At 45.4% G+C, this 58,238-nt stretch overlaps 2 protein-coding genes across 3 annotated transcripts; both read left to right on the top strand.

Moving 5' to 3' along the window:
• Nucleotides 1-8,584: 8,584 nt before the first annotated feature.
• SH3BGRL (SH3 domain binding glutamate rich protein like) lies at nt 8,585-44,853 on the top strand. 2 transcript variants are annotated; one of them, XR_012463257.1, is made up of 5 exons: nt 8,585-8,715; nt 33,959-34,144; nt 37,478-37,558; nt 42,048-43,388; nt 43,533-44,850. XR_012463257.1 is itself a non-coding variant. In XM_074147424.1 (4 exons), the coding sequence occupies exons 1-4, from the start codon at nt 8,671-8,673 to the stop codon at nt 42,078-42,080; spliced, it is 345 nt and encodes a 114-aa protein (XP_074003525.1). In that variant the 5' UTR covers nt 8,603-8,670; the 3' UTR covers nt 42,081-44,853. The 2 variants fall into 2 exon arrangements, 1 of the variants encoding a protein (XP_074003525.1); XM_074147424.1 differs by having other exon boundaries at nt 8,603-8,715; nt 42,048-44,853.
• Nucleotides 44,854-52,702: 7,849 nt separating this feature from the next.
• LOC141465041 (TLR adapter interacting with SLC15A4 on the lysosome-like) lies at nt 52,703-53,626 on the top strand. The gene has a single exon (XM_074148222.1). The coding sequence runs from the start codon at nt 52,703-52,705 to the stop codon at nt 53,624-53,626; it is 924 nt and encodes a 307-aa protein (XP_074004323.1).
• The last annotated feature ends 4,612 nt before the right edge of the window (nt 53,627-58,238 follow it).

Raw genomic sequence — 58,238 nt, 5'->3', positions numbered from 1 at the left:
CTCAGTCCAGTTTTTGACCCCTAATCTTTGCAAAATCAGGCAAGACTGAGGCAACTCGATTTTGATAGCCCAGTGGCCTGACTCCTGGCTCTTCTGGGCCTATTGACCAGTCACCTCGGGGATCTACATCTCTCCAACATCCTCTGAGGTGCTGTTAACCACATCTTGAACGCTGGATGGTTTTCAAGGTGTTTGCTCGTTCACAATCTCAATATTGATTGCAACGAAAACTTTAATGGTTATTATTTTGGGACCGTGAGGGTGTAAGTCTGTTGGTTGGTTTAAAATTCTCCCTGAGTCTGTCTGTTCATCTTCAGTAAAACCTTCAGCTTAGCTACAGCTTCCTGCCTAGTCCCCAGTAGTAAAGGGGATGACTGCAAGCACCAAAGTAAATGCTGACTTTTATTAAGCACAAAATACAGATAAGAAGAAATTTCAATCCGCTGCAGTCAGACAAGCCGACTGTCAGCAGCAAGTTTGTCTTTTAGTTATTTCTTACTTTCAGTTTTGATTCTTTGAAAGAAGATGTAATTTGGAAAAGCAGTCAAAACTAAGACTACTAAAATGAAGCCAGAAAAAGCACAGAAGAAAAATGAGTCGTTTCATCAGCTCATCGGTTGCCAACACTGTCTTCATTTTTGCCTTTTCCTCCACAATTCTGGCCCAGTGTGCTCTGCTGAACAGGTCTCAAAGGCTTGATAACTGCCATCATGGTAACGATTCTCTCTCTTCGAAACTCTGAGGTTATGGCAGTGCGCGTGAGAAGAGAAAGGTGAGTCTGAAGAGCGGCAAAAGCCACGTGTGCGGACGAAATGTTGCCAGTTCCTGGCTGTGCATGAAGCACTGCTCCGAGTCCTGTCCCCAGAACTGGGATACGCCTTTATGGCAAGGTCGCACCGTGGCAAGAAATGCAAACGCCGTTCCGGGATGTGTAAATAATATAATCTGCAAAACAAGAACAACTTCCCGGGAGCTACAGGCAGGATTCATCTATCCAAAAGCAGATGCTTACGTTCGAGTTAGTTGTCTGGACTCCTTGTGTAGTCAGCAGAGAAAAGCAGGTACCTTCGGGGTCTGGTGCACTCCATTCTAGGCCAGATGTGCAATCTGGCATTATAAACCAGAAAATGCATTTTTTTAACACAAGGGAGATTATTAACAGGTTTGGTGACTTCTCAACATAGAAATAAGTGGAAGTGCCTTACTATCCTATAGCACAGGATTAGCTCCAGCAGCTAACTCAACACGATGAAGACGAGGGAGGCGGCAAGGGCAGAAAACACAACTGCAGTGGGAAACATCCAATGCCTCGCTATAGACCACACAGCTGTTATGCCCGAGGGTGAATGGTTAGACATTAATAATGACTTTTTATGGAGCAGCTTGTCAGAGAAGCCGTGAAAGGAGAAGCAACTCTTGATTTGGTTGAGGGCAAGGAAGAGGACCTTACTAATCACTCTTTGAATCAGTGACCATTACATACTGGAGAGTCACCACTGATCAGAGCAACAAAAGCCAAAGAAATCCCCTGTTGTTCTTAATTTTGGAAAGGGGAACTCTGTAACAGCGAGAACGCTTCTTGAAAAATGCTGAAAGGGGTAGCTAAAAGAATAAAAGGGTTTTATGCAAGACATCACATTGGAAGCTCTGACCAACTGCATATTACCCACGAAAAAAAGCATGTAGGAGGATCAAGCATGGCTAAAAAAATGGCTAAAAAATCAAACATGGCTAAAAGGCGGGACATGGGAGGCTATCAGAAACTAAAGGCATCCTTCAAAAAGTTGGATTTGGGTTTTCATGAGGAAAACAGAAAAAATTATAAACGAGTGAAACGTAAAAATCATTGTGTAAAAACCAGAGTTTGACACCCAACTAGCAAAAAGCCTTAAAAAGCACAATAAGTCATTTTTCAGTCTCGTCAGGAGCAGGAAGCCTAAAAGACATTTTCTAGAACGAATCGGCTATTGAGATATAAAAGGAATATGTAGAAAAGACAATATTGGAGCAGAAAACCCACATGAGTTTTTTTTGCATCTGCGTTTATTGAGGAGGAGGCTGGGGAAGTTCCCAGACAGGAACTCACAAGCTCGCCCGAGGATCCGTCTCGCGCTGAAGCATCGGTAAAGGTTCAAATAAATCGACAAAGCAAATAATAACAAACTAACCGTTGCCAGATGGTCCTCTCCGCGCCTGCAGAAGTGTGTAAGCCTTCCTTTAACTCTGCTTCCACACGCAGCCTTAGGAGACGGCTGATGCCACCAGCTTTTAAAGTCCATTCCCAGGGAGACTCTGTTGTGACCAAGTGACAGGGTTATGACAGTGAAGTTTTACAAAGCCACGCTACCTTTAGTGCTTTTTTTGTCTTTTAACAAGTCTTTCCAACAGCCATTTGAAGATGCCCAGCACAAGAAGGAGGAGGAAGGAGGACAGCAAGCCTGTGAGCGGGCTCTTTGACCAAAGCTGACTTGGTCCTAGGAAACCCCAAGCTCTCAGCAACGGAGAATGCACGGGCTGCCTCCCAGTAAGTAAAAACTGCTCATCAAGCAATGGCATGGCAGGGATCACGTACGGACTGGCAGCTCCACTTCCCCTTCTTTCAGCTTGCCCTCAGCTCACAGCAAGCAGGAACTGCAGGTTTCTCGCTGGACAGGCTCAGGGAAGGCAGGATTTAGCGTTCAGAGCACAAAAACGCATTCTGTGCAGTCTGGGTCCTGAGTCAGGGGGAGCCAGGGACCAGACAAGGGTGTTGGAAGACTTCTGGATTGTATCTTCTGCCTTTCAGGGCAGCAGCCCTCTGAGAATGCCCAGTTGAACAAACTGGCCTAAAATGGCTTTAAAAGAGTGACTTTTCTTGCTATTTTGGCTTAAATCCTGCTATCTGTAATATTCCCTTCCATGTACTCCCCTCAGGTACGTCAGGATAACCGAGTGCACTTCAGGAGCGTGCACAGGGCATGTCAGAGCCAGGGCTGGCCGGTGGCTCAGAGCCAATGGGATGGAGAGCCAGACTGGGGCACCGGGAAAAGGAGAGATTAAACCCCAAGCGGGGAGCTGTGGATGGCCAGAATGGACAGAAGTCAGCAGAGGGTCGGGAAGGTGTCAGGGACACGGAACGGTGACAATCCCCACGCCGGCTGCTGTAGCTGAGCCCTGGAACGCTGCTGTGGGTGGCCGTGCAGGCAGCAGCAAAGAGCTGGAGCAGGATCTGGGCTCTGGCTGCCGATACCCAGCGAGAGCAGTCGTGCTGCCGCTGGGAACGGACTGTTGGAGCAAAAACGCAGAACCTCCAGCCCTTGGACTAGCTGGCACCTCTGGCTTCAGTTTAGGGGTTTTCTGGGTGTTTTTTTTTTTAATAGTCTGCTGAAAATATTTGAAAGGGCTGTCTGGCCTTTGTGTTGGGTAAGGTTTGACATACCTGCCCGGATCAATTCTTCCAGGTGGTGGGGTGCAGTAGGAACAAACCTACAGAGCGAAGCAGATGGTGCGGAGGACCCACACGACATACATTTCGCCTCTGCTGCAGTGCAGCCTGTGTGTACCTGGAGTCACCCTCCAGCTTGGTTTCATCCAAATGCCATCAAACCAGCCCGCTGCAGGGCTGCTCCCCGACGCTGGCACGTCACAGCCGGGAGATGACTCTGGAAGCGCGTTGCTGGTCCCAACCACGGCACAAACGCGGATGCACGCCGGGTCCCCACAGCGGAGTTACTTCGGGCAGCTTCGGCTCTATAAATGCGGAACTATCAGCACAATATGGCATTATTAAACACATCAAAATCACCCGTTCTGCCTTTATTTGCAAGCTTAGCATCAAGCTGACGGGTACAGCCTGCATCCGGAGCCGTGCTCTGCCGCCCCAACCAAAACCCAGCCTTGACCAAAGGGGTTGGCGACCGCGGGGGGACCTGCTCGCTGTTCCCGCAACGCGCGGATCCCCCCGGTTCCCCCCGAGACCCCCACCCCCGGTCCCCCGCCGCATGCCAGCAGGGGGCGCCCCCCGGCCGGGTGACGCCGCCGCGCCCGGACGCGGGGGTGGGAACGGGCGGGTTTCGACAGGGGACCCCAACTGCCACCAAAGGTGCCCTTCGCTGCTGTCGGCACAGGGAAGGTGTCCTCAGCCTTGCTTCGATCCCACACGTGCCCCTGATACCGCTCGTGGTGATGGAGAGGGATGTTTTCGGTCCGGGGAGCGTCGGTCTGGGAGTGGTGGTCGTGTTTTGTGTCGTACAGGTACACAGCTCTGCATCGGATCATGGAATGGTTTGGGTTGGAAGGGACCTTAAAGATCATCCAGTGCCAACCCCCTGCCCTGGGCAGGGACACCTCCCACCAGACCAGGTTGCTCCAAGCCCCATCCAACCTGGTCTTGAACCCCTCCAGGGATGGGGCAGCCACAGCTTCTCTGGGGAACCTGGGCCAGGGTCTCACCACCCTCACAGCAAAGAATTTCTTCCTGAGATCTCATCTCAATCCCCCCTCTTTCAGTTTAAAACTATTCCCCCTTGTTCTATCGCTCCACTCCCTGATCAAGAGTCCCTCCCCATCTCTCCTGTAGCCCCCCTTCATGTATTGGAAGGGGCTCTAAGGTCTCCCCGGAGCCTTCTCTTCTCCAGGCTGAACCCCCCCAACTCCCTCAGCCTGTCCTCACAGCAGAGGGGCTCCAGCCCTTGCAGCATCTTTGTGGCCTCCTCTGGACCCATTCCAACAGGTCCCATGTCCTTCCTGTGATGAGGGCTCCAGAGCTGGACACAGTACTCCAGGTGGGGACTTCAGCAGAACTCCATTAGTTCCATGGTAGAGGTAATTGAGAGATTAAAAGCAGTAACACCGAGTGCCATGTTCTGTGCGGTGTGGTTTATTTACTTCCTCATGCAATCAACCGCCCTGTGTCTTGCACAATTATATACGAAAACAAGGAAACCTGGCCTTGCTGTTTCCAAATGAGAAGAAGGAGGAGGAGAAGCAGATCTCCTGGACTCCCCCACCCCTTCCCATGAGCAGGCTGGAGCAGGGGAGTGGTGTTTCCACCCACCCTAAATCAGCGTCACGCCGGTGTGGGCTGCAGGAGGACACGGATCTTGCAGAGCATGGGTGAAGTCACCATTTGCCTTCTGGCTCCAATGGTTGTCAAGCCGGGTAGGCTGGGATTGGAAATGAGGAAATTTCTGATTTCCTATTGAGAGCGCTGAGCTGTGATCTCCTACCCAGCACACATATCTCCATTTCAGGAGACAGGTCCGGATCATCTTCTCCAGCAACAGCACAAGCACCATCAGAGAACCAAAACCAAGTATTTGCAGTTGAATTTTGGATGTATTCCTCTCCGTGAGTACAAAGAAGCTGTGAGCATTTGGAGCACATGCGCTTCCTGACCTTTCGCACAAGAAGGAGTTTGCAGTTGATTACTATAATATCTCTCATTGCGAGATTCTACTACATTGTTTTTTTTTTTAAAAAAAATAGCTTAATTTGCCAGTACGCAGAAGCCCCCATCCTTGTCTGTGGTTTAAAAAAAAATCAAGTAGGTCTTTGCCATTACAAGCAACATTTTTATATGAAATCCCCAGGTGACTCCGGGGTGGCCATCCAGTGTCCACACTGACACTCCTGCCAGCGCCGGTGCTGCCACTTACTCCATGGTGCTGCTTCCTAATATGTAAAATAACATCAACCAAAATTCAACGGTTTCATTTTCCTTCTAGCGACAGTAATAAAAGATGCAGCCTGACAAGATGGCCTTGTACAAAGACACGCTGCAGCGAGTGCCCAAAGGGATCAAGGAGACAACAGTCCTCACTGAGTATTATACACAGATTTTTATTTTTTTTTTTTGTTCTGTTGGCTACATGAGAATGGGAGATTTTCCTCTCGGAGGCACAATGTCAATGTGTTAATTTTGTTTGAGGTTTTGGTCTACCTTGAGAAGGATAATTAAAACGCTTCACAACTGTTTTAATAGTGAAAACAAAAATAATACCATGGGTTTTACACGAGTAGCCTGGGAATAGAAAACATTGTGCTTTTCTGCCAATAGAGTGGAAAATTTACTATTATGAGTCAAGAAAACTCGGTCGTTTCAATAATACCCAATTCATGTATTGCTCTTAACTTAATAAATCTTCTTTCATGAAGATAAAAGGCCTTCTAAAGTGCACTTTGGAGAGCAATGATTATGCCAGGTTTTTTTTAGGAGGCAGAAAGACAAGGTACAGCTCGCTCCAGAAGAATTTCAACTCCAAGGAGCTAAGGCGTGTGAGGAGGAAGAGGAGGAAGAGGAGAGCTGGCCAGATAGCAGGCAGGCAGCCAGCAGAATGACAAGTGAGCCCAAAGTTCAAATAAACCTGTATCTGGCCTGTTCTCCACCTGCATTTTTTCATTCTTTCTGATGAGCTGTGGTTTCTACCTCTGGTGTTCCTTGCCATGAATCAGATTGCAGAGTGGCACCCAGCGTGGTGCTCCGGAGGAAATGGGAATTATCAGTGCATTGCCCAAACAGCTGTGAAGGGGCTGGACAAACATATCTGAAGAAACATTCCTTGAAGAATTTTAATCTCCTGGACTTAACTTGTATGTTTTAAAAAGATTTAAAAGTACACCATTTATTTTTATTAAATTTTGAAATTCCCTGAACCAGGGAATTTTTATTGTGTACCACCATCCTAAATAAATTTTGGTTTATTGCATTTTCAAAACATACGTATCTCATGACAGTCTCAAGGATTCGCATAAGTATCATAAGTAATATCAAAGTCAGGAGTGTCATCTTTAAAACAGCTCCCTTTCCGCTTACTATTGGCAAATTAGTAAAACAAACACAGGTGACAATTCAGTAATTCAGTAATAACTTTTTAATTCAACAGCCTTTTTTAAAAATCGTGCCTGTGGTTTGAAAAAACATTTGATAATTTGAAGCAGGCAGGCTTATCGTGTTTGGAAAAATCATTTCAGAAATACCTCCCCCCTTTTTGCCAACAGCGGAACAAACCTCTTTCTTTCATCTTAGCTTGTAGATGGTAAAATTTCAGCTTGCTATGTTTATCACTGTAAGTATTTTCTATTTTCTGTGACGCTACTATTAGAATATATAATGAAATATATCTAAGGTAATATTTGGAGTACCAGAGGCAAGTGGGAGACAGGTGCTGAATATAAATTTCCCTCAATAACGTGTCACAGTGACTATAACAATTAAGAACTCTTTGAGGTCTCATCCAGCAGTCCTAATTAATACAAATGATGAAATAGCACCGTGGAATTGCAGTGCATGATGGCTGGCAGTGTCCCTTTGGGTCCTGGTATCCTGCATTAACCGAGCGGAGCGAGAAGTCCCCATCCGTGGCACAGACACGAGCCACTGAGGGAAGGGATGCAGAGGGGCAGCTCCGGAACAGGCAGACCCATGGTAGCAGTAAGTGTTTTTCTGATGGAAGATACATTGCAGTTATCATACAAAGGTGAAGAATCATAGAATCACAGAATTGTTTGGGTTGGAAGGGACCTTAAAAATCATCTAGTTCCAACCCCCTGCCCTGGGCAGGGACACCTCCCACCACACCAGGTTGCTCAAAGCCCCCTCCAACCTGGCCTTGAACCCCTCCAGGGATGGGGCAGCCACAGCTTCTCTGGGCAACCTGGGCCAGGCTCTCACCACCCTCACAGCAAAGAATTTCTTCCTAATATCTCATCTCAATCTCCCCTCTTTCAGTTTGAAGCCATTACCCCTTGTCCTATCACTACATGCCCTTGTAAAGTCCCTCTCCATCTTTCTGTAGCCCCCTTTAGGTACAGGAAGGGGCTCTAAGGTCTCCCTGAAAAGGTGGGGGGAACATTTGTCGTTCATCTCCGTGGCCACTCTGGTCCAAAACCACTACATCCACGCTGAACGGATCTCGACTGGATGCCCAAGCAGCCTGTCTTTCGGCATGGGCCAACACGCCACTTGGGACAGTAACTTTCACACTGGAATATACTTTAAAAGGAGATTCTTAATTCTAATAATCACTGCACAGTAACGTCTGCCCATCCCAACCTTCTGCCACCCCTCCCAGTGACAGGCCAAGGCAATGGGAGCCGGCGGGTGGGATTCGGAGGTGCCTCCCGGTGCTCTCGCACCCCGGGCACGGCGAGGCAGGGGTGGAGGAGATGGCGGGTCTCCAGGGCCGAGGGGAAGCTGCGGACGGACGGGGAGCCGGGACGGCTCGGTCGTTCCCGCCCCGGCGGCGCTGAGGGGCGGCGGCGGCTGCCATGGCGGTCCCGCCGCTCCTCATCCCCTGCCCTGAGGCGACGGCCCCACCCAGGCCCCCGCCTCGCCTCAGCGGGGCTTCCCGCCGCCATGGCGCCCCCTCCCGCGCACCTCTCGCGTGGTTCATCGAGAACTCGCCTCAGCCCCTTTCTTTCTTCCCCCTTTTTTTTTACTTCTTTTTTTTTTTTTTTTTTTTTTTAAACCATTTTTCCCCTCTTCCGGGCCGGGCGGCGGTGACGGCTGGGCCGGCAGCCCAGTCAGCGCGGCGAGGCGGGGCGAGGCCTCCCCGCCACCTCCTCCCTCCCGCCCTCCCGCTGCCGCCGCCTCCTCCTCAGACCCAGCCCCAGCCCCAGCCCGCGCCTCGCCTGGCCGTGCCACACACCCTCACCCGCCCGGCTCCGCATCCCGCCGCCTCCTCTCCCAGCATGGTCATCAAGGTCTACATCGCCTCCTCCTCCGGCTCCACGGCGGTAAGGGGCGCTCCGGGAAAGTTATGCCGGGCGGGAGGGCGGCGGTGACTGGGGGCCGGGCCGGGCTCCCCTCAGATCCCCGGGAGCGGGCGGCGTGAGGAGAGGCTGGGGCAGCCGGGCTTCGCCTCCCTCGGCGGAGCGAGAGTAGCATCCAGCGCTGGCGGGGAGGGGTGTGTGTGTGTGTTTGTGTGTGTGTGTGTGTGTGTGCTGCAGCTGCCCGTCGAGAATAAAATGACATTTTTCTCGGTCCTTTTCTGGGTCCCGCAGCTTGTCCTGCGGGCTCCGCGTCCCCGCTCCCGCAGCCGGGCTGGCCTCGGCGGGGCCGAGCGGATTTCACACCCCTTGCCCTGCGCTGGCGAGGCAAAACCAGCCCCGTGCGGGGTTTTTTTTTTGTTGTTGTTCTTGGAGTTTATTTCTAAATGGTGTAACCCATCGTGCCAGTGTCCGGTTTCGATGAGTTTATTCCTCTTACATCGACTCGTTAACGGTGGCGGGCGTGTGTGGCTGCTGTCCCAGTAGCTGCCGTTTCAGGCTGTGTGGGAATACTGGGTTTTGTTTCTTATGGCCCCAGTGTGTTGTAGACAGAGTTGGGTCAGAAGGCTGTATTTTTCAAAAGGAAAATAAACAAACAAAAATACTGGGGGTTTGTGCCTGGGTTCAGGTGTAGCGGCGGTGGCCTCAAGATCATCTGGTTTCTGTTTGATCTGTGGGAAAGATGCTGTGACTCTAAAATCGAGGGGATTTTGTCACACTTAGTATGGATGTGCCGGAGACCTACAAAATGCCAGAGATGCAGAAAAATGCTAGCTATTGCAGATAATGATCAGTGACTTTTACTGCAAGTCGATAAAGAGACTGAGCTGTGGCGATGCGGTGACCTTTCATGTCACTGTTAGGCTGTGCACTCCAGGTGCAGGTTCCCAAACTTTCAGAGGACAGCAATGTATAGAAGATTAAACAAACCCTCCCTGAATTCTCCATCTCCAGTTGAGTGCAGTCACTGATCTGCTGTCTTCAGTAGACAAAATACCACGTTGGTAAGCTTTGCCATTGATGGCTGTGATGCCGTAACCCCTCGTTTAGCTCTAATGACAGAGCCCTGTAGTGGCGACGGCACCAGAGTGCGGACCTTGGGGGTCCCTGCCATCGCTCTCTTCCCATATCGTTTTTGTTCAGATCGATGCTGATATTGATGTGCTGATGCTGATTGTGAAAAGCAGATGATTATCTGATGCTGATCTGGAGAGTGTCTTGAAATTGTGAGTAGTTCATTCATAATGGGGGTCCAAAGGGATTTCTCCTGGGTTTACACAGAATGATCATCTGGAAGGAAAGAAGTGGTCATTAGCAAATTGAAAAAGTAATTCTTTCTTTCTAATACAGCTGTTAATAGGTTTCAAGTTGACTGATTCAGTTGCTATAGATTTTTATCGGTGACCTCTTAATGGCAGTTATTGATTTCTGTCTGTGTGGTGATACTAAGCTCGAGGGGTGCAACCACTGATCTCAATCCTGACTGTGTTTTCCTGTTTTTAAATTAGGTTTTTAGTTATTAGTTTAGTGGTTTCTGCAATGCTGTCTCATCCTTGTGTGGATTGTACACCTTACAAGGCTCGATTCTGACTTACGTCTGCCTTTCAGGCTCCTTTGTACCTCCTTGACTGTGGAATTTAAATATAGCGTTGGCGTAGCCTGTTTTTGTGGAATTCAAGTGTAACATGCACATAATTGCCAGTTTTATGACGTGTGTATATATATGTATGTACTCATGCCTGTGTCTGAAGCTAGTGCAGCTCAAGTAATCTTGTGGTAATGAGCAGGACTTGCACGTTCTCAGTTTACTGAGTACACCGAGGGTGTTTCTGTTGGCAGGGATCAGCCCAGTGCCTCACCGGGTGGCTATTTTCTTTCTAATATCAGAATTTTAATCGATGTTTCAACCCAAAGTAAGACAGAGAGGCACCTATCCGGAGGGAAATGTGCTCCATGGCAATGAGTCGGTTTTGTGGGTCTTAAGCCTTGGGTGAGACAGGCTTTGCTTGGAGGACCAGAGGAGCCTTTCCGGGTGCTGAATTTGAAATAACCCACTCGGGGAATGGAAAATCCACATCAGAGGTGGTTGCTACAGAGAGATGGAACAGAGTCAAGGCTGTTTCCAGTGAAGTAACTGAACTGGCTAACATCAGCCCCGTAAGGGCTCTCACTCCTCCCAAGTCGGCTGTGTAACTGTCAGTGACGACCGGCGCTGTGTTATTTTGGTTTTTGAAAGGCTAGTTTGCTTGAGTGGAAGCAAACCAGAAATAAGTATAAAAACTCCTCCTTTTTAGAAAACAACTTCCCCATTTCTGTAAGTTGGTGAAGCTTCTTGTGGGACTCCGGAAAGCATCGTCTCCCACAGAAGGGAAAAGGGGTTGAGATTGCTTCACACCTCACACCCTGGGGCTGTAAGTCTTGGAGGGTGCCCAAATTTTGTGGTCTTTTATTGGCAAAGTCATACTTTGTTATGCAGTATAATTTTTCCACATTATAGTATATAAAATGTTTCCTCAAGGCACTGTTCTCCATAAAGTTTATATTCAGTAGTATGTATCTGTGAGGAAAGAATATCGTATGAAGCTCGTGTCTAAGCAAAGGCATCTTCCAAGTATGTTCCAAGGGATTTCTGATAAAGTTCACTTAACTCCTGTGTACGTGTGTCATTCACAGTCTGGGCATGGGGGTAACACAGAAAGTGTGACCTCCCCGTGATGGGTTTTGCGGCACCAGGAGTTAGTGCTCAGTGTTATCTTTGGTGTGTTTCATTGGTTGCAAAGCCCTGTATTTGTTCTCGATCATGGGGTTTGCACTATACTCTGTACGGTGAAGGTAAAGGTGACACTGGTTTGGGGTGGTTCATTGCCGTGGTTCTCACAAGTAGAGATAACTGAATATTCTGGAAGCTTATAATTAAGGACTAAGCCAAAATATGATGATTGCAGTCTTGGTCCGGCCTCCTATTTGAATTTCACCCCAGAAATCGTAATGTAATAGTTCCAGCACCAGTTTCCTGCTATATTTGGAAGTCTCGTATGGAAAGTTGCTCTTTCTCTTTAATCTGTCGCAGTGTGAACGCTGGGCTGGTGAGTCGTGGGCTGGGGTGAGGACGCACGGGGGATTGTAATTATGAAGATGAGCTGTAGACACCAAACGTGGGAATGTGGCTGTGTAGCTTCTGTCCAGGAGTCTTTCTGTGTGACGTACAGCTGAAGGGAACAGTGTTACTTAGTATGAGACGGCGTTGGAGGCTACGAATGTAAAATGACAGACGCAAATGCCGCATTCAGAAGCACCCAAGCGTTGACTCGAGCAGGGGCCGTGCAGGCTGCGAGAGTGATTTGACTGTAGACTTCTATTCAAGAGATGAAAGGAGGAGAGGCCAAAAAGTAATTAGAGTCTTGCTCCTGGAAGAAAAAGGATACAAGGAAGGAAGAAGCTGAATTGCACAGGTCCAGTCTGTGATTTTGTCCATTGGCATTTTGGTATTTTGTTGGGGTTTTGGGTAAGAAATTGTCCCAGCTTTCCTGCACTGCCAGAAGCACTTGTGTGCCGTCTTCCTGAAGGCAATTGGATTGCCAGTTTTATTGATCTCCTGTGGAAAGGAGCCAGCTGTTTAAATTCTTCTCAGTCGTACAAATGTGCATTTGTTGCCAACAACTGCATCGCTCTTGACTACGGACTTTGCCCGAGTTGTGTTCGTTCATCCGACGTCCCCCTGCAAGCTCCAGGAGTAGGGATGAAACCTGGGAGCTGTGGAAGTGAAGTGCCAGTGCTGGAGACGGGGGGCTCAGCTCTTCCACGTGCTGCAGCTGGTGCTGTGGGCTGTGGAAACTGCTGCATCGAACCCCTGGTGTCCAGACCGCTCCTCGGAGCCAGGCACTTCGTGTTTGTGGTCTACAGCCCATGCTTCCATCTCTCCAGGCTCTCTCCCCCCCTCGGCTTGTTTTGCTGGCTGCGTGGGTGGTTTTCCTTCCTTGCCTCCTACAGCGACTGCAGACATGGCGAAAATAAGAGATGATCTCCAGAATCGGTGTCAGAGTCCCATGTTACACACCAGGCTTGCTGCTGTCCAGGGATGGTTTTAGAGAGGAAATTTTTGTTTATTTTTTTCATTCACAAAGTTAGGGATGTGGGGGGTTTCGTGTTTTTCTTGTATTGTTTTCTTGCTTGGGAGAGGATCTAGGTCTTCTCCTCCCCACCCACCAGGAAATGAAGTGGCCTGTGGTCTGGAGAGCAGACATTTGCTCGCAATTACTCTTTTTCTTTTCCCCCACATGACCCAGTAAGGCACAGGCACACTTTTGATGCTGCTGGGGATAAACAGGCAGTGGCAAGTGCTTTCTAGAGTGTTATGGGTTGCAACTGAGGGAGAACGGCTTTGGATAAGAGCAACTAGAAATGAGGAGAGCTGTGTGTAACCACCAGTTCTTGGCCCTGTCAACAAGTCAGGGTTCTGGGAGGGCTGGTGAAGCCGCTTCATCCTTCTGAAGCAGTCCCAGTGAAGTAATACATGGAGAGATGGAGATTGTACAAAAAAAAAAGAAAAAAGTATATTTTGCATTTAATTCCCTCTAGGGCCTTTTTCCTCTGCTTATCACAAGAAATGCAAATATTGCCGTCTTAAGATAGAATGAGTATAGTCTGCAGGCTTTCTGTTTCTGTGGGGTTTGACCGCTTTGAGGTTTCCGAGCGGCTGGTGCTTCTCTGCGGGGACACCCCGGTGGAGCAGGGCCTTAGCAAGAGGTGGCCCCGTGCTGAGCCTTGCTGGGGGCGAGTGCAGCTACAGCAGGGTGGTGCTTTGCTTTTATCGGTGTATATAATAACTCTGCTTTGTTCTGCAGTCACGTTCAAGGTTGCAAACGTGTTGTCAAAGCCCGGATGCGTGTGGTCACATTTGTCATCCTGAAAGCCCCGAGCAGTGGCAGCAGACGTTCCGGAGCTGCTGCTGCTGAACTTCCTTTGGTCCGAATGGCGCTGCGTGTCACTGCAGTTAGTATGAGAAGAAAATAATAATAATATGAATCTTTTATAAGTAGTTTTGTAATGTAATGCAATGCAGGTTTAGGTACAACCACATATTATGCGGGAAATAAATAGTCTGCATCTGTAGTTTAAAAGCAATCTCACAAGTGTATATATATTTTTGTGGTACTTAGATCATGCAGTTTATATATTGCGGGTGAGAACTGATTTGTTAGTGGGCTTGGTATTGATTTTTAAACTCGTCTCTCATGTAAACATAATATGCATGAAGTACTTTTTTTGGATACCCAGTGTTAACCAGGCCTAATCTCTCTCAATAAAATGGTATGAATTGTTCTGAATTAGAGCTCTCAGGGTGGAAGACAAAATACGTAACACGAATCTAGCGAGGCAGTTAGCTAGGATATGTGTTCCATCTGCCTTCTGGGTTGGGTTTTTTTTTTTTTTAAGTCATTGTTCCAAACTCTAGATAAAGTCAAATATTTTTCTTAAAATATTACATTCAAATTTTTAATAGAACCAGAGATTAAATTGGCTGCAGTTGTTGCAATAATTTTAATATATCAAAATATAAAACATTCTACTGTGCTTAAATAGAAACAGTTTTCTGACAGCATGAGAAAGATGGGAAATTATACTCCCCAGTTAAGGCTGGGAAAAGCTTTTTCTGAGAATATCTGTAGATTGTATACGCAGGTATGACAGTGTTTATTTTGAGATGGTGCATCAGGATTATGTCTTTCTCATGCACAGCTTGGGGAGAAAAGGCTGACTTTGGGAGGAAGCTGAACACCATCAGCTTGCGCTGGCTTTGCTTTAACCCTGAGCCTCAGCACTTCTCGAGACATGGTCCATACAGTGTCATGTCAGTCCTAAGCACTTGTGCTTTTTTAATAAATATTTGTAAAATTGAGCCAGGAACTTTACTTGTCCCGAGGCATTGAAGTTGCACTCAGAAAATTCCTACCGAAGTCAGTGAATTGGCATGCGTGTAACAAGCAGAGGATGCCAAAACCAAGAGTCTCTGCGAGGTTATTCTTATTTCTCCCAGAAGAGGAGGAATTGGGGGGAGAGGAGACAAATGAAACTAAACAAACATTGATAGACTTCAGCTGTTCAAGCTCAAAACAGATCTAAAATATTCCCCTGTATAATAGCAAGAAGAGCTAAGGATGCATCGTTGTCATAGCCAGAGATAGAGCTCTGCCTTGCATAGCTATTCTTCGTGGTCCCCAACCCTCGAGCTGCTGCCCTGGAGCCTTAGTTCCTGGCACTAATCAGCAATCTGGAAACCCAAACCAAACCCACAGCTTATATCAATATTATGCTATTCAAGAATGTTTCTACTCAAACATGAAAATACAGTGTTAAGGACATTTGTTTAACCCCAGCCGTATTCAGGGGAGGCAGTCAGTTTATTATTAAAGTACTTTTGTTGGTCAGATATTTTAATCAAGCCTGAAAGAGTTTTAATTGTAACACTTATCTACTATTATTTGTCGCAGAAAAAAGCCTCCATCCAGGAGCCCGGCCTTTCCAGGACAGCATCTCCAGCTTACTGTTAAGGCCTGGTTTTTGAAATTCAGAAGGTACTAAAGTGAGACCAAGGTTTAAGCCACCAGAAGAAAATGTGAAGGCTTAACATCACACTGTGGACTGACTAAAGTTATTGCTGTCTGGATACAGCTGAAATAGTCTTTGCATCCTGACTTAATACTACTTCTTGTTGGGCTTAGTTTCCCCTGTGAGACATGCATGTGGTGATTTCATTTCTTTAGTTAAGCTACCTGAAGTATAAGGGGTTTTGGGATCTTTTTCCATACATGAATATTGCCTTCCTTTATATTCTAAAGGTGCTCAAGCGTAAAATTTTAACTATTACTTGTCAAGGAACCTATTGTTTGAATTGCTGTGGTGTCAGAGTGAAGAGAGGAGCCAAAGGTAGCAGTTGTTTAAAAAAGAATCTCAGGGAAGTCTGGAAGCTACAGGCTGTCTTCCTGTGCTGGCCAAATTGATATTGTTCTTTGTTAGACTCTTTCCCAGCGGACACGTGGATAGAGACAGAGTGGGGGGAAGAATCAGTACACTGTCGGAGACGAAAGCTGTGCCTCTGAGCTGAGTTACCTGGAGCGGCCACTGAGCAAATGAATAAGGGTGATCCCTTAATACTGAATCCCTGGATTTCCAGAAAGTTTTGGACAAGCTACGGTCAGGTTAAAAATCTTTCTTTTTTTCCATAAAGAAACTGAGTGGCTGTGGGATAAGAAGAAAGGATTATTACTTTTTTTTCTTTTTGGCTTTTATAATTGATTACACACCAATTATATACACCAGATAACAGTGAAGACTTTGGAATATATGGGCAGCTTTTGCAATATGCAGAAGTTACAAGGAGATCCTTCAGAGATCTCTGCTGTACCCCAAGCAGTCTGGAGAAAGAGCGAGGTGACAAGAGCCGGGTGACAAGGCTGTTGGTGAAGCGGGGTTGCACAGTGCGAGAGCTGCCTGCTGTAACTGTCCCAGATGGGACAGTGGGAAGAAACTATCATCGTCCTGTGCAAGAGTGAGGTTTAAAACTAACACTAACCGATAGTGTTTAACAAAGAGGTCTTGGAGCTGTGCTAGATAATTCTACAAAAATAACATATTAGTGGTCATAAAAAGCAAACAGTATGTCATGAATTTTTACGGTGGAAGAGAGCAAAGGAAAAAAAATAACATTACCACTGTATAAATCTGTGGTGGGTCTGTATCTTTAATAGACTGGAATTGTCTTTAAACGATACAAAAAAGTGAGAAAAGATACTAAGCAGGGCAAAGTGATCACTATAGGACAAACAACCAAACAAGGTAGAATTCTGCAGCGGAGAAAGAGCGAGCTGAAAAAGCACGAAGGGTGATAAAATCATGTCAGGCATGAGAGAACAGATAGGAAGTGATCATTTCTAACTTTTCCTAATGCAACAACTGGGGGAGAGCGAGTGGGACTAGCAGGTGGCAGGTTCAGAATAAATGAAGTACTTTGTTTGACAACATGTAGTTTAATGGAGAAACTCACTGCCGAAGAACGCCGTGCGTGGCAAAAATTGCATAGGCTCAGGAAGCAGTGAGACAAATTAAGGGAGAAAGTCTATTAGGGGCTATTAAACATAATTACTACACCTCTGACTCAAAACTGTGGATTATTGGAGTCTGGGAAAGTATAATGTGGTGTAGCCCTCTGTGCTCAATCTGTTGGCGTTCTCTTTCCTGGGATGTGTGGCCATTGGAGACAGGATATTAGGGTAGACAAGTGTTGGCTCTAACCCAGTAAAGCTGTTCTTCTGTTCTTGGATGAAACTGGCTCTTCTCCCAAAATTATGTTAACAGTTTGCATTTAAAAATTTAAAAGCACGTCCAGGCAAAATGTTTCATGGAAAAGAATATATGTGTGTGTTTGGGATGTGCTGGTTTGCCTTTAATTTGGCGGTTATTACAAACGCTTGCAATTGTGAAAGTATTAGAAGGCTCTGGATGTTTAGGTGGAACTACAAATTTCCTCTGAAATGTAAACAAATTCTATATCTGGTTTATATTCAGATGTACCAATGTGACTGAAATCTTATCTATCTCTGCTTTGCAAACTCTGAGATGCTGTGAGAGACTGTAGATGTGAGAGGAACTTTTAATTATATTTTTCCCCTGTATTTTAGAAACCGGGGGGGGGGGGAAGCAGAAGTTAATAATAATTCCGCTTTTGGTTTCCTCCTGAACACCTGCGGTTCAGTTCAGGAGCCCAGGACAAGGCTGTAAGAAATGTTGCATGAAGCTATTTGTTACGCCGTAGGTGCTGGCAGGCTCAGACCTTTCTGTTGAGAGATAAACACTGAAATCTCAAGGTCTGGATGTTGAGTAAGACTTTGCATAGGGAAGACTTGCCATTAGATCTTCTGTTTTACATATAATGAAATGCACCGTGAGATCCAGATCAGGACTGGGGGGAGTCAGCATGAAGCAAGCCCTGCTGGGTGACACGCAGCCTCTCTGTCCAAGGCTTGAGTGGGGACAGGCTTCCGTTCATCAAACCTGAAATGTCATTCTTTTCCTGGGCTCTTGGGTGGGCAGGGAGATGGGAAAGAGAGATTGCAGGAGTGAACGTGGCTCTTCTTCGTGCATCTCATCACCGGTCACAATCTCAACCTTTCTTACGTACCAAAACGTCACCATTTGGTGATACAGACCAGCTGGTGATTCCGAAACCAACATGATTTTGCAGCATGAACAGCAGATGCTGATATACGTCATATTTAGACCTAGATAATAAGGCAGGTTTATCAGAAACCCCTACTACCTTAGACATAGGTCAAACCAAACTGGCAAAGCCCAATGTAAGCAGAACACAGGCAGCTTCTGGGGAAAATAATAGTAGTTTTCACATAAAACAACATTTTTATGAGAGTAGCTGTTTCCAGGCAGGTTTAAACAGCACATCTGTATTCACCTCATGGGATGAGCCTTTGGCCGTGCTAATGTCACTGGGAGTTTTGCCATGGACTACAGCAGGACAAGATTTTACTCCTTAGGAAATACTTAATGCTGCTTATCCAAGCTCATTCCTATGCACATGTTGCAAATGTATTCGGCCAGAGCAGCAGCTGCAGAGCAACTGGCAGAACGGGAGAGGAGCAGAATAACTTGGTGAATGAATTAAAAATACATCCCAAAAACTTTCTCAGTGGACATGGATAGAAATGAAACTCAAGTGATGCTGATTAATAGATAATAGATGTAGGATTCCCCCCCCCGCCTCCAATCAGGAAATACAATATATGTGAGTAGAAATAAAAAGATGAAAAGGGGCAGGTTTACAAACTTCCTTGTTAGTGACCTGATAATCCTGATTAACAACTGGAAATTCCTTTCCACCCTGTAATGCAGATAAGCAAGTCTCATGGTTCTGGTGGCTAAGTCCATGGAACCTTTGTACCTGAGCAATCTTTTTCTGAATTTCAGTTTGTTTTCACCGCATTAAAATGTACCAGGAGGGAACTGTGAGAGCCTCCGTCTTCACCCGCAGAGGACTGAGGTTTGAGTTACGCATGCTGTGAAAAGATCGAAGTAGGTCCGTAAAGCTATCTCGGGGAATGTTCCTTCTAGGAATTTACACCTGTATAAACAGAGGAGCAGCTGGACAGGCAGCTATGTCTTCCATAGAATGATTTGGGGCCAAAATTAGCAGCTTGGAAGGCGTTAGGATAGCCATCACCTCACTCTGCCAGCCGTCCAGCATTAGGGTGAGACTGAAGAACATCAGGGGAATGAAGCTATTTTGGCTGCTCGCCCAGGCCTGGAGAACTCCATCCTACAGCGAATAAACAGCTGGGGGACTTAATATTTAAGAAAAATAAAATGCAGTGTGTATTTGTCTTGGTTTCTGGTCATGGTATGCAGATGCTAGCTTGCACAGAGGCAGAAGGAATCTTGTGGCTTGAAAAAAAAGCGGATACCACGGTGACAAGCATGATCAAAAAAACTTTAAAAAGACAGTGGGGAGTCACAAAGTGGCCTCCAGATCATGGCTCTATCGGTGGCCATGCCTGTCACCGAGGCCTGGGCAGCAGCCAGATAGTGCTCTTGGTTTAGGGTGGAAGGCGGCACTTCCCTTCAGGCTGCAGTGATGCAGTGGATGAGAATAGTTTGTTGATGGGAAGGACCTTACTGTGTTGGAAAATGCTCCGTTGTTTAAAATTCCTGTAAAGAGGGACCTCAGGATGTCTCCTGAAAAGGCCTCTTGAGAGCAGACCCCCCCGGTGTTGGCCTTCCTGGCTACTGCAAGCAGAAGTTGGCCAACTCCCGTATTGCTTCAGCTACCAAAAGTATTAGAAGCTGCCATGTGGCCAGTTCTTGTGAGCTTTCTCTTTCTACCCCTTAAAGACACAGTTTCTGAAGTTACAATATTTTGTCCAAGTCTGCACTAAAATAAAGAGGGGATCTGGGGCTGGCGGGGTGATTTGCACTTGAAATGTTACCTGGGCAAATTAACCAGTCAGAAAACTGGTGCCGATACAGACTGTCACCTGCTAAATCTTTTGTCTCCAGGGTGCTTTGGTGTGGCTGTACTGACCTGCTGCTCTAGCTCAATGCAAGCCTGACTTTTTTTGGAAAGAGGAGGAAAATTTGTGTTTAATCCATAGCTTTTCTCGTAATCCACTCTTCCTTTGTGTTACGATATATAGGCATTTTAGTTAGGAAACAAAGCTTTCTTCTCTTGAAAATTTTCTTTGGTTTAGTTTTAGAATAACAATCATCAAAAAGACTCTTGCTAAATAATACGTGTGTTATATGAGTTCTTCAGAAGCACCTGGATTTAGTGTAGGATCCCTGAGGTCATATTATATTTCTTCTTAAACTAGTTTTTTATTTAAAGATAATAAATGCCTGGCAGAATAAAGACAGTAAAACAACAATTAATGCTGTAAACTTTTAGTCTTGACAGTTAATTTAGTCTCTCTGTGTGCTAAACCGTACAGGAAATAAACCTTTTTATTGCAGACCACAGGAGCTTTGTGCAAGACTTGTCCGTGCGTTTAGCTCCTTTCCTAATCAGAGTTCAGCTCTCAGATAAACAAAACAAAAAATGTTTTTCCTCTGTGCTCTCTCTGCCGTGCAGGTCTCCTCATCGCCAGCATAAATCCACAGATCCTGAAAAATAATTACATTAGCAGCTGTTTCAATAAACACCGCAGACCGTAGCCCTCTGCTGTTCTGTGGTATGTGTTGGTCTAAGGCTGTCTTCTCGGGCTGCTTCCCTGGCAAATATTAGCCAAGCGCTGTGCAGACCATGCAGACCGCATTTCAGGGTGGAACGAAGTGGGACCTGTGCTGTTCTAACTGACATTGACACAACAGCCACCACTCTTCATAGGGTGTAGTTGCTCTCAACATTACACGGACTACCAAGACCTGTCCTGGAGCACTCTGTGAAAATGAAGATAAAGGAGGAATAATTCTGGCTTTCAGAGAGAGACTGGCTGAAAAAAACAGATTCAGAACCTGACAATGATGGTGAGAGACAGACTTTCAGGGCTGAAGCCCCTTTGAAGGTTTCTAGTAGTCAGCTTTTCTCTGGCACCCTCAGTGCCTTTCCCCCCATTTTTCTCAGACACATTGAGAACTTTGAATATCTAGAAATTTATAATGTTCCAGAGAGTTCTCTGTAACTCATGATACCGAGCCTGATTATCTTGTTGATTAGTCTTCTATGCGTTAAATTGCATTATGGTCAGTGTGTAAAGCCAGTCTTTGAGGTGGGGCTGCAGTGTCTTTGATACTGTTTGTAGAAACAGCCAGAAATGATCCCTAACCCAAATAACAAAGTAAATAAGTAGTGAAATAACAAAGTAAATAAGTAGTGATTTGAAAAAAATAATTATTCAGGTATGTTCAAGGACTCTGTGGCAGAGGTAGCATAGATTTAAGAACATTTTTTTTCTTCCACGTAGCAAAAGCTTCTGTTCCCCAAGACTGTTTCTTTCCTCAGATAACAGGGCACAGCAGAGAGACTAAGGTGAGATGCTGAGGCTGTAGAGACACCGGGAATACACTGAACAGTCCTGCCAGGAGAAGGGGCTGTCGCTGGAGGCTGCTCTTTGCTCAGGTCCTCCCTGAGTTGCCCATTGAGCATCCCAGGGCCAAAGGAAGGGCTGAGCACAAACAACTTCACCTTCAGTCGTGGCTAACCCAGATGGCACTGCCTGGAAAAGGGGACATGAAGTGGTGACAGAGAGCCCCTGTACTGGGGAGCGGGTGGCTGTGGGGCTGCTCCCAGGTCGGGCGGTGGTGTGATGGCATCTCCTCCCTGTGGGGATGGACCAGGTGGACCAGGCACTTTGTACTGGGCCAAAAAGGCTTTGTCAGGGTACAAGTGGGAATGTTACACCAGGTTTCTTCAAGCTTGCAGTTCTCTGCTGTTCTGCCTGAGCTGTGCCAGACAACTAACTCTGCGAATATCAGTAATGATTAATGAGGGAAAATTCAGAAGCTGTGACAGCAGGTTTGTTGGTAGATTTCTGCTTTCCTTCTAACCCTAAACCTTGGTCAGATAAATGGAGTTGCTGGAGACGCTCTGGATGATACACAGCAAGTTCATTCCAGACCCTGGGGCAGTTTTTGTTAAGCAGGCGCTGGGGTTTGTGCTTCCTTCTGGCAGTCTTGGAAGCCTGGGGATCGCTGCAGGATAATGCAGTGTGTGTGTGGTTCCTTTGTCTGCTTTTCCTGGCGCTCTCCTGTTTGTGATGTTCAGGTGTTACCTTAGTTTTATACCGGTTTTTGGGAGGAACAGATCTGTTTGTTTTTATTTAACCCTGTGCAGAGTTTCAACGCTGTGATGAGGAGCTCGTTAGAGTCCAGGGAAATACAGCCTGCCAAGCTCCAAGTCTGCTGCAGAAAACAACTGTGCATAATAAATGAGGAGTTCATATTCTGCTGCTGCTTATGCTTTGTTAACGGATAACCGAGATAATGGAGCCTGTATTCCCGCAGTAGGAAGCTCTCTCTCTGTTGGTTTTGGACCAGACGAGCAGTTTTCAGGCTTATGAAAGTCAAATGCCACAAAATTGACTTAGAAAATTGCCAAAGGTCAATTTATTTTGTATTGTAATGGTGGTGTTTTCCTTTTGATTATGGCAATTCTGGGTGCCGCGATGGTTCGTGGATGGTGTCTGTGTATGTGATTAAAGCTATGGCTTTGCAATCCATCAGCGTTTCTTTACATTCTCATCTAAAGCAAGATAAGGGGAGGCTTAGGTCTGGAAGCTTGATTTTGCAAGATACATTTATTTTGGCTAACTTCAGTAGTCTAGTCACAAAAGAAACTAGAAAAAAATCCTGATATGTGAGTGTTTGCAGTTGCAAATCCTTCCTTTTACTGAATGGAGCAAGGGCCTGAGACAGGAATGGCTGGAGGCCACAGTTTGATATATGCTTTCAGTCGGTATTGCTTCGGGAAGAGGCAGTCCTGCATCCCCTCGCTTGTTCCCTGCCCTGTGCCTTTCCTTGTAATGGCACAAGCATCCACAGGTCAGCATGGTTGACCTGGGGTGGAGGCCCCCAAAAATAATACTGCTGCGGGACTGGGAGAGTTTCTCTGGCTCAGACCTCCATGTAGCCACACCAAGGTGCAAGAAGGGGTGAGTACATGCTGAGAGAGAAGCCTCTGGAGTTCAAGGAGATGGTCTTTTTCCATAACCCTGATTTATGCAGGTTGAATGTACAATGGTGCCAACGATGAGCCATGCTTCCCCGACAGTCCCTCCTGGATAACAGACCTGGACCCAGCGCTAGAAGAGGTGAGGTCTGGAAGCATCACAGGCAGAGATCCTGCGTCAGGATGGGCAGGCTTTTGGTGCTGGAGAGGTCCAAGTGTCTGAGTTTCAATCTCCTGCCAGCCAGTACCCAGAGACAGGAAGGTGCTTCAAGTGCAAAGTTCATCCTTAATCAAACAGGGCTCCTGGTGGGGCTGTTTGCAGAAATCACATGAAGGGAGTGGAGAATCGTGCTGCTGTCGCTCCTCCTGGGGCCGCAGGGGAAGCCCAGCCTGAGCAGAAAGTTCAGCAGAAGTCAGCCATCCTCCCTGCTTTAAATCAAGCGCAGATTCTTCCCTTTGAAAGAGGACACGTGTAAGTCTGACACCTCTCCAGAACTGAAACACCTCACGCAGTGTTCAGCAGTTGGAAGCTTCATTTGCATTCACTGTTTTTCTGTGTTCAGGCTGTTTGGTTGTCTACAAAAAATATACATTTCACCAGGGTTGGTGCCTCTTCTAGTAACAGCTCTGGTGCTGCCAGCCCCTTCTTGTGACTCCTTGGGTTTTAACTCCTCCCTTCCCCACCTGCTGGGGATCTTGGGTTTCATGCGTGCAGAAATACAGTGTAAAAAGGCTTGCTGCCATCCCATGAGCAGACATCCCTTTTTTTGGGGTGATGATCGAGATTTTAAATGTTAAAATCTTGCATTAAAATCCCTGAAAATGGAAGGTTTTGGCTGTGTGGAGATTGTTTGGTTTTGAAATCCAGACAATCCCTTTGGGCATTGCTGTCACTTTTCATGTAACTTTTTTTTTTTAAAAAAAAAAGAAGGAAAAAACCCCAAACAAACAAAAAGCTAATCTCTTGGCTGTTCGGAGAGGTGACTGATGGTCCCCACAGGCGCTGTACATCAGCCAGTGCAGTAATGTGCTTAGGGGTATTGGCAAATGAATTCCTTTGGATTGGAATTCTCTGCTTTAGCCATGTAACTCCTTCTTCCAGGATGACCTCTGAATGTGTTTCCAGCTGAGAAGCCAGAGATAACCAGGGAAAACCTTTCCTTAAGAGAAGTGAAACACCTGAGAGGCATGCGTGTTTATTGTAGCACAAGGAGTTAATCCATATTTGGGATAAAACCTTGAAATAATAGGTTCTATACTTCTATGCTTCTAGTCTTTTAATGGGCTATGGCTGTTACAGAGAAGAGCATTGGCATCCTGACTTCTGCATTACTCTGATTTGGCAATGGCGACTCTTTTAAAGCATTTTTCACAATTAGTAAAGGCATCTAAAGCAGACACTAGAGCTATGTTTAATTTTTGGCGGGGTGAGGAAACAGATATCCTGACTAAAGTCATGTTGCATCTGATCTGCACAGCCATCCGGAATGCTCTTGTGAGTTGTGCATCTGGCTAATAGGCTTGTGGCTGAGCTGGGCTCTTGGGCAAAACAAGTAGGATGCTGCCAGTGTGGTGGTACACGAGCCTTGGCAGGCTGGGAAATGCTAAAAGAGAGACTGAAAAAATATTGGGGAGTGGCCAGAAAGTTAAAGGGGAAAGTTAAAGGGGAATGCGCAATGTCACCCTCCTTTTCCTTGCAGCCAAAAGTGCTTCTGAATTTTGGTGGCTTCAGTAAGAAAAGAGGTGGATTTTCATCTGACAGACAACCGTTTTCATGTCCTGGAACAAAATCTGAAGTTTCTTAAATGGTACTGTTGTACATTGTCTTCAGGTGTTGCCGGTGATAAGATGTTGTGTTAAAAACCTGGTAGCACCACAGCAGCCCTTGACAAGCAGGTATAAAAGGATGAATGGATTCCCCACACACACTCCCCCAGTGCTTGAATATTATTTTTTAAGAGCAGAAGTTGACTTAAGCTGTGATAATATGTTGATCTTTAAGGTACCTTCACAGAAAGTAAAGCACATTAAAAAGTAATCAAGCCTTCATTAGGCAGTGCTGCTACTGCTGTTTGCCGGAAGCTGAGAAGATATAAATAAGGAAATGTTACTTGTCCTGATACTTAACTAATGGGTAAAGAAATCTGCTTTTGGCCACTGCTGGAGGAAAGTGGCTAAACAGACATTTGATTGGATGCAGCAAGTCAGTTTTGACCTATTTATGGCCTTTTAGTATCTTTCTTATTAGAATTTGACTGTAACAGAGCGTTGGTAGAATTGGCTGTATCGCACGTCTGGCACAAAAGTAGCAACATTCAAAAATGCTGCTGCAACATCAAACCTGAATCCTGTGTACAATTAATTGAAAGAATCGGTACCATTTAAGTCCAAATATTTTTGATTGTTCATATCGTGCAACACTAAAAAAGCTGAACTTCTTACAGATTTGCTTCTGTCAACTGCTCGTATGATTATGCCAACAACACAGCTGAGGGGTTGCTTAATGTGCTCCAGCCTCGAGTTTTGCTGGCAAGTGTCTACTTTTGTAGGTACCGAGTGACAAATACCCCAAATCACCAGGTAGTGAGTGAGCTGTCCCACTGTCCAGGTATATACACACGTCCGCAGCATATATGTACACACGTCTATAGTGCAAAGGCAGCATCCAGCCTGGTGCTGAGCCGTGACCGAGAGGAGGAAGGAGCAAGCAGCTCAGCAGCCGTTCAGAAACAGGGAGCCCGTGTGTGTTCTGCAGCTCTCAACGCTGATTCACAGCGTAAGTGAATGCGTGAGACCCTGTGTTCTCCTGTACTTCTGAACAGAATTAGGCTGAGATTAGTTTTCTAAATTACTATCCTCTTCCAAATGATGATTATATTACTTTATTCTTTCCTTTGGAGCAATAGAGAAAAGGTTTCTTATTTTTCTTACTAATTCCTTGAACTTCACGAGCCAGTCAGCGACAAAGCAATCGGGAACCTGCTCAGCAGGCTGCTTTCCTGGGCTGTACCCAGCAGAGGAGCCAGGCCTGTGTCACTGGCTGAACTTTTCAAAGCCAAACTCCCGTTGGGGATTTTATTCTCTTTGCAGTCTGTGTCAAAGAGTAAATAAAAGTTAGTGGGAGTTAGGTCCATAAGTACCCTGGGCTCTGTTGAGAGTCCTGATCTCCAGGACTTCATTACTATTACATGGAGGTGACATTAACTCTCAGGTTTGGTTCTTCCAGTAGGAAAAAAAAACCTGTTGAATGCAGTGGGGTCTTTTGGGGGTTTTGTTGGTGTGGGGTTTAACAAACTTTTATGCTTTGGGTTATTGAATGAATGCACTTACAATGGCATTATAATCCATAAGAGAAGCTTTTATTTTTGTTCTCATGAATCAGCTTTTCCATTTATGTAACTTTCTACGGTTTCTGGAGCAAGTTGTGGTCTTGTTTTGGGAAGTACAGACTTTGTCCTTTGTTCTAGCTATATTCTTGGCTTGTGCTGCAAAGTCTGATCTGTGGTGTGGTACCTTAACGCCTGGGTAATGCCCCATTGCAGGCACACCACGTGCTTCCAGATGTGATGCAACCTCCAGGTTAGGTTGCAAAAAAGCTTTCAGTAGCCTGGGTTTTTCCCCCAACCTTGCTCTGAGTGATGGTTTTGGGTCCTTTCACCCCAGGACTTTTTCCTGCTTTTAAAAAGTATCTTCCAGAACCACGTGGGAGAAATGGATATCTGGTTGCTGTGAGCTGGAGCTCATTCCCTCCTGCCCTGGGTCCCAGGCTGGCACGTGGGGCTGATGCAGCCTGGGGGTGGTGGGTACCCGGTGGCAAGAACCATGTCCAGGCTTTTGGGGACAAACCACATCAAGAGAGGGCTGCTGTAGCAGCGATGCAGGATACATGTTGAGATGCCATGGGCTTTCCCAAAGGGCCCTGCAGGGAGAGAGTAAGTACATATGGAACCCATCTGGACTCTGCCTAATTTCTGGAAATAAAAGCAGCACAAGTAGAGCGTGAGCTTTTCCAGCCTCCTGTGTTTGATTTAGGTCACGTAAGTTCATGGTGGTTTTGCTGTATTTGTTCTCAATCTCATTCCTTACAGACCAGAAACCAAGCATTGGGAGAGAGAATGATGATATTACTACGTGTAATGCGCAGCTTAAAATAGCCAGAACAAAGAAGTGGTTTGAGTTCTGTAATGATAATTGCCCAGACCTAAAAATAGGTAGATGTTCTACCAGGCAGAGAGAAGTAAGAGTGAGACATGAATCGCTGGGAGACACCTCAGAGACAGCCTCCAAAGCTCTGATTGAGCAGGTCATTGCTGTAGGTACCTACAAGTTTCCCACCCTTTGACCACCATTTACAGTGGATGGTGGCCACCAGCACCACCAGAAGGGGCACCTCTGAATTTTAAGCTAATACGGGGGGAGGGAAATCTGGCTTGCTCAAAAATATAAAAACAACAAAAAAAACATTTTATACAAAAACCTGACTCCTTGAATATTGCAGTAAAACCAGAGAAAACTGATGGAGGCCAAGACCAAGCCTGCTCGGAGGTGTTTTGTCTCTGAAGGGAGTCCTGGTGTAGTGTCCTGGGGGTGGAGAACAAGCTGAGGGGGGCCGTCAGGAATCCGTGGCATTTAAACATTTAAATGCATAGCCGAGCTGTTACACTCCTACAAATGATGTTGTACTGGGAGGCAAAATTATAAGCGGTTTGCAGCTAATTTGCAAGTATTAGCTTCTACATTAGCAACTCACATGAGGGAGGCATTATCATTTTAGAAATCAGATGCGAAATGTTTAAAAAAAAAAAAAAAACAAAAAAAAACCGCAAAAAGCAAAAAAAAAAAAAAACCCAGCCAGCTTTTTTTTTTTTCCTGTTAAAAAGTGGCTGTGAATAGCCGTGGTGTTAGCCAGCCACAGCAGCAGAGATGGTCGAGTCCTAAAGTCACTGGAACACAGAAAATAAACACTGCTGCTAATGGACGTATTGAGCTTTATTTCTCTTTGCCTCACTAGGTGACTTCTCGGGCTGCCCCTGCACCAGCCCCAGGGACAGGACCGATGCCCGGCGGGCGTTTTTAGCCGCCCAGTTTGCTTTCTTGCAGGGGCAGGGTGGGAGCGGGGGGGTACTGGTGCGCAGCTCAGCCCGCGGGATGCCCTGCAGCGAGTTAATTTGTCTTGGCAGCAGCTCAGCATTCCTCATCCTGCCCCGCTCCCTCTGAAGAAAACCACTTTCTGCATATTTTCACCCCGGCTGCAGTGAGCGAAAGGCCGGCCCTGCCACCGGAGTTTGCTGAAGATTCCTTATGCTGCGCTCTTCCCGTTCGCTGTTTAAATTTGAGCTTCTCGGTCTTCAGAAGGTATTGAACCTTTTGAAGAGCCGATGGTTACAAGTCTGGCTACAAACTGTAGCGTCATCTGGGGATTTGAACTTTTTCAGCTTTCTGCACAAAGGAGGTGCCCCCTGTGATTTAAAGAATTGCCCCCCTAACGCTGAAACAGCATGTTTAAAATCATCAGCGGCTTAAAATGCAACCGCTTTAAAGATGTAGTTGCTTTTTCTTCTCTAGAACCCAGAAGGCTGGAATTGGAAAAGGTAAAAAAAAAAAAACAAAAAACAAAAAAAACCCCAACATTTTAAAGGTGGTTTTATCTTTAGACTAAATTGAGAAGCATGAAAAAGCTGGATCCGTTTTCAGGTGTTGCTTCTCTTCTGTCCTGGCGCTGGCTCTGGTCTGTGTGGTTGGGGGCAGCAGCTCAGGCTTCACCGTCAGCAGGAGCTGGATGCTGTAAGCGACCATATAACCGTGGCTGGACAGTTTATGGGAAATCTCTTTAAAGTTCTTTTAAATCCTCACAACAATGTATGAGCCATTTAATAACATTTTTGGGGACGGAGAGGGAGGAATCTGTGGGTTTTTTTTCCCCACATGGATGTCAGGACCCAGGACCCACAGAAGCAGCAGAGAAGGTGCTGAGTGCCAGAGCAGCAGCCGTGTTATCGGCCCCGGGGAAGTTTTTTGTGGGATCAAAACAGCAGCACTCAAACTGTAAACTTACTTTGGGTTCCAGTGGTCCAGAAATAGATTTCCAAAACATGTCCATTGTCCAACAAGGAGTTTATTTATAAACTGAAAAAATAACAAGACTTAAAACCCAAACCCCCTTTTTGGCCAGCAGTGCGAATTAGACTAGTTTGTATGTGTTATGCCTGTGTATACCAAATAAGATAGAAACTTCTTTGAGGTTTATTTCAATAAAACATTTAAACTAATTGTTCCCTTGCAGCAGGGTAGTGCTGGGAGAGGCTGGCTGTTGGACGACCAGTTTACGGTCCTGGCTGGAGCTGGGGATGGAGTATCTCCTGCTCGCTGGAACACAGTCTTGCAGCATCATCCCTGCCTCCTTTCAGTTTATTATCTTTTGGTTGATTTTTCTTTTTTTCCGCAAGGAATAAAGATTTGGAGGATAAAAAAATATTGAGTCTAAAATGTTACAGCATTTTTGGAAAATTTTCTGCCCGCTTTGGCGTTAAAGCTCCATTTTTGATGGACTGCGATTTGTTGGGAAACGTCGTCCACTTCAACTCTTGGCGGCTTTGACGTGGTTTCTCTTCCATTCCTGATGTCATCCGCTGACGCAAGTTAGGTCTTAGAACAGCAAGTTTAACTTCTGATGTGTATTCAAGTGAGGGACGAAACTTGTTCATAATTCCAAGCTACTCATTTTCATAACGTTATTCTGTGCACATGCTCCGCTGAAAGCTTACTGTTCGTGATGGGCTTGTAACTGGAAAGGAAGAGAATCTTGATGCACAAGGATATCTAAAAAAAAAAAAAAAAAAAGGCTGCTAGAAGCATCAGCCTCTAATTGTGCAGATTTTGTATGCGGAAGATTACAGCTTGGTGGTGAGACTTCACCTAACCGCCAGCGACTTGCCATAAAGCTATTTCTGTCTCTGGAACGGACATTGAAAGCCAAAAGCACGTGAAAATAGATTCATTTGGTTAAATGTTTCATTTCAATGTTATCTTAGGGCCATCAGCAAAAAGTATAACGTTGCCACTCACCTGAGTAATTTTAGATGGTTTTGCCCCAAGAATGCCCTGAGAAGTGTGAGTCAGTGTTCAGGCTGAGAAACCAGGTGTGTGTTTTTGGAGGGTGAGGAGTGAAGGCATCTGTGAGCAAAACTGGCTTTCTCGAGGGCATTCTTGTTTCCCCAGGCGGGGCAGCGGTGAGTTCCAGTGGGACGTGGCCCGCCCTCTCGGCACTACTGAGTTCTGCTCCCCAAACCCATCTCCTTTCATCCTCTGCCTCCATCCCACCTCCACCACTGGGATTTTGCCCCATCTCCATCCCTCCTTTTTATTCCATCCCATCCGCTCCTGCCCGCAGCCTCTTTGCTCCCTTGCAGCTGTCTCCCCACGCCCATCCGTGACTTCTCTCTTTCTTGTGCTTCTCTGTCTGTCCAGGAGTCCTTCTGCTCCCCCAGCCTCAGGACCCTGCCCAGTGGTGGTGTTCCCGGCTCCGGCGCTGACTGTACGCACGTTCCCAGCTCTCCGCTGCCGCTCTCTGCCCTGCAAAATGTGTCAGGAGCACTCAGTATAAACAAGGATTTTCGTGTTTGCAAACTGCAGTTAGCTGCAGCCGGCAGGCCAAAATAGCTTTAGACATGACAGTTGTTTGCGTAGGATGAGGTACGGTATCTGGAAAGGCTCTGGCCGGTGTCCATGCCCAGTTAGGCAACTGGGAGAGGTTTTTTGGGAAGTGAGCGCTGTGTGTTGACAGGCGCATCCTGAAGAAAGGCTCCTCTCTCCTTCCCAAACATGGGCAGCAGGAACCATCTTCCAGGCTCTTATCCCGAGGAGAGCGTATGCCCTTTTGTGTAAGACAAAATACCCTGAAGCGGCAGCAGGCGTCTCTTGCTCTATTTTAGGCGCTTCCTGTGGTATTCCGGCGCCTGAGATTAATAGAAGTTTTCTAAATAAAATCCCATAAAATGATGGAATCTGGCAGCTCGGTGTCTGTTCTGCCACGCGGTTGGTGCCGTGATTCTCTGGAACATTTAATGCTCTTGTATAAGTGCTGGTCGCCGTGGTTGTAAGACTTGTGTGAGGAGCTGGGAGGAAGATGTCACCTCTTCATCTTCCAACTCTTTTTTTTTTTTTATTTGGCCAGACAAGTAGGGTTTCAAACTAATATTACATGTGCATCAACACCAGCTCCTTGCTTTTCTTTACAGTTCTTTAGAGAATTGCTTCCTTTAACCGCAGACGGACTGAGAGCGGTACAAAGACCAAACTGCCATGCTTGCCTTCTGCGTGGTGCCTTTTCTAGCAGAAAAAATACATTTCCAGCTTTGCTGGCTCTTCATAAACAAGCAGAGAGGGTTGTATGCCATGATAGCCCTTCGTAGCCGTGATTGTGAACTTGGGATCCGGCTCTGCTGTAGCTGAAAAATAACCCAGAGACTGTCCTTGCTCCATGAAGCTGGGAGAAGGAGGGAAAATACAGCAGAACAGGCAATGTGGCAGTGTAGAAAGATGCTTTGCATACACATGTCTAAGAGGGAAACTCTATTTAAGTTTATCATATGAAGTAATGGCAGCATAGGGTAGCCAGAGGCAATTTCTTCGTGTTGTAGAAGCATCTTCATGGCTGAGATTGTCCAGCCTCGTCAGACGGGGCGCTGCGGGAAGGGACTGGAGTCTGCCTGTGAAGGGGTTGCCCTGAGAGACCCAGCTGAGATACTGTGAGGAGTGTGAGAGTGTGTGTATGGCTACAATGATTTAAAAAATCATTAAAAGAGAGTTCTCAGGAGACCAAAATGCTGATTACTGTCAAACTCGGAGCGCTTGTTTTATGTGGCTGACTGTATAGTTTAATAGTAGATTGGGAAAAAAACGTAGTTTTCTTTTTCCTCTTGAAAATTCTGGGACATCTCAAAGTGTGTTCTCACTAAGCAGATTTTGGACAAGTTAAGGACCTGAGACTAATGAAAACGAGCTAGATCTGTAATTTACAAATGGTGGGAAATGGTTAATTAAAATGTAACTAGTTTGCGGAAAAAAATTCCATTTATTCCTCAGTCAGTATGTTGCCTTAGATACTGACCACTGGCAAAGGAGTTTACAATTGCAAAGGCCTTTCCCTTATTTTAGTGCTACAGAATTGACATGAAGGAAGTGGTAACTTTTTTTTTTCCTCTGAGCTGTATGACTCGAGGGAGAAAAACCTCCCCATCCTGCTCCCTCCTGCTGTGACCCCTGTTATTAAAGGCCAGCGAAGAAATCTTTTGCCAGTAGACTCGAGTCTGCTGAGAAATGTTTTTCTGTGCAGCCTGGAACATGAGTTGTTTCCTCAGGGTGGTATTAACTTGTCCATTTTTATTTATTTTTAGCCATGATGAAAATTAGCTAATGCCCAGCGATATTCTTCTGTTTAAGGCTACGAGGGTAGTTGCTAATCGAGTTACCGGCTCCTCTGCCGACACATCAGGAGGAATTGTGTTGGCTTTTGCATCCCTGTGCAGGCAACTCCCCCGCTGAAGCTGGGAGCACGTTTTCCCTTCATCGGGAATTGGGGTTGATCCCTTTGCACTACGCTGATGCAAAGGGAGATCTATTTATCCAGTTTTTTTTAAAAAAAACCCACCCCACCCAAGATCTCGTTGGACCCGGACTGGTTCCCTATCACGGATCGTTGTGCAGCCAGCGGTGATGGCTCTGAAGGAGTCAGTGGATGCTGAAAGGCTGCCGAGGCATCGCTGTCTCCTCTTCGGAGATGCCTGGCTCTGCTCTCCCAAACCGCACCCTTCCAGGGCAGCACTTTTCCTACACGAAACCCTCGCACCCCTCTCCGGGCCCCATATTTGGCACCGTACTTGGCTCTGGGCTGGCTGTGCCCTGACCCCGGCGCTGCTTGCCGGGAGCTGCCGGTTTTCCCTTCGCCGTATATGGAGAGGCTGCTGGGGAGAGCTGGGGGCTGACCTGAATTAGAAGCAGTGCAACATCTGCATGGAGCCCTGCTTTTGTTGCACTGAGCTAATTAGGTTAAAGCCAGGCCTTGGACTGGTTTTGTAGTGAAGGGAAGAATTTGGATAGAAAAAATTTCCCATTAAATCCCATTTTTTATTGTTGGCCAGGATGCGCGTGGTTATAGTTTCCTTTATGGTGGTAAAGTCATGCAGAGGGAAGAGCACAGCATAAGCAGAAGATCGCTGTGTCAGGAAGTCAGTAATTCAAATATGACAGTAATAAAAACCATCTTTCCTGTAAAACAGCAGAGTCTTTGCTGCACAGACCCTGCTTTTCACTTGGGTGCTGTGTGAGTACACAGAGGAGGGGCTGCATCAGGTGTGGGATCTCATTCAGCCTGTGCAGTCAGCCCCCTGAGACCAGCAAGGACAGGGGACACAGGGTGGTGGCTCTCCAGAGACCATACCTGCCACTGTTGAAACCTGGAGCAGAAGCAGAAGAGGGTTTTTTTTCTGTCCACGAGCCAAAATTGTTTCAGGGTTGTACTGTTAATGATGACTTTATGAGATCTCTATTGGGAAGTCCCTGCAGCGAGGCATGTAGGGACAAAAACCCGGACTCTGGGAAGGGTGGGCTCAGCCTGCGTTTCCAGGGGAGTGAAGGAAGCAGGTTGTACCTCAAATGTCCCTCCAGCAAACTCCTCTGCACCTGAAAAAACGTTTCCCCAAATTAATTCCAAGGCCTGGCCAACACAGCCTCTGCGAGAGGGCTGCTCCCACCTTTGCCTTTGGTTGGAGACCTTTAAGGTTCACAGCTCTCACATGTGTATAGATAGAGTGTCATGAGACTTCAGCCTGTTTAGTTACATAGGAGCCAAGTCAAAGCTCAGATATGACGCTTCAGAAGAGACTTTTTTATCCTAACAATTCTCTTACCGTTTCCATTTTCAACCTGTTTTGCACCCCCCTGTTTCTACATTGGACCCTGGAATTGCATAATCAGCAGCAGAAAAAATGGTTTGGCTGATTTTGTTTGCTTTGTCTCCCCCCTCTCCCTCTTTTGTGACAGATTAAAAAGCAGCAACAAGATGTGTTAGGTTTCTTGGAAGCCAACAAAATTGAATTTGAGGAAAAGGACATCGCCGCCAATGAGGAGAATCGGAAATGGATGCGCGAGAACGTCCCAGAAGACAGTCGGCCAGCAAGCGGGAACCCCCTGCCACCCCGGCTCTTCAACGACAGCCGCTACCTCGGGGTAAGGAACGGCTCCAGGTCTCCATCTCTGCTCCTCCCACTCCTGGTACTCACTGCCACAGTCCGTGCTTTGCTGTTGTGATTGGCAAGAAAGGACCTGGCCAGCTGTACCTCCAAGTGCGCCAGCTGTGAAGGGCTTGGAAGGTGTTAGACATTTACCCCTCCTCTTGGGCTTTTAATAATAATAATAATAATAATAATAATAATAATAATAGATTCTTGAATATTTCAGTTCCGCCACAGAGGAGAGATTAGAATTTGGACCTCCTGATTCTCAGATCATTGTGCTACTTACTGGAATGACCCTACCACCACCTTTCAGTGTATATATTTTTTTCCTCTGTGTTTTTTTTCCCCTCTTATAGCTCTGAAAGTTTACAGGGTTTTTTAATTCTCATGTTCGCAATGATTGTGAGCTAACACTTCACAGAAATCTGGCACCGTTGCACCGACCTTGTGTTCTGCAGCAAATTCAGAGAGCTGTTCAGTTGACGTGGGGTTTGCTGATACGTGTGGATCCCAGATCACGTTCCTGTGCAACCTGCTCTGGGTGGACCTGCTCTGGCAGGGGGTTGGACTAGGTGATCTCCAGAGGTCCCTTCCAACCCCAGATCATTCTGTGATTACTCCGTCGTCTGTTCATCTTCCAAAAGACGTGCTCATGTGCAGCGATGTCCGCCATGACCGTATATCAGTTTTCTGATCATTCTTGGGGTCATTTTTTGTGTACCCCTTGCAAAATGAAGGCTGTTGTGGTCCGCTTACTCCAGAGCCTTGAACAGATTAAAACTCATGTTGCAAATACAATCCCTATTTGTAATTATTTTAATGCTTGATCACAAGTAAGTTGCCCTGCAGCACTTCTACTCAGCAGGCCATGCTTGAATGATTATTAGATTAACTTTTAATTTTATTTTTAAAACTTAATATCTTCTGAAAAGAGCTCACGGAGTGTGTTCCTCTGGTGCCATGTGCTGGTTTCTAAGTCGTTTTTCAGCCTGGTTCTGACCTGCAAAGTCTGTAACACAGAACCTGCCAGTTCTGGACCTTTGTGAGGCTATCTTCTGGCTACTGAAAGAAATTATTCTCTCTGCGCCAGGATTTTTTTTTATTGCTTGTAATAAAAGCAGAACTTGAAATAATATCCACAGTGAGCGAGTGTACCGCTTGGCTCTCAAAATTTTTACTGACTGGTTGCAACGTGGAAAAAGGTTGGTGAAAGCTGAAAGCTGAGAAGGGGCTAGTCACAAAGAGTTGAAAATCTGTGTTCAGTTACCCCTCTTTAAAACCAAACAAGCGAAAAAAAGAGGTAAATATTTCTGTACTAGTAGGAAGTCCAGCTGCAACAGTCTCACCACTCTCCCAGGGTGTAGCAGAGCTTTAGGGATGCAAGCAGGTCGCTGTGCGGTTGTCCTTTATCAGTGAAATGGTGCCAAATTTCTGCTGCATTGCTGCAGGTGTGCAGCAGCACAGGGCTTCATGGTGCAGTGCTGTGGGCCAGGGAGAGAAAAAGCTGTGTGCACCTAATCTGTCCCCAACTGCAACCCATCACAGTTCTGCACACAGTAATTTTGAAGAGAGGGATATAGATGCTTCAGACCAGTTTTTGCTGTGGGTTTATTTCATCCCCCAAATTTTGGTTAATGTCACTTTGAACCTTTGAAGTTCAGTCAATTTGTGTAGCTGGATTCAAGTTACCACATTTTATAACCTTCAGGAAGGTAAAAGTTACTTCTCTTCCCGCATGCTTGAACCTCTTTATGTCTTTATCTGATCCATCTCAAGCATGAACTTCCCTGTTTGGTTCATCTGATGCAGCAAAACTGGCAGAGTAATGAGCAAATTGACTTTTATTGGCCTGTGCACAGCAGAAAGGCTGTAACTGTAGATGCCGTGCAAGCTGGCACGAACCCTGCTCCTTAGTCACAGGCATTCCTTTCCCGGTAGATGCTACAAAGCAGACTAAGTGCCGGACTATGCACTCGCAAGATAAATAACCCCTTTGTTATCAAGCAGCCCCAGTACTGTCAACAGAAGGGCTTCAGGGAGGATTTAACATAATCATACACATTTTTATCAAACTAGCACCCGAATGCTGCATGTACAAATCGAACAATAATTTGACATCCCTGATCTCTAGGCAGTTTGAATCCTCTGTTTCCTGAACTTTCTTCTGTTCCAGCTGCAACAGCCTCTTCTTCAAGCTGCCCCTGCTCTGAACACGCTGCTATTTTCAAACAGCATTTGCTATTTCTTAGGTTTTTGGCTACCAGATAGACAAGCACGAGAAGCAGCGTGCCCTTAATGGCAGCGCTCTCCCTGATTTCAGCCCGAGCCTGAGCCCACTCTGAGCTGCTGCCGAGCCTTGGGTCCCTCAGCCAGGACTCCTGCATCCAAACATTCCCCAGTAAAGCTGGAGAAAGCCAGTGCTGTTGATTCAGTTAAAAAGGGAGAAAAGGAAAATCATAGGAGAGATACGTGCTGAGTTTGGAAATCGGAGTGAGGGAAGGATGTGGTAACTGGGACAACGGTGGACTTGCACAAACCTGGGGCCGTTTGGTCAGTGTTTGGCAACTGCTGCTGCTGAGCCACACTGTGGGCTTTTTGCTTGCTCTTTCCTAGCTTAGCAGATGACCAAGCCACGTCGTTTGTACAGCACTGCATTCTGCCTCAAACATAAAAAAGAACAGAGAAGGAAGAATGGTTATTTATTGTTTCATTTTTTTTACCTTTTCTTGAGAGGCGGCTGTGTGTGTATTTAGAGCAAGTGTAGTGCACTGAGTACAATGCATAGTCCTACCTGATTTCCTTCATTTGCATAGACTAATGATTAAAGGGAAACACGATGGGAAAGGATGTACTCTCAGTTTACAGGTTTAAATTTAACTTTTAGCAGGTTTAAGAGTTAATGTCTGTTGTTGCACAGTTACCATTACTAACCCGTAATTAGCAGTGGCACCTGGGGACATCAGTGTTTCTGATGACAAGGTACGGGCTCAGCCCGCTCCTGCGGGAGGGACGTCCATGCCAGACCAGTGACAACCACCTTGCGATAGAGGTGTCCCTCTGGGAGAGGCGGAAGCACCTCACAGCAGCATCTTGTTGCTACAGATAGTGAAATTCCCAGCTTCTCACTTTTCAGACAGTGCAGTTTATTTATTATTAATCATGTTAATGATAAATACCTGAGGTATTTACCTCTGAATTTTGCATTCGGCCACAGGAAGCAGTTTGCGGGGTGCGGGTTGGGTAACGCACCAAATTGAGCTGTGATTGTTTCTGACGATTCGTACTTCTTTTGTTTCCACCCCCCTCCCCGACTCCCACGGTGAAGGACTATGAAGCTTTCTTTGAAGCGCGAGAGAACAACGCCGTATACGCCTTTTTAGGCTTGACTGCGCCACCTGGTTCAAAGGTAGGTGTGTGAATTTCTCACAGTAAAACCACAACCTGTATTTTACACCTTGTTCTTCTCTGCTCATAGTAGGATATTTTATGTGTTCTGTGCTTGCCCCAATCAATCGACCTGCTGGGCCGATATTCAGGCTCCAGAAACTTTCAGCCTTCAACATCCCAGCAAGATGCCAGTGTCACGTGCTGGTTCATTTGGAGGATGCTGCGTTCCCTGGGAGCATCTGTCTCCCCCTCCTTCTACCAGAAAAACTCAGTGTTTGGTACAGATGCTCTTTTGGTATCCTCACTGCAGAGCCACCCTGCTCCTTTCTAACTTAATGGAAAAGCTTTGGTTGCTCTGGAAAGAGCTGGGTCGTTCTTCACTAGTAATAATTGTCTCTTACCACTGGATTTATATTTTTATTGTACATGTTGGGAACAAGCGAAAGAGCAGTTAGTATTTGCACTGAAGAATGCACAAAAAATCTAGATGAAAAATATTACCACAAAAGCCAAAGAATTGTTTCAGTTCAATTCACTTAATTATGTGAAGTTTTGATGAGATTTTTGTCCTAGGAAATACCTTGAAACCAGAGCCACTGTTTTTGAAATAACGTGGTCGTGCTTCAGAGTAATTTTTTTCCTTCAGCTCATTATCTGAAGCCTTGTTTTCCTTTGCCAATTACAAACTGGGTTGCTGCTTTGCGGATGCAATGGGCTGGAATTCTCCTTTTGATTGTGATAGGATAGGACAAGGCTGCGTTATGCGTTTCACTTGACAGCAGCAGGATCCTCCGGGTCACTTCCAGCTTTCTTGTTCCAGCGGATAAACACGCCGCTTCCTTTCAACTTTTTTCATGTAAGAGTTGAAGGTCACGCTGTGCACGTCACTAACAGAACCTAATTTTAAAGGTGGATGACGATCCATCAGGAGTGAGCATTACAAGTTGTGGGGCAGGCTGAAGCAGTTTTGGGAGCCAAACTCATTTCTAGCGGTAGCTCCGCTAATGTGAGTGGTGTAACGAGGAAAAACTCTGCCTCGTATGGAGCTGCAGAGAGCAAAACCTGTGATACACACCCAGCATCATGAGCCACGGGCCTCAGAAGGGCATCTAAGTCTTACTGAAGTTTCTTGGAGCATCTGCCCAGCGCTGCACAAAAGGGTGTGCAGGATGGAGCCCAGGAGTGAGAATGCAGTCCCGAGACCGCAGGATGCAGGGAAGCCCGTGTGTTTCCCCTCGCGGCCAGGATCCGGGAAGTGCAGTGGTGCTGGAGAGCAGTTGTTGCCATCATGAATCAGGTCATCTGTCTCTGTAACGTTTATGAACATCGCAGCTCACTTAACCTGCCGGATTGCAGAAGCAGCCTGTGTGGCTCTTAGTTGCTCTGATCCTGTTCTAAGGAATGCTCTGATTCTGTCCTCACCTGAGGAAAAGGTGGGTTTTAAAAAGGAAAAATATAATGCAGTTTGACTCTGCTGAATTTTCATATTGCTTGCTTCAGCTTGGAGAGGAGTTTGAGGTGATGAAGAAAACCTTTGCGTAAGTGACCTTGTACCCAGCGCGTTCTGCTCTTGGTCTGACTTTTGGTATCAGTCCCACAATTACATGATGTCAAATCAAGCTGATTGCCCGCTGCTGAGGAGGAGAGACTGATTCGTAGATGCCAAAATTGGCATTTAGAGCAGAGCTGCATGCAGCTGGGATGTAATATCCTAGTTAATGACATTGCAGCTTTGAATGCTGCTACATAAAATGGAAGGAGTCTGGAATCGACCTGTGTGCGATTGCAAGAGAGAACCTTGAGAGCAAACCCCCGTTAAACGTCATCATGAGAGATTTGGAAGTTTGCTGACTCTGAACACAAAAGTCCAATATTAATATTAAAGAAGAAGGGCTTAGAAGTGAGCAGGGGAAAGGCAAGTAACTCGTTCGTGAACCCTGGCGGTTTGGTTTGTGCTTTGGGCGCTGAGAGTGCAGTTGGACCTACAGACCCTGGGAAAGGTTGGCATTCAATTTATCTTAAATACCCCTACTTCAGGCAATACAGGTGGGTTCTAAAGGGAGAAGATTTTGTGAGGTAACTGAGGACTGAGAGCATGCTCAGTGAGGGGGCTTGAGGGAGAAATAAGGACTGATATGAAAGAGGGAGAGTGTCAAATCTGAAAAGCTGAGCCTTTCCCAGGTAACTCGCAGGACTGCGCCCAAGGAAATGGAGTTTGACCTTCAAGACAAATAGGTTCACGTGTTCTCCAAGTTATTTGTACCCCCTTTCCTGGAGATGAGGGAAGTACCTCTCCAGCTTACCACTGCCTCTTTTGACCATAAGTACTTTGTCCGTATTTTCTGGCAAAAAATACCAAAAACAACTAGATTGCACTTCTGTAGTGCCCATGACTGGTTAATGGAGTTGTGACAAAGCCAAGGGAACCACCTCCTCTTTCTTACCATTCAAAGAACCACTTGTCTTTTAGAGAATATCAAACATACTGTTTTTTTTTTCGAGGCTTTGTAGCCGTTTTTAATCTTTCCTTTGTTTTTCACCTGCCTTTTCTGCTGTGAACCGATAGGATGCCCTCGCACCAGCTGTGTGGGTGCACGGTGATGTCCTGGCTCTGCTCTCTGCCCCGGGAGCACGGCAGACCCCAGCCGGCGTCCCAGCAAGGCTGTTCCCATGCCCCTGAGTTAAAAGGCAGTGCGACACGACATGCTTGGGCAGAGAGCCAGGAGAACCAGGGTGATCCACCATGTCTCAGATAACGGAGATACGCGTGGTACTTCCTGCCCTGCAGGCTGGGGTCACCCACTGCATCCCCTCTCTTCCAAGTCTTACAGGCTTCTTGGAAATCCCCTTCTTAGTCCTTCCTCCTCTTGTTTTTTATTCGTTTAGCGCACTGGCTTGTGTTAACAATGATATTTTTGAGCCTGTTATCTTCTACACAGTCACCAAAGCAAACAACTCCATTACATAAAAGTTGCGTTTTGCAAATGTCAAACTTTTTCCTTCAAAATAAACCACGCTGTTCCACCCTGAAGTGCTGCAGTGAGAGCGCTGTGACTGTTTTGTGATCTGTTTGTAGGCCATGTTGCTGCTAACAGGTAATGAAATCAGCCTTCGACCAAAAGTACATTTGTAGAAACCATCTTCGGAAGAAAAATTCCTGTTGCATTTCTTGTATTGTCATTCCGTTACCGTTTGTGAGCACCTGAAAAATGCAGGTTATTGTTTTTTAATGTTCTTTCTGAAACATACTGAGCATTGTTAGAGGTTGGTTGGCTGGTGTGTCTGCTGAACTGCTTCAGCTGTTCCTCCATAGGAATGTTTTCCTGTAGCCAAAGGGCACCAGATCTGTCCAGGTCCCTTGAAGAGCTGTGTGTTGGCAGCCTCGGGGGTGGAGGTGGTGGGAGGCGGGAGCTGTTCCCAAGGAGCCTGTCCCCGCTGGCTGTCCCCCCGCATCAGGGAGCTGGGATTACTCAGCAGCGCCGGTGCCAGCCCTGACCCGCTGCCAGCCCCCGGGACGGAGCTACGGATGGGTCTGATGCTGGAGCAGCTCCAAGCTCTGACTAAGGACTCGCAGGCGGCTCCCATCACCCTTCTAGAAGGCAAATGCTAAATGCTGGATTTTGGTCATTTGGTAGGGTTTAGTTCAGGAAGTAAATTGTGTCTCTACTGTAACCTCAATTTTTTTTTTTTTTTTTTTTTTTTTTTTTATGTGGAGACTTTCATTAAGTCCTATGAGGACAGGCTGAGAGAGTTGGGGTTGTTCAGCCGGGAGAGGAGAAGGCCCCGGGGAGACCTTAGAGCCCCTTCCAGTCCCTAAAGGGGCTACAGGAGAGATGGGGAGGGACGCTTGATCAGGGAGGGGAGCCATAGGATGAGGGGGAACAATTTTAAACTGAAGGAGGGAAGATTTAAATTAGATCTCAGGAAGAAATTCTTTGCTGTGAGGGTGGTGAGACCCTGGCCCAGGTTGCCCAGAGAAGCTGTGGTTGCCCCATCCCTGGAGATGTTCAAGGCCAGGCTGGACGGGGCTTTGAGCAACCTGGTGTGGTGGGAGGTGTCCCTGCCCATGGAAGGGGGGTTGGAACTGGTTGGTCTTTAAGGTCCTTTCCAACCCAAACAATTCTATGATTCTAAGATTAATTAAGAATTCCTTTTCCATTTAACCAGAGTTCTTCAAATAATCTTTGATCTCTAAATCTTCTTCTGTCCTAACATGAAATGAGGGATAACTCATTATATCTGGTATAACTCGTTATATCTGATCTTCTTTTGTTTTAAACTTTTATAGTCAAAACTGGCAGGGGGCACAAGTCGGAATATTCCTGCAGCTCCTACTTGAGCTAGCTCAGGATGGGAGCTAAAGCCAGCACCGTGTGGGACTTGTTTTAGGATGTCATCGTAGGCAGCGGGGACTTTCCTTGGTCATACGTTGGTGCCTAACACAGGTATATGTATGTCAGCGCCTTTCGTAAAATACTAATCTGTGTAATTCTCTTCTGCTTTTTCAGGAAGCTGAAGCACTGGCAAAGCAGCAAGCGTGAATTTCGACTGCCTTAAACGTTCTGTAAAGGGAATTTCCACAGCTTTTTATAAAATAGTACAATTGTCTCTGCTTCAAGAAACGTAGATGTGATTTCTAACATTTGATTGGTGCTTGCAGCATTCACCGTGCATAATACAAATTTGACCACACAGATGGAAATGTGAAGATAAAGGTAGAGAGCGCAGAGTGGATAATTACCGAGTTGGAAGCGTAGGAAACCGAAGCAATTAGACATAAATGATTTTTTCACGTAGTTTAAACTGTCTTGGCAATTCGTCCATTTTGTGTAAACTTAAAGAAACTATTTTAGTACTAATAATACAGATGGGGTTATACCTAGAGATCCAACTATTTAAAATATGGGAAACAGCAGCTAAAACCTTGTCAGATACTAATTTTAGTGCCTGAGTTGCCTCAAAAAACATTACTGAATTACACAGTAATTTTTCAGTGTCTTTTCTGGTTTCAGATGAAATTGTAGGTGGTATCGTGTAGTATAGCCATTGTAGTCACTTTGGAAAGTTGTGTTTGTTCTTTTGTAGAATGAATATTTAAGATTTGTATTGTAACACGCTGTACAGACGATGAAAAAAAAATAATGCCATGTATTTCTCATTTAAGTGATCGTGTGGGCTCCTTTGACACATAGAAAAAGGGATTTGGGCCATGGACAGCCCTTCCATTGGCAAGTTCATCACGCGGCTGCCTCAGCACGACTCGGGTCCCTCTCTCTGCGCGAGGGAAGGATGCGCTAATTCCCAGGCAATGTTGCAAATAAGCCAAAACGGCCAGAAATGGCATTTCCTTACCTGTGTAAGGGTGAAAGCCTTTATTGTATTTCTCTACAAAAATACCAGTTCACACTGCTTAGAGCATTTAGGCATCTTACTGCATGTTCAAGTAGTCATTAGAGTCATATAGTATTTTTTCAATGAGGAAATAAATGTTTGAATAGCAAGAATTATTGTAATTAAGCAAGACTTTTTTTTTTTAAGGTTTAAAAACTTGTTTTTTCCATTGTTACTGCCATATCCTGAAGCTATTACAGGAATTGCAAATCTGTTAAAAGTGTCTTGTATTGGGGAATTTACCATGTGCAATATTAACCTGTCTGTTCTCCCAGCGCTCGTGAGATGGTCTGTATTTCTTGGCCGTATTCTGCAAAAATAGAAAATAATTACAAGTGCTCTGAAGGATAAAAAACAGGTTTAAGAAGTGTGTGGGTGATTTTAAAAATGCATTTTGCACCACGTAATGTACTTACTGCCCAAAAGCATCAAAAGACGGTAAGAAAGATAATTAGAGGGTAATTCTAATAGCTCTGCACAGACACATTTTGATTTTCCTTTGCTTTATGAAGACAGAGAAGCAGGTGGTGTGGGTCAGCAAAAGGCTGCAGCTTATCATCACCATGCGGTTATTTTACTCTGATGCTGTAAAACCTGTGCAGGGCTTTTTAAATTCTTTCTGAAACAGATTACAGTTCATCGTTTTGAAGTCTGAAATCAGGAAGAGGATAAAAGTAAAAACTTAGGTTTACCAAGATGTTCTAAGGTGCTGTAATTAAACACTTTCCTCACCAACTTTTCTTTGGGGGCTTTCGTTCCGTTCACTGCAACCCATGATTTTGTCAACGGCTGTTTAAAAGAGAAATGCAGGTACCTGCTGGGGTGGTAGAGCAGCTCGTGAGGAACCCTCCTCAGCCGAGCCGGCAGGATCCAGCACGGAGCCGAGTTAGTTAAAAATGACATTTAATTGATGTTTTCTGATTTGGGAGCCTGGGATTCAGTTTGAAGCTTGTCCTTACAAAAGCAAGCGCGGTATCGAAAGGCGTAGGAATAGATTAACGTCGCCTTACCTTCCACATTTCCATGCAATTGTGCTTTTTCATTAACAAGCTTTATCAGTAATTACTGAAATTTGGTGAAATATATTTTTAAGTTCTTTTGGGGATGGAAGTTGGGTTACGTTTTAAATGCAGCATCCAGTTTTTGTTGCTCGCTATGATTTCCTCTTGCTGAACCCAGGTGATTTTTCTTTCTTAATATTGGCATAACCTTTCTCTGTGTCCAGTGCTCAAGTTTTTGAGAAAATACGTGAGAACATTAAGTGCAGTCTTGTGAAGGAAGTGGAATTTGACACACAAGTCACTACGCTCATGCCAATTTGCTGCGTTTCCTGTGTAAGGAAAGCATAGTGTAAGTGTTAGTGTTGTGAATTACAGTCATTATTTTGGAGAAGCTGTAATTGGAAGTCGCTGCCCAATTCTGTCAGTTCAGCGACCCAAAACCTTCTGGAACGAGGTCAGTCTCTGTTTCTGACGGTCAAGAAAAATTGGCCAAGTTTAAGAAAGCAAAGTCACTTCCCTCGTCTTGTCCCTTGCCATATGGGAGTGTTCAGACTGTATCAGCATTCCTAAGGCAGCTCTGTTGAAATATACTGAATTATTTCTTTGTTTGGGGAACAAGGCACCAACACAAACTGAAACGTACCCAAAATATCTCTTGTGCGACTGCGTGAAAAAACTTGCATTCATTTCGATGCAGATACCTTGCATGGATTTAGGAGTGCTAGGAATGTCTTGCCTAGATGCTATTTTTCTGTTTCCCATTCCTGTGTTAGCTTAACGATGGGCACAAGAACTGAATTTGTTCATTTCTGGTTTGTTTGTTTTTTTTCCTGTGTAGAAGGCAGGCATTGAGGATCTAACGTGTACATTAACCATTCCTGTATCATTCCAATAAAGTGGTTTTAGGAGGCTTTCTCACACCACTGACTTTGCATGTTTTTTTTTTCACCGTTTGAAATGATCCCATAAGCTGAAAGAAGTGGTTTCCCAGCGAAAATACTGCTTTATTTTTTAAAAGTACGGGATCTGCACAACAAAGTGAACTGCAGCTGCCCGTTAAGTCTGTTGGGTTGGATCTCTCACCTCTTGCAATTAATGGGTTTTAATTACTTAGGATACACCTACACAAAACAGAGGTTTGGGGGGCCTTAGGGGGCCCCGAATACACTTCCTAATTAACCTGCTTTCCCACTCTTTCCCCACGGCAGCTACGAATCGCAAGTGGACGGGGCCCTATCAGCTTCCCCCCCCCCGCCTGCAGCGCCTGCCAAACCCTCTCCCTTGCTTTTTTCGCAATGTGTAATTAATTAGCTTTATGCTGCTCACAGCAGGGGAACTATGTAATTTAATATTTGTGTTGCCGGAGGGCGGTGTAGGATAAATTTTTAAACTAAAAACTATACACTTTTGCCTTCTCTGTTTGCCTGGCACATTCTTTTAAGCTTTACGTGCCGAAATTTTGTGCTGCCTCGAAGATCTTCTGTTGAGCTACAGAAGATGCATTCTCAGCCCCGAAATTGCACCAGGAGTTGCCCAAATCCCAGACTTCAGTTCCCAGGCTGTAAAGGAAACCAGTAACCGAACTCTTTCACGAGTGGGTTTGGAGAAGGCTGCTCACGTGCTGTTTTATCGAGCAACCTTTTTTTTGTCTGAGCAACCAAAGCACAACTGAGAAGAGTCATTTACATCGGTGGCTTTTAATGGTGGTTATTCCTTGTCTCTCACTTCCTCGCCCTTCTTTAGAGTCTTAAAAAATGGTCCATAACGTAAGAGAAAAGGGCTGCTGATGCCATTTCTACATTACAATGAATCCCACTGCCTTTCCCTAAACGTACATTTCACTTGTGTCACCCAGAAAAACATCTGGTTTTCTTGTCCATTTATAAAGTCTTAAAACCCCAAATTGTTATTCATTAATGCTCGATACAAGTTGTTTTCAAAAATCTTTTTAAAAAACAAACTGCATGTGTGCTCATAGCGTTTCCTTAACTTGCTGTTAGAGGTTACAGTGGTGTGCACCGTAATAATAAACTTTTGTACCAATTGATGTGGGATTTTATTAATTTATTTAATATTCTTAATCTGTACGTCATGGCAAAGTCCGATTATATCATTCAGCTCGTGTTGCGAGTATTTCAAACACCAGAAATGGCTCGCAATATAAATTTGAGGTGTGCGCAGTGGAGGTTACAGTTGGAGTCAGCAGGAGGTGGTGAGTAAAGGAGCGGCTCCCGAGCAGCTCAATTACTGGTAAGAGACTCTGTGTGTGTATATATATATAGAATATATATATATATATCTCTTTTCTGTGTCTCGGTTTTCTATTGTTTTCTTTTTGACATGAGAAAAAGGCATTAGCCAGTCCTGTGTACTCAGGCCCGCAAATTGAGAAATGCAAGAAATAAGATGTACCAAGAACAAGGTAATTAATTTTTTTTTTTCAAAGGACTAATTTAAATCCATTAATGTAATAGATTCAGACTGATCAGTAACCTGTGTTAAAAGAATTTTACGAGACCTCATCTCTCCGGTGTTTTCCCCGTTATGGTAAGAGAATTTTAATAGCCAATTTAAAAAGAAACTGAGACAACTCATTACCTGGGAACAAGCCATTAAGGTTTCCTGACTTCGTCTTTTCCCGACTTCTTTCCTCTTTTGCCAGTCTTGCTTTTTCAGGGTTGGTTTTCTTTTTGTGATGTAAATACAACAGTGGGAAAGCGTGTGTGATACTGCCTGGAGGGGGGCGTTTTGCGTTCACATTTCCCCTCCGATACAGAGCAGATTCATGGTGTAAGGGGAAAATGAAGGCTCTTACTCGTTGCTTATACCCACGTAGCCCATTCCCTACCCGAGTACTGGCACTGCGTTTCTTCCACGTTCCTTTCCCCCCCCTTTTTCCCAGAGATCACGACGGCATCTGCGCTTGTTATGGAAATAGATTATAAAAAATGGATTAGAAAAACACTCGTGTGAAGCCCACCCAAATCGATCCGGCAGCACTCGCTATGCAAAATAATCCCGCTCTACTAAATAAACAATGACCAAGTAATTGTATTGAGTTTCCCACAGCTGTATTCTGCGATTTGTCCATATCGTGTCATCTTGGTAGAGTATTTTGGATTGAAAAGTTTTACTATTAACGATTTTGAACTGTACTGGTGAACTTCCGGAGAAACTCTGGGAAATGCAAAAGGACTCTAGAAGATAATCAAGGAGAAATCCCTGTCTCCTCCCAGGGGGTGAGCACTGTACCCTGAGTGTTCCGAGTACGCAAAATACATACATGTGGTATGTTGCGTTCATGAACTATCAAGTGTCAAAATTGGTCCTTTCAACGGCACCCGGGTAAACGGGGAGCCATTGGGCAAGAAGGTATCTGCCAACTCCGGGAAGTTGGGGATGTTAAAGTGAATTGCTGCTGGATTAAATGGAAAGCAAAAGAATTCCTTCTCTCACAGGTTTGTCTATCGAAGACATCTTTGGGAACTTGGAGGCATCTTCATTTTCAGTTGCTTGGTATAACACCTCAAAATCCTTAAAAAAAAAAAGGAAACGAGCAACATCATTAATAACCCGTCAAGGGCAGCGTGCTTCCCATCTGGCTCCAGCTCCTGTTGGAGCCCTGTCCCAGCACGGAGGGCCAGTTCTGATTTGTTTATGCCAACGGAGCGTGCTCAGACACACGGCCCGTAACCGCGGCGGTGACATTAAAATCCAAACTCCCGCTGGTGAAGCGCTAACGCCGAGCCCTCGGAGGGCGAACCCCAGAGGCCGCACGTACCCGGGCAGGGGCCAGGACGGGCCCGGCAGCCGGGGCCCAGGCGGGCGGCCCTGCCCTCCCTCCGCCGCACCCACCGGGGGCCGCCCGCCTTCTCCGCCGCTCGCTGACCGACAGCCCCGAGCGCCTGCGAACTCCTCTGCCTCACCGGGAGAGCGGGGGGCAGCCGAGGAGCTGGGGGCTCGTCCGGGGCCCGCTCCACCTGCTGTTACAGACCCTAATGGCGCCCAGGGCCCCCTCACCTGCCGCCGCCTCCTGCCGTTGCCGCGGCAACCACCCGCCACACAGCGAGCCCCACCCTCTGATTGGCCGTTCCTCTCGTCACTCAGTGAGGAGACCCCGCCCCTTCCGGTGCTGGGGCTCCGCGGCCTGAGGCGGCCTGAGGCGGGCGGCGCCGGCGCGGGGTTGGGGCGGTCACGGCCGGCCTGAGGCGGGCCGGTGGCCCCGCGCACCTCCTGGTGGAGGCCATCGCACCAGCAAACGGCCCCACCGCCACGAACCGCAGCCCTCCCGGTCCTCTCCGCAGCCTCCTCCCGGGAACGGCCCAGGCTCGGCCTACGCTCCCCTCAGCGCCGGTGTGCGTCCGGGCCGCCGGGCGAGCTCTCCTCTCACCCGGCCTCTCCGGTCGCGGCCTCCCCGCCGGCTCCTGGCCGCCGCTGCGCGGTCAAACTTGGCTTCTTTATGTTTAAAAACTACTTCTGGCATTTCCCCGGACCGCGAGCGCCCCTCAGCTGCGGCAAGGCGCCTCGGGGAGCGCGCCGGGGCCGGTGCGGGTGGTTCTGGAGCCGGGAGGTGGCGGCGGAGAGACGCGGTTTCGGGGCTGAACGTTGTCAAATGGGTCAGAAGAGGCGTCACCAAGGAGCTGGCACAACGCGCCCGGGTAAACGGGGAGCCGTTGGGCAAGAAGGTATTTGCCAACTCCGGGAAGTTGGGGATGTTAAAATGAACTGTTGCTGGCTTAAATGGAAAGCAAAAGAATTGCAACAGCTATGCTCGAAAAAACCCCACCAGTTAACGTAATCAAACTTCTATTTCACGTTTGTGTGCACATAAAAATACATAAAGCCTGGGCAGAAATAAGGGACTTGATTTACGTGCTACTATCGTTCATAGAATAAATAATACACAGTGCTGTATTATTTATTTTTTTCCATATATGAATGTTGTACTCCGATTTATTTTTCTTTCTTTATACATTCTGCTGTAAGTTTTGCCTCGGGATCCAGACGTACTTGTCTTGGTGACTTGTTTTTTCTAACTGCAGGCTGTTTGCAGCTTCTGAAATAATTTTGGTTCCACCTTGTTCTGGTTTTGTTTTTGTAAATATAAGGGTTGGGTTGTTTGTTTGGTTGTTGTTGTTGGGTTTTTTGGTAAGATCTTACTGATAGAAATATATTCATTTCCTTGGATATCGATACATTTGACACCTGAGTACAGCTGAAATGAAAGGTGGCTTGTTTTTAATCGCTCCAGACTAATTACCTAACTTGATTTCTCCCTCTCTCTCTTTTTGTTACTTTTGTAACTTTTCTTGTGTTTTTGTTGAAACTCCTGCACAAACCCCGGGGCTGCAGCTGGTGCTAATTCTAAGCTGGTGGAAGGGGGGACGGGTTAAACTCCATGGAATTTGAATCACCCTGTTTCCTGTGAGGCTTGGTCCCCCCCAAGGCCGGGGGCAGGAGTATTCTCTTGAAGTCCCAACCGCATCTACCCCGGTGGAAATTAGTCATGTACGGTGGTTAAAAATAAAAGTCATTTTAAACAGCCTTTAAATGTGAAATAAGTTTTATATCAATTCAGTGAGAATTAAAATAGCTTTCATTCTGCCTCCCTAAAACCTGAAGTATTTTATGAAGTCGAAGTGGTAAGGAAAGAAGAGGAATAATTGTAGAGAGACTCCATTGGACATATATGGTCATAGTTACTTCAAACCTTATATTAATTCATTTATAAGCCACATCATTATTTTGCTGCCAAAACATGTCAAATGATGGGTTGCAATGAATATGTTACTGTAATATTATCTTTACAATCTAGTTTTATTTTACATTTGTGTCTTGCTCCCATCATTACATGAAGCAGTGTCTATTTAAGAGCTTTTATCTAGTACGTGGATGAGATTCAGCTGCTGATTTATTTTTTTTTTTATCTTCCGAGAAAAGGAAATTTAGAAAAGGAATTGACAGAAAACTCTTCTAACTGTTTACAGCCTGGATCTGGCGCTGGGGGAGCAGCGTGGCTCAGCCTCTGTGAAAAGGACACAGGAGAACCACCACGGGGGCACCTCGTATGCGCCATCGAGACCGAGGTCATTTCTGAGCCCAGAGAAAGTGGCTTTGGTCAGCGAGCAACAAGACTGTCCACAGCTTTCTGATGGCTACTGCTCTCCGAGAGGAGATTCTCAAGATTTGTTTTATAGCTAAATGGTATTTCATCAAAACCTCCATGAAATAAAGCTGTCAACTTCTTCCCTGTCAGAAAAAAAGGTCACAAGACGATGAATTTAGCTGTTTGTTTCAAAAGGGGAAATGGTGTAACTACCATCGCCTCTGTAAGTCAGGTGGGTGGTAGAACAAAACTGAAGGTCTGTAGCTGGAGGTGTTTGGTGGAATTCAGTTTCGATTTTGAACACTGTGGTGAGGTACCGACACCCTGATCCTTGGTGGTTTGAAGTGATGTGCTGTGGCAAGTCTGCAACTCATCAGCATTGCACCACACTCAGAAACTTCTCTATTAATAGTGGGCTTTTTTTGACATCCTCTTTTAGATCTGCTGTCACTTTGTATTCAAAAACCACACGCTTTTCCAGTGGAATCACTTCTGTTTTAAAAGGAAAGAACGAGGAACTAAATCACGTGTGTGTCAGGTTTTTTTCCACACAGACAGCGGTGAAGAAATAGCCTGTAAGACTCCGTTCTCTTAGAGCAGCTGTAGTAGGAGCATCCCGGGCTGTGTGATTATCTGCCTCTCGCCCTGCTGGGATTGGTAAGTTTAGGCTTTTTGTGCCTTTTTTTTTTTTTCCTTATGCTTTGTTCCAGAATGCGGGCACCATTTACTTCATTTGAAAGAGAGCGATTTTACTAGATGACTGTATTTTAACCCTTACATTAGCACTATGAGCATTTCCAAAGCAACACAGTACAGTTTTGGAGCGTGTCAGGGCCTGGGTACCTGTGTCCTGTTTTTCAGAAGCAAAGGAGCACGCAGAATTCCAAATTCCATTGACGTTCAGCAAGACTTAGACTGCCAAGTACTCATGTCTCTTTTAAAAATGACACTTGGTTTCCTAAGTCCCTTAAGTGCTTAAGAAACTGTTTTCCTGCTTTTTTTGCATATGTAAGTGATTCTGTAGATAAAGTAAACCAGTGATGCTAATGCAACCAGGAGAAGGCGTGGTGTGCTGCCTTTCTTGTCTGCTTTGCTCTCACTTGCAGGCACATCACAATTCCAGTGTTACTTTCAGCTCCAGGGAGGGATTAAATTCCTGGAGCTAAAAAAAAAAAAAAAAAGAACCCTGAAAAAGAAAAAAGCAAAGGGCTGTACTGTGGCTATGTGTAAATTTAGGAGGGAAGTCAAAAATTTCCATCTCTCAAGTAACTGGAGTTTTAGGACAGCTTTCTGGAAGGAGCCCTGGGATTAAAAAGTGACCCAGTGTATTAAGTTTCATTGCAGAACGAATAAGCCAGAGGATATGGTTTGGTTGCTGATAGTTAGAAGCAAATGAGTAGAGGAGAGGAGGATCTTTCCAGTTATATATCAAATACTGTATTAAATTTGCAGAGGTTTCGTGTGGAGACCTACCCAGTAGTCCTGCCATGAGAGTCACTAATGTAAATTGCCAGCGCTGTGAAAAGTATTGAGCCTTAATCGCTCACAATCCAAGTTGAGTTTTTGGTGTATTTCAAGCCCCGGGCCAGCGTGTCGTGCTCTTTGGGACATTTATTGTGTGCTCTGCAGTGTAACTGCCACATCCCTTGCCTCGCCCCCGTTTCAAACCATGAAGGCTGTTTGAAGGTACTCGAATTACCCAGAGATTAAAAAGACATTTGAAGAACTGAGAGATTTTCTTGAGTTCATCTTTCCCGTTCCTCTATAAGAGCAGCAGTGACGATCTCTTCCTTGGTGGGTTTAGGTCAGACTCAGCTCTAAATGGAAAGATTCCCATTGATTTTAACGGCAGGTGAATTGAAAAGGAATGATAAAGAATCATGAAAGGTAGTAGGTCATTTTGAGACATACTGGCTCGCTTTTAATTATTCATGTGCATTTAGCAAAACCGTGGAGCCTATAGATATACAAACGAACTGCTCATCACTTCACTACTGGGGAAGACAAATTAACTATTTATATCTTTTAAAATCACCATTAAGAGAGACTCTAAAAACATTTGCATATGTCAACTGCATTTTGGATGCAGTCCTGAAGAATTATCAGCATCTTTTGAAGCTCCTTGGCACTTCGCAGGAGAGCTCAGGCCAATTCAGTATCAACCTCTATGTCTGGATTTGATCTTGATTTCTTCCCTATGTCACCTCTTTAGCTTTTAGAAATTGTCTTTCAAGGGAAAAAGTTGATTTGTAGGGATAAAGACAAGTAAAATTGTATCTTTGCTGATTTCTCCACCTCCTAAGTATGATCTATCTTAACTAGCCACAATGCAGAAGAGATACAGGACAGAAGTGGTATTACAGGTGAAGAACCCAGTTAATGCCCTTCCTGTATATCTTCAGAATGATTTTTTTTTTTTTTGACATGCTATAGAGGTTAAAATTGTAGAAAAGCATGCAGCTTACTGCTTACTAAAAATAAATATTCTAGAGAAAAAGAAAAATCACAGTCCTTATGAAAAGGGCGTTGTTCTTTTTATTATTATTATAATTATTATTATTATTTCTCTTTGTCCAAATAAGTTTGAGCTCCTCTGCTTGTCTGTCTTTCACTCACAGGACTACATGGAACTCTGGTGATTAGATTCTTACTCATGCGTGTCGTCATGTTGGCAGAAGGCATCTTAACTAGTCTCATATATAAAGAAAGCTGTCATCAAGATAAGCCTCACAAATCTCATGCATCCAAAAAGGATAAAGAAGGAATCTGGAGACAGAAACTTGTAGACAACCCCAAAATTCGAGGCTTTGCTGATGGACACGTGAAGCAGGATGAGGTCTCTGCTAAAAGTAGCAAAAAGGAACACAGGAGTGGTCCTCGATGGAGAGCTGTAGAAGAGGTACCTGCAAAAGATCAGAAAACATGTGTTAAAGGAACCATATCACCGGCTTTACATATCCCCAGAAGAAAACAAAATACTGAGCAGCTGGATTTATATAGATCCTGGTCATGCAACAGCATTTATCAAAACTATCCTGACTTACATATTGGGGGAGACCACGTGGCGGACCACATGTGTGATTCGGGTTGTGTTTTGGACCACACGTGTGATGAACTTCCTGATGGCCCTGTTTTACTGTCCGTAGATATTCCTCTGGGTCAGTCCCCTCTATGTGAGGACCCCAAAAAGTCAAGTATAAAGTCCTTGTCTGGAGATGAAGCTGGACAAAGGAGTATCATGCTCTGCGAGGAGCCTCTTTCAAACTCCACGCTCAACCTGTACATGGAAACAAAAGTGACAGAGCTCTATAAACAGTTTTTTGAAGAAAACCTGACCAGGTGTGGTTCTGTAACAAACCTCCTCACTTGCAGTTTGATAAGGAATAACTTGAATCAGGTAAGCTTTCAGATATCCCAGGAGCGGAATATAGAAACGTCGAAAGCCAGAGAAGCACTCTTGAACTCTTTCGCTTTGTTTAGTTTGCGCAACGCTGCCACTAGAAATAGCTCGGAATTTAGTACTCCCGACTTACAGATCTCAAACCCAGCATGCGTCAAAAAGAGCTGCAGGATGCAGTTTACATCATGACTGATCTGCTTTGCTGAAGAGATGAATATGATTCAGATAGGAATATTTCACTCTGAGGATTAGACTGGGAAATGGAAACATTTACACACTACACACTTGTACAAATAAATATTTTAAGGCTTAAACCATACTTTGTCCATGGTGCTTGTTAGCAGAGGAAGTAGAGGTCACTTTTCTAATACAGAATTTAAAATTAATTTTTCTCTAAAATGCTACTCAACTGTGGGTTTATAATGTATATACCTTCCTTCTAAGACTCTGGCTGTATGAATAATTGTACTCGGGTACCATCAGATTTACTCCTGCAAGAAAAATCAATCAAAACTGATAAAAAATTTGATGGAAGAGACTGATCCACCCAGCCAGCAAGTAGATGAGTCAAATAATTGTCTTTGGTGGACTTTGGTTTAGGCCAAATAGTTGGAGCCCAAGTTTTGGACATTCACTTTCTAATTTTGCTCCTGCAAAGCTTGAGCACAGTGGCTGAGAAAACAATTTCTTTGGTTTGAAAATTTTGTCAGCAGATGGAGGTGTTCAGGGCTCTGGATTATTTTGTATATATTGTCATACATAGGAAATACGCTGACATGATACAGGAGTGAAGACACGGTACGTCTGTACTGCACAGGTGGAGTATGGTACAATGAAAATTGAGGTGAAATAGTTGATCAAGATTGTAGAAGTATTTCATTTTCTGTAAAAAGCATTTCCTTTTAAAGAAATCCTTACCTCTGATGAAATCCCCTCAGCTCTCTGTCAGTCTGTTGTTATTTTATGTTCCGTTGTGATTTTAGTAAATGGACTCTGCCTTTATTTCCTTGGAAATGAAGCCCCTGTGACGTCGGCAAGCTAAGATGATGGCAACATTCCTGAAAAGGTAGTACAAGCCTTATTCATCAAATTAAAAGCCATCTGCTGTGCACATCGCCACAGACACGCCACATCAGCATCTCAGCACGTTTAAAACAAACATGATTTTTCTATCCCTTACTGTCATAAGAAAGAGTCCGAGAAATGAAGCAAACTTAACCATGACCGAGGCCTGCTCCAGCCAGGAAAGGGCCCCCAGCAGATGCTGGGCTGTGGTGGGACACTGGATGTTCACGTATACACCATGACAATCTGGCTCAGGAAGTCAAGAAACCCCACTGCTATTACAAACACACCCCTTTCCGCCTGCACCGGAACATCTTCCGTGAGGACTGAAAACCAAAACAGAAGGTCCTTACTTGGGACACTCCAGCGAGGCCTTAAGGAAGGTCCTCGGGATTTGGCTTGCAACTTGTTAAATGCTTAGAGATCAATTACACTATAAATACAGAACTTAATAATTATCAATCCTTTTATTCTTAACATGAAAAATCCTGTCAGCTCCTGGAACACCTGGAAAGGCAGCTCTAAAGCTTCACACCATCTCTGATTTAAATCACGCTTTTGGGGGACTCAACGTACTCTCGGAATGGTAAATGACTCAGGTTTTATGGACAGTTCTAGGTCACTTCCCGTCTCTTTAGGAAACCAAATCCGTTGTACAGATCAGCTAGACTGAAGGATTTTTGACTTTCTTTACCATCCCTGCTTTCATTCCGCAATGAATGAAAAGTGCTTGGATTCTGACCTTTTTGCCTGGCTGCACCGGGAAAGTAAAAATAGACTTTCCGGTATGTCCACTGCTTGCAGAAAGACTCCCTCAACACTCCTGTCTTTTTGCATCCCCCTTCCAGTGTGCTGTCTAAGAGGAGCTGGAGAAACAGGGCCGCTCTTTAGCCCAGACCTTCTCTTTGCCCTGGCGGGTGTTGTTCCAGAAACACTCTGTAGGAACTCAGTACAAGAGTCCCTATCTCAAAGCCAGTCCTGTGCCTTTTGGCACATATTCTACTTGCCAAAACGAATTCTGTATCTCTGAGTGAGGGGTTCTATCCCCCCCAAACCTGTCCTGTTTTCACATTTTTAATTTCTTTGCGTTCATTTCTTCCCGTTAATTTTTCCTCTTTCTTCATATACTTTGGTGAAACATTCCCCTCCTCGTGTTCATACCCTTCCAATAACTGTCCATCCTAAGTTATGATGGAGTGTTGTCGCTTTTCTTTATCTCTAGCCTGACTCCTGAATTCATTTTGATTTCCACAGCTCTGGGGGCACTTTCGTTTAGTCCGATGCCTGCCGTAACTGGAATTGTCAGCGTCACCATACGAAATACAGGTTTCAGTCTCCCCTTGGCGTACTGATTATCTGGCATTCAGTGTTGATTCTTTCCGTTTTACAGGAATGTTTAATAATTATAAATCTCAGTTCTAAAAATAGTCTTTAGGAAATTGTACTCTGCTTTTTTACAGCTGGAAGAAATAAGTACTTGTCACTATAAGTGAAGTTCATTACAATGTAATAATCATATTAAACACCTGTAATGAGAAAGAACTCAAAACCTTTAATAAACTCTAAATAAGGTGTTATTTTGCCTCCGTGTGCCAGGGCTTATATTTCTTTTGCTGAGCTGCTTCGAGAAACTTTTCTCCCTGACAGCTCTGGAGTGTGCACTGATTTCTGTCTGTCTCCAAGGAGATCCTCCGCTTCTACACTAAATCTGCAGAGAAACATTTTATTTTATTTTTTATGGCAAGCTACTTTATGCAGTATAGGTTTATAAAACTCATCTGTTTGCTTTCTGTGTCTATAGCATGAGCTTTGGTCTCCTGGTCAGGTCACTTTGAGAGAAGGGGTTGTGGTGTTTCTGACTCCTACAGGTATGTGGCCTCTTTTTCTGCCTGTGTCGCTCTTGGGCTCTGTGCAGCGCCTTGTACAGGTATAAATCATCCGGTGTCATGTAAATAAAGTGGTATCAAAACGAGAAAGAGAAGATCGGAACTGGAAAAAAAGACTGAAATAGGGGGAGGAAATAAAACCGGCAGCATTGGAGGGTTATTAAAGAAGGAACAGCAGGTAAAGGCAAAATTTGCAGGGAAGGTATTAATATCAAATTTATTAAGTACCTTATTAGCCTTAAAAGAGTAGAAAAAAATAAAATGATAGGCATTAGCACAGAAAATGGACATTCTAAAGGTGAATTCAGTTCCATTCCGTGGAATGGAATATTAAAATTATTCTATGAGAATGAAATATTAAAATTATTAATTATAAAATTTCCCATCAAATACCACATAGCCATTTGATATTGTAAGTATATACATAGAATGTAATGCCAGATTTTTCAGTGCAGGTAATTTTCTCTTGTCTTAGCCATTTTAATTCTAAATATCCTAAGCAAGGGGATACCAACTATCACATTTCCATTATGACTAACATTTGCTAGATATTTATCTTTAGTTTTCCTGCATTTAATTTGATCCCAGTACTTCCAGCACTCCTTCCTTCCATCATTAATAACTTCTCACCCTTCTGACATGTTTACAGCATGGGGTCTAGTCACCCCTTAGTTACCTGTAAACCAAGCTGCTAGCATTTAGCACTTTTAATCCCTTTCTCAAAATTAATTGCCTTCTCTCTACCAGTCTGCTGCTGTGTTTTTTCAGTGTTAGATGAATGACAGAACATCATTTTCAGTATTCCATCAGAACACTAAACTAATTCTTCTTTGCCTTTCATGAGAGGAATATATTGATTCTTATGCAGTCGGTGTTTCCTTCAAAACTTTCAAGCCATATTAGACAAAAAATTAGCGCTAGTCTGTACTAAAGAGAGTATGAACTGAATGATGAAATGCATGTTTTCCATCTTCAATTTTTAGGGGCTTACTGGAAATTTGTAACAGCTCCCGTCACTGATGCAGTGTCCAGGCGTATGGAACCTGCTCTTCTCTCCCTATTTAATGAAGACAAGCCTGTAGTAATACAGCTGGCTCAGAATGGTGTTGTGAGGTTTAACAGCACGTGTTTGTCGAGTGATTTTGTCTGTCTCCATCAGAGAGGCGTTAGAGCTGCGTTAAATACTGCGGTACCACAATTCGGGGCTCTTTTATCCACAGGCAGCGTATTCCGTGTAGCGCACGTCCAAAGAGGTGGATACGGTGGAAGCACTGGACAAAGAGTCACACTTACCCCATTTTGCCTGGTCAAACTTCCATGCTGGAAGGGACATACTGAAGGAAGCGGATGTATGGGAGCCATAAACCCAGAATTGCTATTTCTCTCTCCGAAGGATGCCACTGGGCGGCACTGTCCAGGCCGAGCGCTGCCAAATGCGATTATAACGAAGAAATCAGACTACTGACAGAGAAATGTCGCCTCTGTCGTTTTGAAGTGAATCCTGGTCAGGAGCAAAGCTGCGTATCAACGCGCAGGCTGGAGAAGGCCTGCCTCATTAAAAACCAGCCGTGAGCCACCGTCCTCTTGTCTGTCTGCCTGTCTGCCTGTCTCCCTCCCTGCAAACGAGCTTACAGCCCCCCCTCAAGGCAAGAGCATCGCGTCAAGCTCTGGGAGCTTTGAACAAATCTTTACGTGATTAAAAACGCCACACGGAGTTACAGCTTCCTCACGGCCCCGCACACCAAGCGGATGAGGGTAAACAGGCCATTTTAAATGTAATCTGTGACATATCTCTATCGTCCTAAATTGGTGTTTAATTAGAAACCGTGCTATCGCTGCGTTACTCCGGT

This window comes from Numenius arquata, chromosome 5 (genome assembly GCF_964106895.1).
Source record: "Numenius arquata chromosome 5, bNumArq3.hap1.1, whole genome shotgun sequence".
Classification (NCBI taxonomy): Eukaryota; Metazoa; Chordata; class Aves; order Charadriiformes; family Scolopacidae; genus Numenius; species Numenius arquata.
The sequence above is the reverse complement of the archived record's forward strand: the minus strand, read 5'-3'. Positions and strand labels throughout refer to the sequence as shown.

Bases quoted from the DNA above. Each gene is read 5' to 3' on its own strand.
- LOC141465041 (XM_074148222.1), top strand. From the start codon at position 52,703: ATGTTGGCAGAAGGCATCTTAACTAGTCTCATATATAAAGAAAGCTGT.
- SH3BGRL (XM_074147424.1), top strand. From the start codon at position 8,671: ATGGTCATCAAGGTCTACATCGCCTCCTCCTCCGGCTCCACGGCG. The intron at 8,716-33,958 runs GTAAGGGGCGCT...CTTTTGTGACAG, and splicing joins CCTCCTCCGGCTCCACGGCG to ATTAAAAAGCAGCAACAAGA. The intron at 37,559-42,047 runs GTAGGTGTGTGA...CTGCTTTTTCAG, and splicing joins CTGCGCCACCTGGTTCAAAG to GAAGCTGAAGCACTGGCAAA.